Raw genomic sequence first — 72,089 nt, 5'->3', positions numbered from 1 at the left:
CCAACTGGAACAGAACCAGACATCTACGTCATGGCTGCCTCAACTTCCCCATTTCTCGGGTTTTTTACTAAAATAAATTTTAAAAAAATTATTTATCAAAATAGGTTGTCAGCCCAATTATATACGAATAATGGGGTGTTTTTTTCATTCGCGCCTATCTGACAGGCGCAAATGATTATTTTATATTAATTTTTTTTTGTTTTTTTAAATAAAATACTATTTTTTTTATTTTTGGGTTAGTATGACCCGCGTATAAATACGAATACAGGTTGCGCCTACTTGAGAGGCGCGACTAATCGAGCCTTTCTCAGAGGCGCAAATGAATGTGCCTACCTCAGAGGCGCAAATGGTTGTGGTGGGGCCCACACATGCTTAACTTTTCCCCTATATATACTCCCGAAAATCAAATGAACATATTAACAAAATTTAGCATAGCAAGTTGAACGTAAAGAAGAAGATAGGGAGAAGAAAAAAAAGAAAGGAGAAGAAAACAAGGAGGAGGATAAGGTATTTTAGTATTTTTTTTTTGTAAATAGAATGTAAAGTTTTGTTAGTAATTTTATTATTTGAAAGTTATTTTGTTAGGTTATTAATTTTGTTAGCTTATGAATGAAAATATTTGCATTAAAAATTTTATGTATTTTTTTTTTCTATTCGAAACTGTTTTGAAAATTTTGAAAAATTTTTAACAGATCTAGTATTGAAGATGGAGAATCAATTTTTCGTATGTGTTTATTTTTTATGGAGAAATTTTGACAACAACCGTGGGATGTATATTTGAATGTCGCAAACAAGTAGCAATGAGATTTAGTAAAAATATATCGTTTGATGATATGAAGGAAAAAATTAGTGAAAAAATTTATAAACGTTGTGGGAGAAGGATGTCGAAACTTTTCTACAAGTTTCCAGTTTCGACGGATCCCATAAAATTCACCGAAATGGAAGTCGTAGACGATGAAGACGTGGAGACAATGGTCACTCTTTATTGTGGGACTCGAAGCAACCAAAATGCACTGATTCAGTTATTTGCTGAGTTAGCTGGTATATAGGCAACTAAAGATCCCACTTCATTAGGTGAAGAAGATAGAGCTCAAGAGCCGTGTATGGTGGTTCCGATATCGTACGTTGATAGCCAATCAACTATACACGGGATCGACATTGATCTTAATGATGCACCCGAGACTGATGTGGTTGGTGATGATATATGCCATAGTAGTGATCCTTCTGATCACGAAGTCGATAGTGAGAGTGATCCCGATGTAGACGAGGTCCCAGATGATATTGACGACGAAGGCGTGAATGATGATAGAAACGTTAACGCGTCTTCATTTGGGAACCAGATTCGTCATATTGCGATACACAATAATCCTGGGATACACATGTCTCAGATAGACCCCGATGCGACGCACGCAGTTGAGTTTCCGGAGCACCCTGAAATACTACCTGCTCACCGGATAGCTGTATATTCTGATCCTGAGGAGTTGTTCGTGGGTCAAAAATTCGAAAGTAAGGAAGAATGTGTTTTTTCCATTAAGCAGTATAGCATGAATATATCAGTAGACTATAAAGTTGTAACGTCTAAACCGACATTATACATTGGAGAGTGTTGGAGGTCGACGGAAGACTGCAATTGGCGGATACGAGCTGCATTTATCCAGAAGTCGCAGATGTGGGAGATACGAAAATTTGTTGGGCCTCATACATGCACTTCAACACGTATGACAGAAGATCATCGAAAACTTGATTCCAAAACTATCTGTACGTGCATCATGCCAATGGTGAAAGACATGCCTACCATTAAAGTTTGATCTTGATTAGAAATGTAGGCACGATTCCAGTATCGAGTATCATACCAAAAGGCATGGATAGCTAAACAAATGGCAATGGAACAATTGTACGAGATTTGATGCATCGTATAATGAGTTCTGAGGATGGATAGCCGCTATGAGGGAGTACGTGCCAGGGACTGTCATTGAGTTGCAGACACGACCTTATTACGGCCTGGATGACCAACTACAATCGGGAAAAAGAATTTTTCATCGAATGTTCTGGACGTTTGATCCATGTGTGCGTGCATTTCCCCACTGCAAACCATTTGTGCAAGTAGATGGGACCTGGCTATATGGAAAATATACACAGATCCTACTTCTTGCGATTGCTCAAGACAGTAACAGGAACCTACTTCCGATAGCATTTGCCATCGTCGATAAGAAGAACTTGAAATCGTGGGAATTCTTCCTTACCAACCTGCAGAGGTATGTTATTAGCAACGATAATATTTGCATCATCTCTGATAGAGGGAAAGGATTAATTGCCGCCATTAGGCGTTCCGGTGTGCCATGGAGATCCGTTTACTGCATCCGGCACATCGTGGCTAACTTCCAGAGAGATTATAAGAATGCAGACTAGAAGAGACAAGTTGTGAGAATGGGTAAATGATTACTTTATCTTTTCAATATAAGTTTTAATGTTTTAGGGCAGTGTTGTAACTTATCTTTTCTTAATACATATACAGCGCACGAGTTGGAGCCACACATTTTTCGCCAAAGAATTACTCGACTTGAGAGTGACATGGAGGGTCAAACAAACACATCTTTCCGACAATGGTTGGGTACTATGGAGCCATGGCAATGGACTCAAAGTTTTGACGAGGGCTTTCGTTATGGTCAAATGACCACAAACTTGGTAGAGGGGATCAATGCTGTGTTGTTAAAAACACGACATCTTCTAATTTCATCTGTATTCTCAGCTACATTCTACAGGTTGGCTACCTTAATGCCAAGAATAGGTCAACAACAAGTGAACCAAATGGAGACGGGACACGTGTTTGTAGAAGATGTCAGGGATGCAATTGCTGCAAACCGTCGGATGGCGAGGTCAATGACTGTAGAAGTATATTCGCGATGTAATGAAACGTTTCGAGTTACTGAGACTATCAGTCGTCGACCCGGTATACCACCTAGATCCTACCGAGTTAATCTTCGAAATAGACGATGCGATTGCAGGAGGTTTCAAACACTTCATTATCCATGTGCACATGTTGTGGCAGCTTGTGCTAAAGTCTCACTCAATGGAGAACATTTTATCGATGAAGTGTACACCCTCGGACGCACGTTACGTGTATGGGAGAACGAGTTCCCCGTGCTTCCTGACCTATCTACTTGGGAGGTACCTCCGACGACCTTCGAGCTTGTTCCAGATAAAGGGTTACGTAGGAACCCGAAAGGTCGTCCACAATCATCCAGAATCCATAACGAAATGGACATTAGGGATAAATCCGACGGAAAGCTGTGTGGCGTATGCAGATAAGCCGGTCATAATCGAAGTAAATGCCCACTCCGAAACTACCATGTTGGACAATCGTCGCAATCAGGTAGAAATTGAGATGTAGTTTCACGACATGTTAAAAGGATTGAATCACAAATTTGTCAACAATTTGTTGCAGTTAATCTAATTTGACTTACATAGTTAGTATAAAGTTTATTTATTTAAATAATAAATAAAAAACCATAAAATTGATAAATAAAATGACAAAAAAGTCATTACATAAATACAAAGTTAACTGTTTAAATTGCAAAAAAAATTAAATTGTTAATTAAAATGCCAAAATATTCATTACATAAATAAATATTATGTTATTTATATTACAAAACCCCCTAAAATTGATGGTTTGATGGTGTCGTTCTAGGGGTATGTTTTTGTGGAGCTCGACGTTCACGTTGTGGGCGATTATGACGATTAACATTCTCTTCATCCGTATGTGGGGGTGTGCGAAACATAGATGAAAAATCATATGTCTCAGGCGCCATCGATGAACTTGAGCTGGAAGGAGTGGAGTACTGCGATTGATACGGGCCAGGAGGAGTGGAGTACGGTGGTGGATACGGGCCGGAAGGAGCGGAGCACTAAGGTGGATATGAGTCAGGATGATTGGAATGCTGATGTGGTAGTGGGCTAAAGATATCAAACTCTGAATGATATTCGTGGCCTGACGAGCCTGGGAAATAGTCATTGCCCCCTAAATCTGGATGATAAGAACTATCTCCAGAGTGTAGTTTCGGCTCTGTCTCTAGTGCGAGATACGAATTTGAAAATGGTTGCCCAATTCGTGTCGTATGCGGAGGGACTACCATCGACCGCCCACCAAATAAAAAAGGTTTCCCTATCTCACAGTACCACTGTATGTACTCTAACGAGGGCTGTAGATCCAAAGCACAATCCATCTGAGGTACCCTTCCTAATCGGCTGTTCCACATCGTAATATATTCTTCATGCACTTCTCCCCAATTATTTCCATACGCCCCCCCTCTTGCTCATCCCATGGATATCCCCAATTGTCTTGGCAATTATTAGGGATATCTTGTAATGACTGAAATTCACAGCACTTAGGAAAAGTGAGTATAGGGCCTCCGTCTTAGTGAAATAAGTTCAAAAATAATTATTAAAAAAAAATATTTATGAGCCTAGTGGTGTGTCTAATTAGGATTTAATTAGGTGAAATTAGCTTAATTTAGAATAATTAGCAAAAAGAACTAAATTGAAAAAGAGGTAAAAGTTTAATTCTAAAGTAATAGAAAATAAAAGGATCAAAATGGCAATTAAGCCATTTACATAAATTGAGGCTGCATATTGAAATAAAATCAAAGATTTTATTTAGGTTTTATATATTAAATTATATATATATATTATAATGATTATTATTATAGTTTTATATTAAATTATTATGATTATTTAATTAATAATATATTGTAAATAAATTAAATAGAAGACAATTGTATGGTAATAAAATACACATGTGTAAGAATTGTATTGGTACATTTGTAATTTAAATACTAAATTACTTATAATTTAAGTAAAAGATATTTGTTAATTAAATAATTAAATTATTAAATTATGAGATTTTTGTTTAAGAAACAAATTAAATAATGACAATTGTAATAAAATTATTGGTACAAATGTAAAATTAAATATGTATCCAATTGTAATATTAGTATTTGTTATTAAAATAGATATTTATTAAATTAATTAAATATAAAATATAACATAAAAGAATTAAAGAAACATAACAAAAGAAACAGAGAAGAAACGAAACAGGGGAGAAAGAAGGAGAAAAAGAAAGGAAAGAAAGGAAATAGGGGAAATAGGGATTTTAAAGCTTGGAAGTTTAATAGGTAAGTCAATTTAGCCCTTTTTACTTAATTTTGATGTTTTAAAAGCTTTAGAACAAAGTTTTGATGAAATTAAGTTGATATTTTGAAAGTTATTAGATTTCTAAATATTGTTCATGTTGAATAAAAAGATGAATTAGGGGTTAAATTGATAGGAATTCAAGTTAGAAAAGAAATAAGGATTGAATTGCAAAGTAAGCTATAAGTTTTGTGTTTTAGGGACTAAATTGAGGAAAATTCAGAATTAATAAAATATGTTGAAAATTTAATAGTTAAATTTGAGTTTAAATTAAATTTGAATAGGAATAAGGTGTGAATTGGTGTTATAAATTTGGTTATTAACATTTTACATCAAAACAGTTTTGGGAAGTGGCAATGGTCTGATTTTGAAAATTCACTAAAAATTTTATAAATTGAACTAGAGGATGAACAAAATATGGAATTAAAACTTATTGAGTCTAGTTTCTTATAGTAGAAACAGTGTAAGCAATTAATTGATGAATCAAGAGATATTTGAAGTTTTGTAATACTGGTTCGGGGTGATTTCGAGATGCCCTGTTTTAATTTTGGAAAATCATTAAAAATTGTACAAAAATTATTATGGAGTGTAATTTATATATGTGAACTCCTTAATGAATCTAGTTTCAAAATAAATAAACAAGAACCTTATTTGAGTTCTGTACAATGAGATAATTTATTTTTAGTAGAGAGAGGTTAGAACTGTCAAATGAAATAACAGGGGAGTATTTAATGAATAAACTGTACTAAATGGCTAGACCAAAAATTCTGGAAATTTTATGGTTAGAATATATAAGAGTCTAGTTTTAAGGAAAATTTACGGATATTAATTTGGAGTTTCGTAGCTCAAGATATAAATAATTTAGTAACAATGACTCAAGTAGACAGCTTAATGGTGAAATTATATATATACATTAAAAATGGTTAAATTTGCATGTTTAGGCTCATGAATTAAATTGAATCATGTTGTATTGATGATTATAAATTATTATTTTCGTAGCCAACAAAAAACCTGAAGCATCAGCATCGAAAGGAAAGGAGAAAGTCATCGAGGACTAAAACGGGAGAATTACGGTGTGTATTACTATAATTCGAATTTTAATTATTATTGATTGCTGAAATTTTAATTGTTATGTATGGTAAATAAGACTTGAGGTACGTATGTGAAATTGAAATTAGAAAAAGTAAAATAATACCCTATTAACTTGTCAGACTAGATTCGATACAAATGGCATACCATTGGATTTGTGATGTGATGAAGAGATTGTAGTTCGGCCGAGAAGATGTTTCTGTTATTATATACTTCGGTTTATCCGAATAGGCATTTAATGCCTTATTGGTGTGTTTGGGAGGATATATTATACCTGTGTGTTATGGAGGATTTACAATATTCCGGGTGTGTTTGGGCTGGATATTCTGGTGTGTTTGGGTGGAAATCCGCGTATCTATCATAGTCCGAGCTTTGTTAATAGGGTAAATAATTGAAATGAAATTTTGAAAATGAGATTATTTGTTTTAGTACTATTGAAAAGTACGAGAAAGAATGTATGAACTAAATGGTGAATTGAGTTAGTATGAGAAAAATGAATTATGAATTTAAGATTTTATGAAGTAAAATAAATATATATAAAAGTAGTTTAAATAATTATAAAATTTATGGTTGATGTTTGTAATTTATTAATATTAAATAGTCTTGATTTATAGTAATACCACTGAGTATATTCATACTCGGTGACGGTTGTCTCCGTCATGCGAGTTAGTAGAAGTCAAGTATTAAACTCAAACATCCGAACAATCCCGACTCAACACAAACTTGGTGATGTATATTTTCTTTTGGGTAAAGTGGCATGTACATAGGTGTTGTTTAGTCACCTGAATATGTATATTGTTTTGAGTAGTGAAGGATGAATTATAAGATTTAGATGGTTAAATGAAATAGTAAGAAAAGTACATGATATTTTGATACAAGAACATTAAGTTATTAAATGAATGAAGTTTTTAATCAATTTTGAATGATGCTATGATAGTAATTAAGTTAAAATTTTGTTAATGATATAAATATTAGTTATATGAATGTGAAATATTGGTGTTGGTTGTTTTGGTTTGAATTTGCAGGAGGGTTAAGTAAAAATAAACAGAAATGCTGCCGAAATTTTTATAAAAAAATAAAAAAATTTGGAATACGCGAACAAGTTCCGTTCTTCTTTTAATACGTGTTGAACTTCAAGAGTCCAAGATAGTGACTTAATTATTATATTATACTATGAAAGTTATATTAATTGTAAATTATTCGTAAGTTGTCTGATATGTCCGGTAATGCCTCATAACCTCGTTCCGACGACGGTTTGGGGTTAGGGGGTGTTACATATACTGTATGCAACCGAACTGTCGGAGTACTCGATCGCCATGATACCACTCCACTATATGAAAATTGATAACAGGTGCGCTAATGCACCATAGGTTTGAGTGGACGTGGCGGATGAGGAATAATGACCATAATTTACGGAGCGAATGAATACGGCATCCAAACGAACTGCACAGTTAATAACATTTTTATATTAATACGGGTCGAGTGAGATAAAATAATAAAACTAAGTTTATATTGGAAAAACTTACCCCCTCTCCAGCATGATTCTCAATCATCAGACGGTATATCGAAACCGTGTATGACCTTCCGATACCCGGATTAGTGCTCCATCTAAGGAAAAGAAATCGTTAGAACAATATAATTCGAAAAAAAAGTCAACTAATTATTATAACGAGTAAAAATTCATCACCTATGAATGAGTGGAAATATATATGATTGATGACTAATGGATGCCAAGAATGGCATCCGGTAAAGTGCCCACAACTGTAGCAGTATGAGGCATCCGCCTATGTCCATCGTAGAAGGATCTGTCGTCCGACAAAGTTCGCGATACAGCATGGCTAACACTGCAGATCCCCAACTGTATGAACGGGTGTTATGCAAATTGGATAATAGGGGTAAGTACATCAAGTGAACCATACTGTCGTTTGCATCCGGCATGAGTACACCCCCTATAAGGTGCATAATATAAGATCGAGCGGCCTGCATCACCTCCCTTTCATTGGCAGTACTCGACAAATGCTCAAAATTTGCCTTTAGCCATGAAAACCTCAAACCGGTAAATTTCCCTTCACTTGGCGAGTGACCAAGTAATTCATAGCAAAGGGTAGCCGGCCTAGAGATCAAACTTACGCCCGTGACCACATTCCCATCGATGGGAAGCCCAAGCTGTAGTGCAACATCCTCTAGAGTGATGGTACACTCCCCGCATGGAAAATGAAACGTGTGGGTCTCTGGACGCCATCGCTCGACTAAAGCGGAAATCAAGTTGTATCGTAGATCAAAAGTCTGGATCAATGCCGCTGATACGAACCCGGCTAATTCCAAGTATGGTATTAGGCGTTCATCTGGCAGAAACCCTACACTATTAACACGGCCCCTCAATACGCGGTACTAGCCCTGACATTATTAAATTAGCAAAATAGTTAATACAATATAATTTAATTCCACAAATAACATGAGTATCAAATAAAAAATTTATTACCATCTCATTAATAGTACTTGATATGTGATTATTATTATTAATCAGAGAACCCATTTGCTGCAAATCTGCAATTAAAACAATGAATTCATTTAATTTGTTTCAAAAATATAATAAATTATTTCAAATTTCGAAACAAAACACGAAAATATCTAATAATTTCCCATAATTTACCTACAATAAAAAAGATTATGTTAGATTACAATAATAATATAATTAAAATTAATATAAACTATATAAACATAAAAACATACAATTAAAAAATAAAAATAGAAATAGAAACATACCGATTAGTTTCTTTCAAATAAACAACCTATAAAAATAACAACAAATTTAATCAATATTTTAATAAATCAATAAAATTGTCAAATAAATGAAAAATAAAATAAAATTACACTGCATAACAAATACTTTATAACTTTTTCAAATATTGTATTGAAAAATCAAACACATGAAAATTAATTATATATAATAGTGATTTGAATTAATATTTTATAACTTTTTCTAATACCAGTAATTCTCAAATCCTTAAATCAAATGATAATTTTATAAATTTAGAGGTTTTTAATTAGGCGACATATAAATGAAGTATTTGTTATGTTCCTATAATTGGTGAATACAATATCAATATTCTAGATTTTGTAGCAGGATTTGAGATAAATCTTAAAATGTATAATTTAATCTATAAATTTTGATTTAATATGTAATCTAATACATATTCAAATATTATATGAAAATATGATTTTTAAAATATATAAAATCTTGAATATATTTTGTATCAAATATGTACATAAAGATAAAATTAAAGATTTCAATTTTAAAGATGTTTACGGATCAAATAGCTTGATTTACTTTGAGCCTAGTTTAGATTTACGCTTTTCGACTTAGTTACATTTTATATGATATCTTAACAGAGTATTTTTAAATAATATTTGCAAGATAGAGTAAGTAAGCATCCACATCTGCTTAGGCTAAATATGAATTTTCATTGTTTGGCCTAAAATCAAATAATAACATACCAATACTTAGTAATAAATTAAGAATTTTAAATGACCTTAAACATCATTTGTTTAAATTCATTTTCAAGATGAAATGATTTTTATTTTTTTATAAACTTATATGTTTAATCACCAAATACTAAACTAAACACAACAATTTATAACTTAATCCTAATTTACTAATAAATTAATTTTAAAATAATTACAAACACAAATTTTTTAACATAATCCTAAATTACTAACAAATTAATTTTAAAATAATCATAAAAACAAAAAAAATACATTGATACAAAATATTAATCCAAAACTATAAACACTAAACATAAATATTTTATAATTAATAATTAATAACAAAAAAATCACAATATCTTAATTAAACTCTTTAAATTATAAACAAAATTATTTACTAAAAATATATTACATTTTTCTTTCTTTCTTCTTCTTTTTTTTCTTCTCCTTTCTCTCTTTTTTTTTTCTCTCTTTCGGTGTGGATGGGGTTTGGGGGACCATACTTATAAGGTCCCCCATTTGCAACTTTTTCTTCCCATTGAAGGGACTAATCAGCAACATGGGCAGATAGCTGCTGGTCTGTGGAGCTTGGGGGGCATGCATGTATGCATGCAGAGGCTGCAGTGAGGGACTGTTCGGGCAGCTGGGTTTATTGTTCAGGCTGCCCATTTGAGCCTACCTACCAAGTGCGATTATCGCGCCTATTCAATAGGCACGATTCTTTTTTACTCGTATTTTGACCCGTTAAACTGTATTTTTACTCGTATATATATTTAAATATTTTAATAAAAATAAAAATAATAATATTTTATTTAAAAAAACAAAAAAAAATAATATAAAATAATTATTCGTGCCTATCAAATAAGCGCGAATGAATAAAACACTTCATTTTTGTATATAATTGGGCAGACAATAAATATATTTTTTTAATTTATTTTAGTAAAAAACCCCATTTCTCCATATATAATTAATTCCTATAATTGAATCGACTTCGAGGTTTTGGCGGCGGTTTCGTGATGGTGGGAAGAAGGAAGCCGCTTGTGCTCTCTTCCACCAAAATTCTCGTCAACTCGGTACTAAGTTCCACGCGACTCAATGAAGCAGGTCCAGCTAACCTTTCCGGTGACGGTTTGCGTTTGAAGGCGGGGATTCTAAGGGTTTCGAAGGACAAAAATGGTATTTCGGATCCAAAGTTAGCTTCACTTGACGATTCTGCTTTGATAGGGCTCTCTACTTCTACATTGAAGAGACTATCCATGACTTCTGGCTCGCTGGTGAGTTTAAGTTTCTGTTTTGATTGCTTAAAATTTTCAGGAAAAAACTAAAATTTCGGAACCTTTAGCTTAATTGAATATCTGCCCTTGTTGCGTAGGCTTACTAGAATTTGTTCTCTGTCTATCATATTAAACTTTTTCTTTTACTGCTCGTTTAAGCTCTGTTTGGTCGCTAGGAAAACGTTGCAAGGGAAAAAGGAAAAAGAAATCTGCACTCTTTTTGGTGTATTCTAATTATCATGGTTCACAAAGTGAATTTTTATTTTGCGTTTGGGATTTCTCTTGTTTCAAAATCGAACTCTGAATCTTGAACTTGACTAATAGTAGAAAATGGAGTTAATGTACAGTGATGATGTAATATTTATGATGAAAATCATTGCAAAGAAAGAAGCCTTGTTCTTAATAATGTTATAATGACTGACCTCAGCTTTTTTTCCTCCCTCTTTTTACGCTTCTTTTAGATGCTTGTTAGAAACTTGGAGGCAAAGATACAAAGAGTTGCTCAGATTGTTGTTTTAGATTCTCCAAATACTCACGTTCACATGTCTCTAAGAAAAGAATCCCTTTCAGATCCTCCGCATGTAATGCTTGTCTTTCCCTCATACAGTTATCCTTCTACTGGTTCTGTATCCTTGGACAGTGATGTTGCCTATGTATCTCCTCTGTTAGCTTTTAACCTCAACCTACACATATCATGCTTGAGATCTCTTGTCTATAAAGGAACGGAGACTTTAGCATCCCTCTTTGAAGCTAATGCGGATGATAAGGCATGCAGGGGAGACACTGATATCAGTTTATGGTTGGAACCTTTGGGGGGCCCGCCAAAGTATGCATCACACTTAAGGGTTTCCTTTGTTAAGATACCAGAATGCAGTTCCCTGGAATCTTTAAGAGGAATTTCTTCTATTGAAGCCGATGATCGCCAAGAAATGATTGATTCTGCCTTACACAAGTACTTTAAAATGGATAGATATTTAACAAGGGGAGATGTTTTCAGCGTTTTCCTAAATTGGAATTGCAATTCAGCCATTTGCATTCCTTGCTGCTCAAGATTGCAAAATCAGAGTGATGATATCATCTATTTTAAGGTAATAGTTTGTGTATATATTAGTTACTACCAGTGTAACAGTATATGTAATTAGTGTAACAATGTGCCAGGCTGTCATCAGATGGTAATTCTTGTCTTCAGGTTGTTGCTGTGGAGCCATCAGATGAAGCCATTCTTCGAGTAAATCGTACTCAGACTGCTCTAGTTCTTGGAGGGAGTGTGCCATCTGCTGTTCCCCCTGATTTGTTAATTTCTGGTTCAAAAAGTGTTGCGCCTCTGCAAGGGGACACGGTCAAGATTTTAGCCTCTATTCTCACACCACCTCTATGCCCATCCCCACTATCTTTGAAATTTAGAGTTTCTGTTCTACTACATGGTCTGCCAGGTGGGATGCTATTCTGATCCCTTGTTATCTTCTAAACTGAGCTACTTCCTTAGTTGATGAAAATAATTGTATGTCAAAATGATATCTTTGATTTATGGCACAACTTTGTGGTCATTCTCTCTAGCACTGGAAAATTACGCTTGCCAAACTTGTTACTGTTTTTCATTATTCAATTCCTAAGAACATCAATAAGTTGTTATGCAGATTGATCACAGGGAGGAGGATTTATTTGATTATATATATGTTTGTTTATGTATAGTGTAGCTGAGTCCTGATCAAGTATTTATTGCAGGGTGTGGGAAGAGGACTGTTGTTAGATATGTTTCTAAGCGACTGGGTCTACATGTAGTTGAATATAGCTGCCACGACCTAACAGCCTCTTCTGAGAAGAAGACCTCTGCTGCTTTGACTCAAGCTTTCAACAGTTCGCAAAGGTGAAGCAGCTGACTTGCTGAAACATGCCCAATTGCCAATAATTGTTCTGATTTTATTAAGTAGTTTTTTTGGTTTCTATAGTTGGAAATTTTTCGAGATTTTCGAAAGTTCAGTTGTTGCACCTTTTGGTAGAGGTCCTATGTTAGAGTGTCTAATTTTGCATCTATACATGTCTCTGTGATAAAGCAGCTTCTCTGACAATTCAATCAAGGTAACTGAGCGATTTTGCTTCTTTCAGACTCGATGCTTATATGATGACAGATATCATGCAAAATGAAAGCACCTGATATCGTTGTTCCTTAGCCTTTCTATGGGCTCACTCTATCTATTTGGTGGCAGATACTCACCAACAATACTTCTTCTACGCCATTTTGATGTGTTTCGGAATTTTACCTCCCATGAAGGTTTGCCAAGTGACCAAATTGGACTTTCCTCTGAATTTGCATCAGTCATCAGAAAGTTTACTGAGCCAGCTGCTAGTGATGAAGACGGCAATGCGGAAGACATGTCAAACGGAGAATTTGTAAGAGCCAACTTGTTGGCAGTATCTTTTAGTTGATTAGATTTCCAGGCATGTTTTCATTTACATCAATTGGTTTCTGGTTGCGTGGTTTGTCATTATTGATGAAACCTTTAGATTTACTTTGCTATCTATCCAAAGCGTTTCCCCATGTATGTTGTGTGTTTTCATGAGTCCTGATTTATCGTTTCTTAACCGACAAGGGATTCTTTTGAACTTTGACAAGTGTCATATTGATCTATTGTATCTAGTGAACTTCAACTAACTAATTGAAATCAATAAGCTGAAAATTCATTTTGAGGTGTTTATTTTCTATTTACTTTCAAGAACTTAAAATGATGATGCTTTGAACTTATCACTTATATGCCGTTGGTGCAGGCTGTAAAGGACAGTGGAAATGTGGGTAGGCACCAGGTGCTGTTGGTTGCAGCTGCTGACAGTTCTGAAGGTCTGCCACCAGCTATTCGGCGTTGTTTCAGCCATGAAGTAAGCATGGGTCCCTTGACTGAAGAGCAAAGGGCTGAAATGTTGTCACAGTCACTGCAAGGTGTTTCTGAACTTCTTTCTGATGTAAGTAAAGGGAAAATATTTCATCTCCTATATATGTTTATAACTTTGGCTAAATTTCTTAAGTAAATTGAATCTAAGCAGGGAAAATTTTAATGCTTTGTATAACTCATGTAATATTTACACCATAACTGAATCCAACATTCAATTTTATATAGAGGCTGATAAGGATGTCACCTGTTCAATTTATCCAATTGGGAATAATTTCAACTTAAATATATATTTTAGAATTATTTTATACATAAATAAGACCTCCAGATGTGCTAGAAGCTCTCTTTTTTAAATTTTTTGTTTGATGTGGTTGGTTGCAGACTCGCTTAGAGGATTTTGTGAAGGACATAGTGGGGCAGACTTCTGGGTTCATGCCTCGTGATTTGTGTGCTTTAGTTGCTGATACTGGTGCTAACTTAATCTCCAAGAGCAATTTTCAAACTGGCAAAGCAGAATCATCACAATCAGATGATTCTGTTGGAGTTAAAGCAGTGCAGGATACATCAAGCAATACTATGGCTCGCTTAAGGGGAAAAGATGACTTGGAGAAAGCATTGGAGCGATCAAAGAAGAGGACTGCATCTGCATTAGGTGCTCCAAAGGTAACTTGTTCAAATCAGATTTAGAACATAATATTAAGTAATTGGCAACTGGCCTTTTCAAAATTTATGTATTTCAGTATTTTCGCTGGACTATGGAGTGGATGATTCTTTCAATTTCTGAATGTAGAGCAGATCGTTGAAGTGTTGATTTATTTTTTGCAGGTTCCTAATGTGAAATGGGAAGATGTTGGTGGACTGGAGGATGTGAAGAAATCAATTTTGGACACTGTTCAGGTTGGCTTGTCTGTATCTTTGATGCCTTTCTCCAACAATAGGTTATGCTGGTCTGGGATATATATTTTCTTACCATTTTTGAATAATTTGAACCCCCATCATTTTTTTTCATGGGCACAAAAAAGGGATCTTAGGTGTTTGTTGATTAGGAACTTATCTAATAAAGGTTACAGCAGAAACTTTGTAAATCTTGCTATGGGAGACGATGTTTTAGTATGTTGGCCATCTGTCTAGTGCCCAGTAAAGGATATTAAGATTGGTTATTTGGTTTCAATATTGCTCATTATTTGGTCCCATCAAACAGGTTTCTATCCAGTTTTTGCTTGTATGTAGTCTATTTTTCTTTAAAATTTTCTGTGATTTGAAGCCTGCTACTCTGAACTCTTTTACTTACTGTTATCTTTTAACTCTTCAGTTACCTCTCCTGCATAAGGATTTATTTTCATCTGGCTTGCGCAAGCGCTCTGGTGTCCTTCTTTATGGTCCTCCAGGAACAGGGAAAGTACGTTATGATGGATTACCAAATTATTCTTAGCCTTCCAGATGTACATATATTAAAATATATTCTGTAGCTTTTCGTTTCCTGTTCTTATTGTTTCTGCTGTAAATGTCAGACTTTGTTGGCAAAAGCTGTGGCAACTGAGTGTTCCTTAAATTTCCTTAGTGTAAAAGGGCCTGAACTAATTAACATGTACATAGGAGAGTCAGAGAAGAATGTTCGAGACATTTTCCAGAAGGTAAACAAAAATAAAATTGTCTTGATTATATAATTCCTTTCATTGGTAAAAGGGCTTTCATTGTTATGATATTTTAAGTTTTGCAGGCCAGATCAGCACGGCCATGTGTCATCTTCTTTGATGAACTCGATTCGCTTGCTCCTGCTCGAGGTGCTTCTGGAGATTCTGGGGGTGTTATGGACAGAGTGGTCTCTCAGGTTTTTATTGACCCTCTTGCTATTGCATTGATTTATCAGATCTCTTTGGTTTCACTTGTAACTAATCGTGACAACTTTCTCTTGTTGCTAGATGCTTGCAGAGATTGATGGCCTTAATGATTCTACCCAGGTTATTTATGCTTCTTTTTATGAAAATACTCTATTTTTTTACTTTTTTGGTTCAAATAGAAATGAAACTGATCCTTGTTTATCTTTCCCAGGACCTATTTATTATAGGAGCAAGCAACAGGCCAGATCTTATTGACCCAGCTCTTCTAAGGCCTGGTAGATTTGACAAACTGCTATACGTTGGAGTTAACTCTGATGCATCTTACAGAGAGCGGTTAGTTCATATCTCTGAACCTTCTCTCCCATTCATGAATGTATGCTCTTCCAATTTTTTAATTTGATTTGTTTTCTTTTCTTTTTTTTTTTTATGGTCAATTCCATTCTTGGTCCAGAGTTCTTAAAGCACTTACCAGAAAGTTTAGATTGCACGAAGATATATCCCTCTACTCAATTGCAAAGAGATGCCCACCAAACTTTACTGGTGCAGATATGTATGCCTTGTGTGCAGATGCTTGGTTTCATGCTGCAAAGCGTAAGGTGAGTAAAAAACAAGCTTTTTGCACCGCAGAATTGCTGTGAATGTTTCATATCTTCAATCGCAGGGCAATGTACTTTGATAATTTTTACCATGTATTAGTTACTACAAGCACAGCCAAGAAAACTGTCTCTTCATTGCTTATACCTGTTCTTTTTGTGTAGGTGTTGAGTCCAGATTCATCTTCCATGGATCAAGCTGACTCCATTGTTGTAGAATATGATGATTTTGTGAAGGTATGAAACTATTCTTAGCTGATTAAGGGACTTTGGTGTGAAAACATGTATAAGAATTTGGATTTTGAATCACAAGTAAATAGCAAAAAGCTAGTAAAGAAAAAAAAGAAAGAGATAATAACTATGAATAGATGTGGTTAAAGTAGTATAAGGTGCAATTCCATGGTTATCAGCTAAAATTTCTTTCAATGTGATGAAATATGTTAATACTTCTTTTGATAGAGAGTTGGAGCTGCTGGGCTTCTTGCAAGATGAAGGTAATCTGGGGGATGTAGGAGCTTGTGTTTTGGAATGTTCTCCGATTTTTAAATGAGCAAAGGGTGTTATGTAATGGTGAAGACAAGTAAATAATTTAGTATGTCGGAGGCTGAAAGCCACTTTGTTCTCCAAGTGGCATAGGAGAACAATACAATATACCATTGCAATACACATTTTGCCAACTTAAGCATCGGAGAGCGTCTTGGAGTAAAAGCTCCAATGCCGCCCTAAGTCACCTACGTCTTGCAGGAAGCCCTGCAGCTCCAGTTCAACTCACAAGCCCAACCATTCAACCTCCAATCCAACTCTCTACCAAAAGAAGCATAAACAAGTATAATTATAGACTAATCAGTGGATGGCCATATCTAAATGATTCTGCATGCATTTCAATTTGATATTTAAATTATAATGATTCATTACTGTCTATGCGCAATTATCTCGTATGGACACTTGTCTTTTTGTGTTTTATGGCTAAGCATCTAACCCCTTAACGAATGGTTAATGTGTAGGTATTGAGAGAGCTTTCACCATCCCTTTCCATGGCAGAGCTTAAGAAGTACGAAATGCTTCGAGATCAGTTTGAAGGGTCTTCAAGCTGAATGAGAAAGGTGAATTGGCAAATTACATGCTACAAAAATACAATAAAATATGTCAAAAGCAAAAGATTCCTTTTACCATTTATTTTATGGATAGAACTGTAAAATTTTGTGCCTTTGTGTAATAAATATTAAAATATAATGTCTTATTCTTCAACATATTGAGTATTGGTTTTGAAAACTTGTCATCCAATGATTAGTAGATCTAATTTTCCTAAAAGAGACGGAATCATTTTCTGATTACCCGTATCTAATTTTTAAGTTGTCCCTTCAAAGTAATGTTTTGGCCTTCCTCCCCTGCTTTATGTTTTTTTTTTCTTATTCTTAAAAGTAATCTGTATAACCATGGGTAAATTTACTTCATTAAAACCACCAAATTTTTATAATAACAAATTTAGTCTTTAATATCTACATATTATATCAATTTAGTCATTTTAAAAATTAACTTTTAAAATTTATAAATAATTTCAGTTTGATCTTATATCTTAAAATTTTAATATAATAGCAAGTTTAAAATATATTAATATGAAATAGATATAATATTATATTAATATTAAATAAAATCCCCCTCCCTCACTCCCACCACCATGGAAGGGACGATGATTTTTTATTTGTTTTAGGCGAGACTAATAACCATTGCTTGATGGCTACAATTTTCTTTCAATGAACCAATCTATAACCTCACGGTGGCGAAAACTAGAGGTGTACATCCAAATCGAGTTAAAGAAGGGATGTTAAACGGTCAAGGGGGATTACAAGCTGGCACTTATTTGGAAGAGACTGTGGTGGGGTGAGGGGGAGAGAGAAGAGGAGAAATTTTTATTTTATTTAATATTAATATATTTTTAAAAATATTTATGTGTTTTTATATATTTCTTTGAATCTTTAAGAATTAGGATCAAATTGAAATCATTTATAAATTTTAAAGGTTAACTTTTTAAAATTATGACTAAATTGATATAGTTTGTAAAAGTAGAGAACTAAATTTGTTATTATACAAATTTTTTGACTATCATGTCAGCTTATCATTTGTGATTTTAATGGGAGTAACCAAAATGATTAAACTATATAACGTGAGTGCTTATATTGCAAACTTTTTTATTGAGTGCCTAAATTAATTTTTTTTAAGTTGAGTGACTATTTGTGTAGGTTAACTATATAACTATATATTCTAAATGGCGCTTCTTTTGTGACTTAATTCAAAATTTGGTCCAATAGTATACTCATTTTCCCATTTTGGTATTTAAATTTTTTTATTCCAGTTTGGTACCTAAAGTATGCCTCCATTATTTTTTTCATTCATTTTTGATAAACATTAAACATCATGAGACGTCTTTATGTAAAATAAATATTTTCTTTTATTAAATGTATACAAACATTAAAATGTAAAAATCAAAATAAATATATAAAATTCAAATATATATAATTTATAAAAATTATAAAAATAAAATTTACAAAAATATGATAAATGAAAAGAAATTAGTTGAAAAATTGTAAGAATTATAAAAAATTTCAAAATGATTTTTATAAAATTATAAAATATATAATTCTAAATTCTAAAAGGTTTTTAAATTTCAAGCTTTTATACAATTAATTGAAATTTAATTACTTTTTAAAATTTTTATAACAATTTTCAATTTTTATATATTATTTTAATTTTTAAAATTTAAAATTATATATTTTAGAATTTTATAACAAATATTTTTAAAATTTTAAAATCTTTTATATTATATATATATATATAATTTTTAAAATTTTAATTAATATAATATATATAATATTAAAAAAATATGTGGCGTGTCCTAATAACTTCATGTGAATGATCAATGTAGTCAATTATCGGTCAATGCCAATCAAAGTCAAAAGTGCTTTTAATATTTAACTACTTAATATTATAACTTTATATTTTTAAATTTAAATTTAATGTTTTTATTTAAATAAACTAATTGTCATATGGTATTTTTTTTTTCATTTGCCAAACATGTCACATGGTGCGTGTAGATACCAAAATGAAAAATTAGGTAGACCAAAATGAAAAATTAGGTATACTTTAGGGGCTAAATTATAAAAGCCTTCTTTTATTGACTTATGCTTTTTTTCTTTTTTCTTTTTTACTTAAAAATGTTAAACTTCAGTTTTGATTCATTTACTATACATAAATTTAAGAATTAATTTTTATGCTTTAATTTTTAATATAATTAATATATTTTATGATGTTATTAGTTAATCAAAATAGTTTTAACTATTGAAATTATTAAAGGACTAATGGTAATATAATATTAGATAGATTAGATTAAATCAATTCAAAATATACAGATTGAACCATAAATTTAAACATAATAATCATCGATAAAGAATATCATAATAATCTATCTATACCAGTGTTGTTTGAACCAGACTAGATCAGTCGCTCAGATTAGTTGAAATGGGATCTGACTAATGAATTGGTTTAGAAAGTGATTTTAAACCAATCAGATCGAGAATCGATACGAATCAATTGAACCTATTGAATCATTTAAAAATTGATTGAATCGACAATTGAATTGGTTAAACCGAAATTTTATTTTTTAATAATTTTTTTAATCTAATTAATTAAACTGATCAAACCAATAAAACTGAAAAACTGATGAGTTGACCAATCCATCCACCAATCAGATATAGAAAACATTTATGTATCCTTAACAATCATTCCTTATAGTCATTGCACGTGTATATGGAAAATTTCATAGCTTAGGACAAATGTATATGTGGAGATACTTATAAGATTAAAAGAAGTTATACAACTTTCCAACGAATTAAAATGCTGACTCTATCTTAATCCTACAAAATAACTCAAAACTCTTTCTCCTCAACATTTTCTCAAATAAAGCCACCTTTCTAGACTCCATCCCAAATATTTTGGTTAAAATGGAATTTAGTTTTTTTTTTAATCGGGTTTTAGTCTATTTTTAAATTAGGTAATCTAAACTCAAGGTCACTACACTATAAATAAATTTACGTTTTAGTCACTCAATTTTAAAAAGTTGACCACTGAATTATTTGAAAGATCTCGTTTAAGTCACTAGACTATTAAAATCGTTGTTATATGAACTTTATTTGCACCCCTTACATCAATCTATTCACTTTTACAATTTTTTTTCATGAAACAAAATTTAAACATTATGGATTTGCAAATCAAAATCCAAATAACTTTCTTCTCTAACATCCAACATTGACCATCGGATCAACTTAGATATAAGGTATTTTTTTAACTTGTCGACGGGTATTGATTCATTGTATTGATCATCAAATTATCATTTGGAACTCGCTACTCGCTATTCGGATTTTTTTTAAATAAAAACATTTATATATATTTTAATTTAAAAAATATGTATTTGAGAATTAAATATTTATTTGAGTGTTAGCTTTTTTATAAAAAGAACTATACTTGAGTTTAGTTTAGCATGGTTTCTCAGAAGAAATTTTAGACCAAAAATATTTTTGAGCAAAGGTTAAAATTTTATACTTTTGCTTTTGGTAAAAAAAATGCTTTTGCAATTTTTTTTTCTGAAAGCACTTTTGAAAAATTAAAAAGTATATTATTTAGTAATATTTTTATCTCAAAAGTTATATATTTTATAAATAAAAGAACAGTTGGCAGAATCATAATGGCCATAAAAATTTTAATATAATTTAGGAAAATGGACTAAAAACTACCTTTGGGTATTCAAGTATTAAAGTGAGAAAATAGATATACTTCACGGGCTACATCATAAATTAAGCCAAAAAGAATCAGCTAATATTTGTTTACTTTTCGGACACAACGCCGTAATGAAAACGTAAAACATAGAGGGACCAAAAAGGTAAAAAAGGAAAAGAAGAAGTCCAAAATATAATAACGCTCAGATAAAAAGAAAATTTAAAATAATTTTCAGTCCTTTCCTACCCTTCTCCGTTTCAATCACGTGGACTTTTAAAAAAATTAAAAAAAAAACAAAAACAAAAGAAAACAAATAAATAATAAAAAATAAGAATAACCGCGGCTGCTCTGTACACCAAAGCCACACAGAGAGTTCGTCTCTTTCTATTTCCTTGCTAATTGATTCAAGTTAAAGAGATCGCACCGAAATTTTTTTTTTTTTTAAATCCAAAAAAGCTCTTAAAAACAGTAAAAATTTGAGAGATCCTTGTTTTAAAATCGATTTATTTGATTTCGAATTTAAACCATTTGAAAATGTTGGTTTGTTGTTTGGCTTCCTGATCGTGTTTCAGGTCTTGATTGAAATCAGGGTAAATATCCGCTTTTTTCTTTGGTGGGTTTTAGTGGTTGTAGAAAAGGATTAGTATAAGAAACCTGTGGGCTTGGAATTATAGAAAATTAAGTTCGAGAACTTGATATTTGGGCGAGGTTTTCTTTTTTTTTTGTTATTTTTTTGAATGATTTCGTTGGGGAGTAACGATGCGAGGAAAGGGCTAAAGTTTGCTGGAAGAGAAATGGAAGAGACTGAGCTTGAAGAAGGAGAGGCTTGCTCTTATAGTAACAATAACGATGATTATGATGCCACCACAGACACCGAAAATGATCTATCTTCTCTCTCCTACATAGTAAGAAAATTTGGCTCTTTTTTTCTTTGCTTTCATTTTTGTTTTTAATTAATTTTTAATCATATTGTGTCGACTTTAGTTTTTTTGGTTGGGTTTTAGATCTAAAGTTAAGATTTTTGCTGATCAATTGAAATTCTGTAACTGCAATTTTAAATTGATTTTACTTTTTTTACTTCTGTTGCTTCTAGAAATATTACATATGGATTCATATTTCAGTTTTTATTCTAATTTTACTAGTTATTTTGGTTCATGTGGAGGAATCTTGAGAATTTAGTTTTTAGGAGTTTTATTTAACTTAAGTGAATTGTTTTCTGTCTAGCGATGAAGCCGTTTTGTGTATGGGTGTATTAATGGTTGTAGTGTGTGTCTGTGTGTGCGCGCTTTCTTTTTTCAGTTGTCTGAAATTTGTTGGACATCTGGTTACTTGCGAAGGCATTATTAATGAATTTTGATTACTAGTTAGGTTAGTGAAAACGTTATGGTAGTCTTAACTGTAACTCTGGGAATTTCATAGGTATTAGGAGAGTAAGATTCAAGCACATTGGGTGGCTTCCATGGTTGCTGTGTGTTATTGCTGTTTCTACAGGATTAGTTACTAACTGTTCGTGGACTACTATATGTATGCTGATCTTTCTCAATGTCATATTTCTGGTCTGGTGCTTATTCTTAGTCTCTTTCCATTTTTTCATTACCCCTTAGTGATATATGACTTCATGTATTTGAAGGATGAGAAAATTCAACATGTTCTTGGACATTTTCAGAAAGATTTTGAAGGTGGAGTTTCTGCAGAGAATCTGGGTAAGTAGAATCATGGTTTGTATGAGGTGAAGAGTCACCGTAAATTGGGGTTCATAATTTCAAATTAATGATTTTGTGATTTTTTCTATCGCCACAGGTGCAAAGTTTGGTGGATATGGGTCATTCTTACCTACTTATACACGTTCTCCGGGTTGGCCTCATCCGAATAGTTCTCCAAAAGTTCAGAGCTGGCATGCACCGAGATCGCCCCCAAAAATGCCATTGGAGGTTGTGTTTTCTCAATTTGTCACATTTTCCTCGGAAATAGAATTTATTTCATACAAAGAAGGAATCTTTCACAGGATCTTGGTTTATTTGAGAAGTCCAAGTTAAACCGGCTGCTTACTTTGTTTTGTCATGTAGGATGGCCGACATAACTCAGTATGTTCATCAAGTGGTTCTCAGTCTGTGATGCCTGGACTGCCTTCGAATTTTGAAACCCTTCGTAAGACATCAACTGTGAATGATTCAATTAAACAAGAGGTCAACTTAACATCTGCTCATGTTGATGAGCTTGCCTTTAGGTGTGAATTTGCAAGCAAGAAAGCTGCCAGTCTGTCTGACCCGAAAACATTGAAGGTGAGAATCAAAATGGGTTCAGGTGACTTGTCAACACAGAAGAATGCTGCAATCTACAGTGGTCTTGGCCTTGATGTCTCACCATCTTCGTCCTTAGATCAAAGCCCTTAAGAAAGTGAAGGGATGTATCAGGAGTCTCAAGAGCCATTATCTGAATCTCCAACCAGCATTCTTCGGGTAAATCCTCCATTGTTTGTTAATCTTCTTATAAATATATTCTTACATCTAATGTGCAAGTCCGGAACTGATCAGATTTAATCCCTGGATTTTTTGAGTAGCTTATGACTTCCTTCCCTGTACCGGAGGAGGCGCTACTATCTCCTCTTCCCGATCATCTACTTAACTTGATTGTAAAGGAAAAAAAATTGAAAGAGAATAGATCTGATTCTAGAAAGTGTGATGGAATGCTATCAAGACATAAGAAAGCAAAGTCAATGGAGAAAAAGAATTCTCCGGCTGAAAGAATGAGTGGCATTAACAGGGAAATAATGAACGGTAGTGGTCTCATGCCAAAAAAGGAAGCAGATATTGACTTATTGGCTTGTGAGGAGCTTGTTTCTAAAACATTGAAGCTTCCTCTTTTATCTAATTCATATTCTGCCTCTGACAAGGTAAAAAATAAGGGTACGACACGAAACAAAGGTGTCCATGATGTAGACATGGAGAAGTCAGTAGAGCCATTACTTGCCCAAGAGATAGGCTGGGAGAATCTAAGTGCTAGTTCAGCTCAAAAGGTTTTGGAGGAACAAAAGACAAGTGTTCTGGATGTCATTTCTGGCAATGCTAGAAAAGATGGGTATAATAAAGCTGACAAAACTTATGATGCTGTCAAAGCCAATTCTAATACTCTAAAAGGTTGCAAAGCTCTAAAAAATGAATCAGTAGATCCTTCCAAGAAGAAGATCAGCCAGGGAGCTACATTAGATGAGCAAGACAATATGAAGTTGCCTTCTGCAGAGGAGTGTATGTCTTCTGGTGGAAAAAGAAAATCAAAAGACAGTCAGCATCGTGGTAGTCTAGCTGCAGAGGTACCTAAAGAAAGCTTAAGGGTCAGTTCTTCTTTGATGCTGAGAAATAAGCAAACTGCACATGCTAATAGTTATGCAAACAAAAGGGAATCAGGAGATAAAAAATTAGAAAGGCCATTTCGAAAGGCCGAAGATAGGTATAAAGATTTTTTCGGAGATACTGGAGAATCAGAACAGGAAGAGAACCAAGCAAGTTCTAAAGATCAGCTGAAGGAAGCTGATAATATTGAAAAAAGTACATCATCCATTAATAGTGCACATAGTGAAAGATTAAGTGGCAAGAAAACTGAGGATTTATTGGCAACCGAATCATACCCAAGAGCAACTGTGGATGGTGCTTCTAACTCTACCAATGTGAATGTTGCTGGAACTTCCCATGCAACTGCTGCTCCTATAATGATAAGAGAAAATTGGGTTTGTTGTGATAATTGTCAGAAGTGGCGTCTTCTTCCAGTAAGCATAAATCCTGCTGACTTACCCGAGAAGTGGCTATGCAGCATGCTTAACTGGCTGTAAGTTCTTCACTGTCACCCCTTCTTATTTTCTGTGAACATGCTTTAATGGCTCAGCTTCTAAATTTTTTCTTATTTATATATTCAAACTTTTGTTGGACTGAACAATCATCTGAAGTCCTCAGGGAAGTGAAGATTGGATAAATAATTTGGAAAACAGAAATAAAAGATAAGCGAAGCTTCAGACATAGGGTTCATCGATTGACCCTAGGAAAGAAAAACCTAAGCATTCTAAGTAGAAATAGACCTCCTATTCTAAGTAGAAAACTTAAGAGAAAATACTTGAAACTCTACTAATAAACTTGATTTAAAAACAAAATCTTATAGGATAAAGAAAATTACAGTAAGGTACTGTAAAATACTAAATATAACCATTAATAAAATCTTAAGTATTCTAATCCCACAAATTGGTTATTTGTGTTCTGTGTTGCCTCAGTGTTGATAGTTAAACTTTTGACAGATTGTGGAAAGATATCTCTTCTCCCTTCTTCAAATCTCTAACATCATTCTGGTAAATGTTTAGGCCGGCAATGAATCACTGCAGCATTGATGAGGAGGAAACTACAAAAGCTGTTCTCGCATTATATCATGTTCCTACTGTAGAGAATCAAACTAATCTTCAAAGTAACCTTGGCAGTATTATGTCTAGATTACCTTCAGCTGATGCCTTGAGACTTGACCAAAACCAAGTAAGTTTTGGTTCACATGCCATGCTCACTGCTGCTAGGAAGAAACATGGTTTAAAAGAAATATCAAATGCCATGGATAAAGATGGGCCAACTCCTATGAAGAAGATGCAGTCATCGGTCCGGTCTAGAAATCTAACTGATATGACTCGATCCTCTGTGTCAGAGGAACCTGGTTTACATCATCTAAGCAAAAGTGATTTGCCTCTCAAGAAACACAAAAATAAGTGGAGAGATAAGCATAAATTGTTGGAACACGGTTCTGTTGGAGGTATTCTTTTTAAACTGATATATATTGTTGTGAATTTTTTATTTTTTTTTAAAAACTATGTAATGTACTGCTTTTATAAAACATGCTAACAGGTGATGCCAAAACTTCAAAGATGAAAAGCAAAAGGACCACTGATCAAGATTCCTTAAGGTCCTCCAAGAAAATTAAGGGTGATAGTTTACATCTTGCTGATGAAGATTGCATGTTTGAGCATGGTGGTATGGGGGGGCCTAGCACAAACAATGGTTTGCCAACTACATTAGGAAAGGATCAGCCTAAGCACAGTGAATGTTCTTATAACGTTTTGAAGTCAGATAAGGAGAGGCAACAGATCTCTGGTAAGAGACCAAAGGACAAAGTTCATCCTTCCCTAACTGATGGATCTCTGGATCTGGTTAATTGTAATGGTGGGGAAGTTTCAAGAAAGAGGAAAGTTGATGAATGTATTGACGGTCAATTATATACGGGTTTCCTCCAAGGTTTTGGCAATCACTTCCAGGATAGCAGAGTGTTTACAAAGGAAGATGTCAGCGAGAATGAATACAGGAGAGAAAAGAAGGCCAGAGTATCTAAGTCAGGAGGAAAGGATTCCTCTGCAGGTAAAAGCAGTGGTAAACTGGAGAAAAAAAGTAGACATACAAAGGGCCACCAAACGGGGCAAGATCTAGGCAGCTCTCTGCCCCAACGGAGTTTAGATGTTCCAGATTCATTGAAAAGGGATTTTGGATCTGCTCAACTTTCTTTAGCAGCTACTTCTAGCTCATCGAAGGTTTCTGGTTCACATAAATCACAATCTGGTACACATAAATCAAAACATTGCTTCAATGAAACAAAAGGCTCACCTGTAGAATCAGTTTCTTCATCTCCTATGAGAATTGCCAATCCCGATAAACTTCCATCGACAAGGAGGAATGTTGCAGGTAGTCCAAGAAGAAGCTCAGATGGTGAAGATGATGGTGGGAGTGACAGATCAGGGACAGTATGGAGGGAAAAAACTTCCAGTGCACCTCAACATGGGTCCCTTGAGTCATCTATACATGATATTCAGGATAAGGATCATGGTCAATTAGATGGTAGCAAAGCGAAGGCGCTAATTGAATCCTCCCCTGAAGTCAGAAAAGGCCATTTTATGAATGGTGGTGTTGATTATTTAGGCCAAGAGAATCAATATGCTGGTAAATCAACAATAATGGATGAATACCATTATGAGGAAAAGCAGAATGACAACCGTGGCAATGCCAATGTCTCTCATCCAAGAAAATCTGGTAAGGGGTCCTCACGGTCAAAGGACAGGACGCGCAATCTTAAATCTGATTTTGTTGATGAACAGCAAGATTATGCACCTTTATATGAGGTAAAACCTAGGGTTGGTAGAAACAAATTTCAGGGGAGGCCTGGAATGAAGTTTGATGAAAGTGAGAATAGATTTTCTGATAACAAAGAATCATTGGGAAAATTTTCTGGTGAGACTGGTAAAAGAGAGAGTCAATCAAATGGTGGTCAGTCATGTGCTAAAGCTGATGCCAATGGAGGTCAAGATGTAATCTCTACTGTGTCTGTAAAGCAGAATTTTGTGCGGGATGGCAGCAGTGGAAAATATACAAAGATGTTCCACTCTGAGAAATCTGACCATGCAGAAATTGCTTCTGAGAGAGGGAACTCTGTACCATCACTACGCTCGGGAGGTACTCAGAATGAGATGCTGACTGGTTGCTCCCGCCCAGTTTCTGGGTCCCAAACTGGAAACAGAGCTGATGAATCTCAAGGTGATGGTGCATTGAAAGTACAAAAACAAATAAAAAAGTCTGACCAGCAAAATGGGATTCAGCACAGTAGTTCAAGACATACATCTGGTGGACATAGGATCAGGGATGTTGATGCCCCGAGCCCAATGAGAAAGGATTTTTCAAGTCAGGCAGCTACCAATGCTTTGAAGGAGGCTAAAGACTTAAAGCATCTGGCTGATCGTTTCAAGGTTTTGCCATACTGTTTTCTTGTAACTTGTTACGTTATTGTCCTAGCCTCTAGCTAGCTTTCTTTAATAATAAAATTTCTCTCAGAACTCTGGATCAAATGTGGAGAGCACAGCACTTTACTTCCAGGCAGCACTGAAGTTTCTTCATAGTGCTTCTCTACTAGAATCTTGCAACAGCGATAGTGCCAAACATGGAGAGATGATTCAGTCTATGCAAATTTATAGTAGCACAGTAAAACTCTGCGAGTAAGTTAAATATTATGTGTTCCAGTTGGTGTTCTCTTCAGTTATTTCATATTGTTTTGGGATGATTTCATTTTCTAGTTTTTGGTTTTATTTTTGTTTCTTTACCAATTATTATTCAGGTTTTGTGCCCATGAATATGAGAGATTAAAGGACATGGCTGCTGCTTCTTTGGCTTACAAGTGTATGGAAGTGGCTTATATGAGAGTCATCTATTCCTCTCATGCCAATGCAAATAGAGATCGACATGAGTTGCAGACAGCTTTACAAATGGTTCCTCCTGGTAATTCAAAGAACCCAATGATTGTACTGGTTGAATCCTTCCTGCTAGTCTGTGTAGCTTGTAAAATTGCTAAATGTTGTTTACCAGTCTTCTGCACTTACATGGTAATTGGGGAGCACCAGCCTCTGAAATTTACTCTGGAATTTTGGTGCTTCATTTTTGAAAAGACCTCTACATATGATGTTGGCATCTTAGAAGAAGAGCTGAAATTGATTGCACTGCATGAATGATTAGGTTACTTGCTTACAGTGTGTTTCTCCTTTTGTTTACATGCCGTGGTTTTGTTATTTGGTATCTTCAAATCTGAGAATATCAGACAAATGTCGTTCTGATTAATTTTGTCTTGTTTTCGTTCATACATGCATATCTGTTCTATTTTAGGTGGAGGACTTGAGTTTGTAAATCATCAGTGTTCTAGTTCTTTTTGACATGTAAGATGAACTACCTTTTACAAAAGGGTGTTGGACCCATTTAGGACTGGCCTTGTTCGTATGCATGCATTCAAATAGATATTTTCAAGTAAGCCAACTCATCTGTTTCTCAGTCCCCAGCCCCTTAATCACCCTTTTATTTTTCCACATGTTCCTTTATGGACATTAAATTTCTTTATAAATACTAATACTGCATTGATTGAAACAAACTGATGAAGTTAATTTTAACTTCTTTTCTTATTATTGATTCTTGTTTTCATGTCAGGTGAGTCTCCCTCTTCTTCTGCCTCTGATGTTGATAATTTAAACCATCCAACAGCAGCAGACAAGGTTGCTTTTCCAAAAGGTGTTAACTCTCCCCAGGTTGTTGGAAATCATGTTATTTCTGCTCGAAACCGTCCTAATTTTGTGCGGTTGCTCAATTTTGTAAGTGTACTTTTTCCTGTATATAATTGGAAAGTGTAATTTTTTGCTTTTTTGATATGGTATGACAGTGAAAGCATATGATTGAACATCCCCCAAAAAAAAAAAAAACCAGAAAAAGAAAACCCCCTAATATAACATGCACAAACTTGTTTCCCCCCAAAAGGTTTTTCTTTTGGTCTAATGCACTGAATGTCCTTTTGCTTTCTCACAAACTTTTCTCCCTCCTATACGTTGACCGAAAGCGTTCTGGTTTCTGCATGTTGAAGTTGCACGACTGCCTAGTTGGCCTTTCAAGAGCAAAGGCTTTTGTAGACTTACCCTTAACAGTTCTCTTATCTCTTTCTTATTGGCATGGGTCATGTCATTTTGTGCTTTATGACTTGTATATCTTATTTAAGCTTATGGTCTTAACTAAAACCAAAACGGATGATTTGCAGGCGCAAGATATAAATCATGCAATGGAAGCTTCAAGGAAATCCCGAACTACTTTTTTGGCTGCCAGTTCAAATTCAAAAGGGGCTGAATGTGGGAAGTCTATATCTTCTGTGAAGAAGGCTCTTGATTTTAACTTCCTAGACGTAGAGGGAGTGCTTCATTTGGTACGTGTGGCAATGGAAGCCATTAGCCATTAAGGAGAAGGGAAAAAAAGAAAAAAGAAAAAGAAAATCCGGTTGGTAAGGATGGTTTTATACTAGGAGGAAATCTCATTATGATACTTTATCATTTGGTATGATCTCATAGAGGAGAAAAAGATGGGATGGCCAGCTCTTCCTGCTGTAATCCTTAAAACTTATATTCAAAAACTGGCTTAAGTTCCTGCTGTATGACACATACTGTGCATATGTACAATAAAACATAAATCTGGGATTTTCAATGTATATATGAGCTTCAACTGCTTCCTGACATGGAACAAGGCTGTTAATTTCCTTCTCAAGATGGTATTTAGGACATGGGATTCGTAACAAATATATACAAAACTGTTGTATAACTTGGTGATTATGCTACAAAGGAACTGTTGCTGAAACACTTTTGTATAAAGATGGAGAACCCAGCTATAGATTGAGGCGGATTGTTAGAATTCCAATAGTAGAGTGTGTGATTGTTTCAGCATCATGGATAGGCGGTTTTAGTTAACTAGTTACTTTGTTGATACTACATTTAAGAGACCTCTGTAGGAAAATACTGGGAATACAGCAACATGTGCTTGCTCCTTTGCCATAGGACCTACGATTTTCTCAGTTAAAGCACTATGGAGGAGATCAATGTGTTTGGCAGTCTCAGGTGTGCTACTCTTAGACTTCTGCTTTGAAAAGTAAAAATTGCCGTATTAAGTCAATATTCTTTCACCTTTCCTTGTCCGTGTCCTTTTCTGTTTCTAATTTTGTAATTTGTTTTCACAGTTTCACCTTTGTTATTTGAATTTGTGCAGGTCAGCTGCTATAGTACGTGTTATTGTATATGTTTATGTATTAATGATTAGTCAAGATGAGTTGGAAGAGTATATGAAAACAATATTTGGTGCAAAATTACGGTGGTAGAGATTCAAACAAGGTTGCAAAAATTCTTCATTTTCTTTTTTTCCTTTCAAAGGTTGGTGTACTGGTTTATTTGATTGCTTTAGCATTTTGCTCTGGCATACTCTTGCTTCTAACCATTCTTAATTTTGTGGCAGTAAATATTTTTTGTACCATAAACATATCTTTGTATGGTTCTCAATTTGGAATGTGGCAAATTCTCTTGTTTGTGGGAGAGATCTATCATCTTCAAGTCGGCTATCTGGATGCTGATAGGTAATAACTCTTTAACCATTATTGTTCTTTTACAGAATGTCAATTCTCTTATAAACACCTTGAGGTACTTAGTAAGTTAGTACATTCTTTTTTTTTTTTTTTTTTTTTGAAGAAATTGAAGTGTTCTTAGGGAATTAGTTAGTAAAATTCTACAAATTTAAGAGGCATGAGCCATGTTTCCAATTTGCATATATTTACTTGGAAGTTGAGCCTTTTAAAATGTGGCACCATGTGGTGACACATTTGTCATACATTATCAAGCAAATTTTGGACTTCTCATTGACCTATCTCCTTGCTGAATTTTCCAGTTCATGTTTGTGCATTTTCTACTGCTCTGATTTTAGTTGTTAGGCTGTTAGGCACTTTGATTAGTGGTAATTAGATGATGGTTTTTGAATTGCAGGTTGAATAATTGAGCGGTTGTTTGAACAGCGGAGCTGGCTATGGGTGGGATGTGATGGTAAAGTCGCTCCTCGACTTCTCATTACTGTTTCACCTCTAATATAATCTCACTGTCATTTTATACAGTGAAATTTTGACCTTTTTCTTTTCTTTTCTTTTGGGGTCTCATAACTACTCTTCAAATCTGTGTACATGGAAATAAACAATTACTTGTACCAAAAAGAAATAAGCAACTATATAAATCTTCATCAATAAAATTGAAGCCGCATTCTGTTATTTGTCATACTAATTTTTCCCTTTCCAGATATAAATTCCATTTTTCCACTCTATTCTATATGGCAGTAATTCTTTTATTTTAAGTCCATTTTCCTTACAATGAACATAAATAATAAAAGAAAAAGACGAATTTTCATCATATTTTAAAATCACCAAAGAATAAAAAGAGTGAGACTTCCTTAAAGGAGCAATCTTGTTCAACAATACTTTCCAATTTGGAAAAGTGAAATTAAGAGATGGCAGCAAATTGCCAATGTAATTTCCATTGTTTGTTAAAAGGGAAGATGGGTAAACCTTTGATGCAGCTTCTAATGATACGAGAGAAAATGAACTGACAGCGACGGAGGATTGACATGGGATAAATATGATGTGGTCTAATACCTCTCGACGGTCTTCGACTCATAACAAGTAAGATCTGTCCAAGTTATTTAATAATAAATCCCAATACTCTCTATGAATATTTGTTCATGTTATTGGACTGAAAGTAAGTTGAGGTTATAAACTGGACCCGAATCATCAAGAGCTTTGTACGGAAAGTGAGCTATAGGTTTTGATGCTCTTGATAGAGAGGAGTTTAAAGAAATGGAGAAGGAGATTTTAGTAGGGTGGAGGATGAACAAGATGGAGGAGATACTTAGCTTTATACCTGATTTAGGTCTATTTGGAGCTGCCTTTAGGTCGGGTGTGAAGGAATTGACTAATTCTTAACTTGATAAATCTGTTGGGGGCAAGAAGCTATATGCTTTGGGTTGGTTTGTTGCCGGCCGTCATTTACATTGATACTCTAACCCTTATGTGCCATGTGATCGTGGGGACTTTTGACCTATTTATGTTGAGTTGTATAACAATTTTCATCTCAACTTTGTGTTCAACTTTCAACAACAGACTCATACTATTTATTATCATATTTCAACAATACTTTTTTTTTATTATAAAAAATATGATAATCAACACGAATCTAACTATTTTGTTCATCCTTCTTCGAGTCATTATTCCTTCCATCCATTTTTTTCTTGGTTCCAATCTCAAGTCGAAAGGAAAAAAAATATTTGTTATTTATCATCTTACTATAATGTGTAAATTGCTTGTATGCCATCATCAAAAACATATATTTGTCTACTATAATTTCTTGATATTTGATTTCAATTTTGAGTTGCAGTGATTTACATCTCGGAATCCTCTGGTAATCATCTCCTTGGATGTGATTAACATATAACCAATGAAAAATAATAATCTGCCATCCCCTGAATTTGAAAATGAGGTCTCGATCATCACAATTAGTAAATTGTCCTTTAGTTACTTCTGCTTTGTTGGGGGAAGAAGTTCATCAAAAGTCTCTTTTTTTTTCTCAAATCACAGTTTCTGCAAACATGGTTGTGCAGAATCAGAAGCAACACTCAATATTTGTACAGCCAGCCACACATTGAACCTCCAAGTGGTGGACATGTATAGGGCTGTGAATCCTACCAGCACTAGGCCACAATGCCAATTTTGTGGCAGAATAAGGCTTGTATGTGGTTACTAGGTGCTTCTTTGTTTTAACCCCTCATATAGTAGACGAAGGCCACAGGGTCGGTTGTTTTACCTGCATAATACAAAATTAAATATCAAAATGGTATGCCACCCACATTATTTATGGAAATGGTATGTTGTGGGTGGTGGAGGGTAGTGGAGAGGTGGCACCACCCTCGTTTTTCAGCCCAATCATTAACCTACTAGTAAAAAAAAAAATTAAGAGTTGAGTGTTTGGGATAGGCGGCACTGGTTTATACAGGTATGAAATACAGATATCCATATTTTGGGGGGTTTGGGTGGTGCCTGTAACAGCTCGTTTTAGTGAAATTGGAATAGTGGTTTTAGGACCATAAATTCGAGGTCGAAAAAAAATTATTTTAATATTATTTTATTGTCTACAGTATGATAAAAATATAATATAAAAATTTAGTTAAAAATTTTACCGTTTACATGCCTAACTTAATAAAAAGGACTAAATTATAAAAGTGTGAAAATTGAAATCTAATAGTTATTATGGAATTTTAAATTGGAGGTCCTTATATGGCAAATAAACCATTTAGAGTAGTTAGTAGATAAGAATATTTATTCATCATTGGAAATTTAAGAAATTGTTAAGGTTAATTTTGGAAAGTTGATAAAATAATGATGATAAATGAATTAAATAATTATTATTATCATTCATTCTCATCATCTTTCATCAAAAATATGAAAACCCTAGCCATGGAAGCTTGAGTTCTAGCGAAATTATTTGGCTCAATTAGGTATGTATTTTAGTCTCGTTTCTAATGATTTTTATGTTTATAAGATCATAATAGTTTAATCTAGCTATCTCGGAAATTAATTTGCAAAACCGTTAAAGTAATAGAGTTTTTCCATGGATGAGTATAGTTAAAATTTGAAGTTTTATGATAGAAAATGAAAAGTTGTTGTTAGATAAACAACTTTTGTAAAGAGAATTTTAATGAAATTGTCAATTAGGGACTAAATTGAAAAGATGAAAAATTTTAAAAAAAATTCTAAATTTTTGTAAAATATATGGGCTGCTATTGATATGTATGAAAATAGGCTAGACTTGAATAAGGATTAAATTGTATGAATTTTTTGAGCCTAGGGCCTAATTGTAATTAATTAAAAGTATAGATACAAATAGTATTTTTTCTAAATATGTGTGTTGGATTAAATTGAGTATGAATTATATTAAATTGAGTTAAATTCATTCGTATAGATCCGAATAAACCTAATACAGAGTTAGATCGAGGCAAAAAAAAAGTATTAGATTAGTAGCCTTTGTATCTACATATCCTTATCGAGGTAAGTTCGTGTAATTAAATTTTATATTTCAATATTTTAAACTGAATACTGTTGTGTATGATTTGTACAAATTGCGATGTGTAATTATGATCACATATCCGATAATTATCGAGTCTTGTTTGAACCTTAAAAATTCGAAAGATGCAAATGACATGTCATTAGGGTTCTCGATATAGTTATAATCCTGCATGTGTTGCAGATACACCACAACTCTCTTTAGCTTCCCAATAAATGGCTCGCAAGAGTTTCCCGTTATACAGCTCAAATGAGCTTCCCGTTATATGGCTCAGAAGAGCTTCCCGTTTACATGCTCGTATGAGCATTCCTGAATATGAATTGACAGATTACAGTTTTGTACACTTTGTATGCACTTCCCGTGTATCTAATGATATTTTAAATGGTTCAACGGGCACAGTTTTGTTACGAGATTTTATGAGAATGACATGAACTGTTACTGAAATTTATGTGAAATACATGGAAATGATCTTACATGATATATTGAAACATGAAATGGGATGATACATGTATATGGAACTTGCTTGGTGATTATTTTCACCCATGTTTATGGAATATTACATGAGATTCACATGGCTAACATGTTGAGGATATGTATATAGGCTTTTGGCCAAATTGGTTTGGATATGTTATGAATGCTTACCTTAAATGTGAATAAATGGTAAGTTAAATTCCATGTTATATGAATTTACTAAGCTTAAATGCTTACTCTATTTTATTTTTCATGCTTTATAGTAATTCGGAAGCTTGTTTTGGTTGGAAGCTGGTCAGAGCAGATTCACACTATCCAACGGCTCATTTAGTATAAATAGTAAATTAATTCTAATTATAATGAAATGTATAGGTTAGTTTAGCCAATGTTGCAAGTAGATGTTTTATTGAGACTAGCCATTTGAATGGCTTGTGATAGATATATTTTGATGTGTGTATAAGTGGTTTTACCATGTTTGATGTGTGTTTGAAATGATTGAATGATGAAAATCCTATAGGTATATTGATGGTTGGTTTAAATTGGAATATATTTTGGTAAAATATGCATATATGTGTATTTGGTCAATTAGGTAAGTTTGGATATTTGGATTTATGTGATGATATCTCATGTATAATATTTGAGTTTAACTTGTTTTAAATGTCTTGTTAAGGCTGCTTATTGTGCAAAAATGTTGAGTTAGGTTGATGCCAAATTGGGTGAGAAATGTGGTTAGAAAAATGACCTATTTCGTCCATAAGGGCAGAGACAAGGACGTGTGTCTCAGCCGTGTGTGACACACGACCAGGTGACACAACCGTGTGTCTCCTGATCTTTAATTTGCACAAAATAGAATGCTCACATAGCCTAGTACACGGGCGTGTGGCTTGGTCGTGTGGCCCAAGTCAGAGAGCTCATAAGTTTGGACACGGGCTGGGACATGACCGTGTATCCCTATTTCGAATACTCACATGGCCTGAGATACAGGCATGTCTCTTGACCGTGTGAGTCACATGGCCTGGCCACATGGGCGTGTGTCCCCTGCACCTTTGAAAAATTTTGATGTTTTCTGAAAAATTCTTTGACTAACCGATTTAGTCCTGACTTATTTCTAACGTGCATTTTAAGCCTCGAGGGCTCGCATAAGGGACAATATAATTGATTTTGATTGGTTTCTGATATGTATGCTAGATGATATGAAATGTCTATTAATTAATCTGTAAATTTTGGTAATACTTTGGAACCCTGTTCCGGCGATGGATACGGGTTAGGAGTATTACATTTATTGGTATTGAGTTACAGTTTAGTCGATTCTCGGACTAACGTAGCATATATAAATCTAGCTATACATGCCATTATATAACCTGTGACAGTGTGATATCTCTTGACCATTTTAAAACATGTTTTAATATAGTAGTGTCATCCAACTGAGCTGATTCAGAAGAAGCAGAAAGTAATGTTCAAGCCTCTGTGCAAAGAACAGCTTCGAGTAGTAAGAGGCCCGTATCTGAGGGCCGGAAGGAGAGGCTAAAGAAGCCTTCTTCCAAATGATGAATGAATGGTTTATTGAATTTGTACGACTGAGCCTTGCTATGAAACAACCTCCACCGCCTTCTGTTTCTCAACCGATTCTCGATATTCCTTAAAGTACAGAACTTATTAGAACTGGTAAGCCTCCTATTGATAAAATTCGTAAATACAGTGCTGAAGAATTTCGAGCTACAGCTAAAGATGATCCTGAAAGAGCTGAGTTCTGGTTAAAAAATACTATCAAGGTTCTTGATGATTATCTTGTTCCCCGGCTGAATGTCTTAAATGTGCAGTATATCTGTTAAAAGATTCAGCTTATCAGTGGTGGAATACATTAATTTCTGTTGTGTCGAAAGAAAAGGGTTACTTTGGAATTTTTTCAAACTGAGTTCCGAAAGAAATACATCAGCTAGAGGTTTCTTGACCAAAAACGTAAAGAATTCTAGGAGCTTAAACAAGGTCATATGACAGTGTCCGAATATGAAAGGGAATTTGTCCGATTAAGCAAATATGCTAGAGAATGTATTCCTACTGAAATTGCAATGTGTAAGCGATTTGAAGATGGCTTAAACGAATATATAAAATTATTAGTCAACAAAAAGAAAAGAGAAAAGAATTTGTTGTACTGGTTGATCAGACATATAAAGCTGAAGAACTGAGCAAAGAGAAAAGACAAGCTGAGATTGAAACTAGAACTTCAAGTAAAAGATTGACAGGAAAGCCATAACAGTCAGCATCAAAAAAATCAAAGAAATATCATGACCGTTCTACTACTTCTGCGGGATACTCCGGTAGAGACAGAGGTATTTGATGCTCCAGTCCTAGATCTCAGGCTACATCTGTAGCGAGTGTAGGTAGTGTTAGAAACACCAAACCTAAGTGCAAGCAGTGTAACAAGCTACATTTTGGTGAATGTCGAATGAAGAGTAAAGCTTATTTTAGATGTGGTTCTTTTGACTACTATCTTAGAGATTGCCCAGAGAAACCTGAAAAAGATAATATTCAAACTTTAAGGCCGACCAACATAGCTACGAGAGGTAAATCACCTTGTAATCCTGGAAATATGAGTAGTAGCCGTGGTATGACAAAAGACTCCACTGTAAGATCCAAAGGACGAGCATCAGCTAAGACTTATGCTATTCGTGCACGTAAAGATGCTTCTGCACTAGATGTTATTACTGGTACTTTCTCTCTTATTGACATTGATGTAACTTCTTTAATTGATCCCGATTCAACTCATTCATATATTTTCACGAATTTAGTATCTAGTAAAAATTTACCTATCGAGTCCACTAAATTCGTGGTTAAAGTATGTAACACCCCTAACCCGTATACGTCACCGAACTAGGGATTAGAGGCATTACCGAACATAATATATTCACACATTCACACAGGTATATATATAATTTTTTATACACAAATCATATGTTCATTATTAAAATGGTATTTGAATACTTAATAAATAATCAAACATGCACTTAATAGACCAAACAAATCATATCACCAAACTTTATGTCCAATATTATATACAGTATTGGTAATGGTCATACATTTACAAATAATTTCATTTAAACAAATATGATTTAAGACTAAACATACTTTTTTTTTCTAGTCACAAAACCATGCGCATATGACCATATCTATTTGAACCATTTACGAATACCAACATTAAACACATCATGCCTATTTTGATTGCTATAAATCATGTTCAAACATAAAACTTTCAACCAATCCACCATATAAAGCTAAATATATATGATAAAACATTCAAGTATAATTTATATAAGCATATTTACCATCATAATCCGAATTTAAACATGCATTATAACCTAATTTAACTTGTGAAATAACCAAAGCAATTATAAACACACTTGCACACACATGACTTTAACATTTAACTAAATAATCATATTCATGTCTTTACCATACCAAATTTACTGATATACAAGATTAAAAGTAAACATCATTTTCCATTTATCAATTTACAAAATAAACTCATTTGCATAGCCAAATTTCATAATTGAAATCATACTAAAATAAAAATAAAACACATCCAACTTCCACATCATTATTCAAGCCAAAACGCATATACATCCACACAAATTATACCATAAAATACACTTCCAAATGAGCTAATTTCATGGCCGATTATTCATCATTCTTTTTATTACCTACTATCGAATCTTATATCTAAACATTACACATATACCATGAAACATAATTCTCACAATAAGTCTAAAACATAACCGAATCGACATAAATAATACCATATATATACTCAACCGTCACCTAACTCATTAATCAAACCAATCCATATAACCTAATACCATACATATATATATATCATGAAATATACTTTCATAATAAGTCTATGCCATAACCGAATGCATAATTTACTTTAAAAACAATTTCCAAATTGATTCATGTTTCGAATATGTATCTCAATAATAAATCATAAACAATCCATATCTCAAACACATGCATCAACCACATATATCAAACTTACCCAAAGAACTAAACATAAGCCATAAATTGTTACTTTAAGCCAAAATAAATATATACCTAACATGAACTTATATCACAACTGAAAATGCATAAACATAAGCTTCATTACAAGCCATTTTTGCATGGCTCATATATATACAAATCCAAAATCGACCAAAACAAATGCTAGCCTATACATGCCATAGGTTCATAAGTTAAACTTTTAAAATACCAAAATAGTGATCGATAGTGTGGCGGATTTCCTTGACGATCCCCGAGCTCGTAACTAGCTTCTAAAATCTATAAAACAACAAACGAACACACACACACACACACATTGTAAGCTTCAATAGCTTAGTAAGTCATAAGCAAATAATTTATTTTAATAACATTCATAATTCAATGAAACTAAGCCAAATTAAGCAAAGCTTAGTCACATATACATTTATCACACTTGCAAATTCATATATCATCACATAAACATTAACATATTAACTAAACTTGACCAAATACAAACATATTTATAAGCATATATAAATCTCTCTTTTATCATACATGATTCATGTATTCATCTCAAGTATATACTTACCTTACTTTCATAATCATATATCTTAGCACGTACCTAAACCTTTTTAGCTCAATTTCACATTCGATCTTAACTCGATATTGCCCGTTGAACCATTCGAAAATAATAAGGATACTCAAATAGTCGAAAAGCTCGTACAACACCAACATCTCAGACGTGGTCTTACATGTAATCACATATCGATGCCACTGTTCCAAACAGGGTCTTACACGAACTCATATACGATACCAATGTCCCAGACATGGTCTTATATGTAAATCACAAATCGATGCCAATGTCCCAGACGTTTCCTTACACGAAATCACATATCATAATCCTATGTCATGACATATGTATCCTAACTATTCCCAAGGTTCCTACGGGGCTTTCGAACGTCGTAACTCAATTGATTCAAGCTCGTACATATTGCTCCCATACTTAATTCAATTTGGCATATACATATACACAAGTAATAATTCAATTTGGCACTATTAAAATATATAATCGAATTTAACGATATTTATTTACTTATAAATTTACCTCGTACGGAGACAAACGAACCGGGACTACTATTCAACAACTTTAGATTTCCCCCGATCCAAATCCGATTTCCTCTTTTCTTGATCTAAATTAATATAAATTAAACTTATTTAATCACACATATACTAAAATTCACCTAAAAACACATAAAAGGGCAATTTGCACTTAAGCCCCTAATATTTCACATTTTTTACAATTTAGTCCCTATTTCACAAAATACAAAATACACATAATTTCATTGAACTCTAGTATAGTCGAATTTTAATAAGGTTCAAATTAGCCCATTTCTTTCATTTATTTCACATTTTGACCCCTCAATTTATAAAATTTACAATTTAATCCCAAATAAGCATTTTTACTAAAAATCACTTAATTAAACATGAAAATCTATTAACACATACTTATTTTTCATCATCAAACACAAAAATCATCAAGCTTTCAACAATTTAAAAACACAAAATCATCATCAAATCCGAAAATCAAGGCTAGGCTAGCTAGTACTCAAAGTAACGATCTCAAAAACATAAAAATTATCAAAAACCAAACAAATTATATACCTCAATCAAGGAAAACAATAGTCGAACCTAGCTTATTCTTCTTCTTTCTTTTTCTTTGTTAAATTCGGTCAAAAGATGAACAAATGCATGGCTAATTTAATTTATGTTTTATCATAATACACATTATTTCACAATTGACCATAATAACCTTTACAAATTAATATAAAAACTTAATAATGGTTGTCTACTTTCGTCCATACTATTATCTATTGGCCTAATTTCATTTTAATCCCTCCATATTAAAAGAACATAGCTATAAAGCACTTTAACAAATAGCAAGAAAATTTTACAATTTACGTGATTAAGTCCATTTATAAAATTAAACAACCAACTGGTGAAATTAATTCACGAAAATTTCACACATGCATTCTAACATACTGTAAACACATAAAATATAATTAAAATATTTTTCTGACTCAGATTCATGGTCTCGAAACTACTATTCCGACTAGGGTCTAAACCAAGCTGTTACAAAATATCGAACCCTCTAGGCCAATATGTAATGGTTGATAAAATTTGCAAGAATTGTCTGCTAATGATACGAGGTTATTGTTTCTCGGTTGATTTGGTGCTATTATCGTTCGATGAATTTGATGTGATATTGGGTATGGATTGGCTAATTTTGCATGACGCCGTGGTAAATTGTAAACAAAAGCATATTGTATTGAAATGTCAGAATGGTGAAATGCTCTATATTGAATCAGATAAATTGGACAGGTTGTCTAATGTGATACCAACTATGTCAATATAGAGATATATGAGAAAAGGTTGTAATGCTTAACTTGCTTATGTGTTGGATACAAAAGTGTCTGAGTCAAAACTTAAATCAGTGTCAGTAGTTTATGAGTATCCTGATGTGTTTCCAGAGGAATTACCTAGATTACTGCTGGTCAAAGAAGTTGAATTTGCTATAGATTTTGTACCAAGGACAACACCGATATCGATAGCACCATATAGAATGGCTCCTACAGAGTTAAAAGAGTTGAAAGCACAGTTACAAGAGCTGATTGATAGGGGTTTTGCTCGACCTAGTTTTTCACCTTGGGGTGTACCTGTTCTGTTTGTTAAGAAAAAAGATGGATCATTGAGACTATGCATTGATTACCGTTAACTCAACAAAGTTACAATCAAGAATAAATATCCACTACCTCTTATTGATGATTTGTTTGATCAATTGAAAGGTTCCATAGTGTTTTCAAAGATTGATATTCATTCTGGTTATTATCAACTACGAGTGAAATATTTGGATGTGCCGAAAACAACATTCAGAACTAGGTACAGACATTATGAATTTCTTGTGATGTCGTTTGGTTTAACTAATACACCTGTGGTATTTATAGATTTCATTAATAGAATTTTCAGATCGTATTTGGATAGATTTGTTGTGGTATTTATTGATGATATTCTGGTATATTCACGAGATGAGATCAAACATGCCGAGCATTTGAGAATTGTTCTGTAAACTTTGCGAGATAAACAATTGTTTGCTAAATTTAGCAAATATGAATTTTGGCTTTGGGAAGTGAGTTTTCTAGGACACATAGTATCGACTGAAGGCATCAGAGTTGATCTGAATAAAATTTCAATGATTGTTAACTGAAAACCACCAAAAATGTATCTGAAGTTTTAAGTTTTCTGGGATTAGCTGGATATTACCGGATATTTGTGAAAGGGTTTTCGATGATAGCTACAACGATGACACGGCTATTACAAAAAGATGTAAAATTTGAATGGTCTGATAAATGTCAACAAAGTTTTGACCAGTTGAAAGCCCTGTTGACTAAAGCGCCAAATCTAGTCCAGCCTAAATCGGGTAAGGAATTTGTGATTTTCAGTGATGAATGGTTTAGGTTGTATTTTGACGCAAGAAGGTAAAGTAATAGCTTATACTTCCAGACAATTAAAGCCACAAGAAAAGAATTATCCAACACATGACTTAGAATTGGAAACTATTGTTTTTGCGTTAAAAATTTGGCTACACTATTTGTTTGGTGAAAAGTGTCATATATTTACCGATCATAAGAGTTTAAAATATATGATATCGCAGAAAGATTTGAATCTGAGACAACGTCATTAGCTCGAACTGTTGAAAGATTATGACTTACTTATTGATTATCACTCAGGAAAGGCAATTGTAATTGCAGATGCTCTGAGTAGAAAGTCTCTGTTTGCATTGCGAGCACCAATTGACATTGTATGATGATGGTTCAATTCTAGCTGAGTTAAAAACTAAACTAACATTTTTACAGCAAACCTGCAAAGCTCAAAAATGTGATAATGAATTGCAAGCTAAACAGGTGTAATGTGAGTCGACTTCTAATTCAAAATTTTAGATAGGATCTGATGATTGCTTATTATTTAGAGATAGAATTTGTGTACTGAAGAATCCAGAGCTTGTATAGAAAATTTTGCACGAAGCTAATAGTGGTAGTATGTTTGTTCACCCGGGAAGTAATAAAATGTGCAATGATTTGAAATAGATATACTAGTGGTCGGGAATGAAACATGATAATTTTTATTTTGTATCTAGATGTTTGATATGTCAGCAAGTTAAAGTTGAATATCAGGTACCTTCAGGACTATTACAGCCAGTGATGATATCAGAGTGGAAATGAGATAGAGTTACTATAGATTTTGTATCGGGGTTACCCCTATCTCTGAAAAAGAAAGATGCCATTTGGGTTATCGTTGATCATTTGATAAAGCCTGCACATTTTATTCGGTACGTATGGATTTCTCTTTAGACAGATTAGTAGAATTACATGTTTCAAAAATTATTAGACTACATGGAGTGCCAGTCTCTATTATTTTAGATAGAGATCTGAGATTTACATCGTGATTCTGGAAAAAATTACAGGAAGCTCTAGGTATGCAGTTGCATTTTAGCACTGCATTTCACCCTCGGATTGATGGTCAATTAGAGCATGTGATTCAGATTCTTGAAAATATGCTTCGGTTTTGTGTTTTAGAGTTCGAATACAATTGGGAGAAATATTTTTCGTTAGTCGAATTCACATATAATAATAGTTTTTAGTCAAGCATAAAAATGACACCAGATGAGGCTTTGTATGGTCGCAAATGCCGAACTCCGTTATATTGGACTGAGTTCAGTGAGAAAAGATACACAGAGTTTATTTGATTTGTGAGACTGAGGAAAAAGTGAAAGTGATCCGAAGTAGCTTGAAAGCAGCTTCTGATCGTCAGAAATCTTATGCGGATCCTAAACATAAAGAAATAGAGTTTCAAGTTGACGACAAAGTCCTGTAAGAAAATTCTCTGGTTCGATCGTAAAGGAAAACTGAGTCCGCGATTTATCGGACCGTATGAGATTACAGAGAGAATTGGACTTATTACATATCGATTAGCTTTACCATCAGAACTAGAAAAGATTCATAATGTCTTTCATGTGTCTATGCTAAGATGGTACCGATCTGACTCTTCACACGTTATTTCTCCAACGGATGTTGAAATTCAGCATGACATGACATATAGTGAAGAACCGATCAGAATTCTGGAACGTGAGGTGAAAGAATTGAGAAATAAAAAGGTAGCTTTAGCAAAAGTCCTCTAGCAACGACACAGAATAGAAGAAGCTACCTGGGAACCTGAAGAAACTATGAGAAAACAATATCTGGACCTTTTTACTGGTAAGATTTTCGAGGACGAAAATTCTTTTAGGGGGAGAGTTGTAACAGCCCGTTTTCAATGAAATCGGAATAGTAGTTTCGGGACCACAAATCTGAGGTCGAAAGAAAATTTATTTTACTATTATTTTATGGTCTATAGTATGATAGAAATATAGTATAAAAATTTCGTTAAGAAATTTCACCATTTACATGCCTAACTTGATAAAAATGACTAAATTACAAAAAGTGTGAAAATTGAATTCTAGTAGTTAAAAATATCAAATAGCTATGAAATTTTAAATTGGAGGTCTTTATTTGTCAAATAGACCATTTAGAGTAATTAGTAGATAAGAATGATTATTCATCATTGGAAATTTAAGAAATTATTAAGGTTAATTTTGGAATGTTGATAAAAGAATGATGATAAATGAATTAAATAATTATTATCATCATTCATTCTCATAATCTTTCATCAAAATATGGAAACATTAGCCATGGAAGCTTGAGTTCTAGCAAACTTATTTGGCTTAATTAGGTATGTGTTTTAGTCTCGTTTTTAATCATTTTTATGTTTCATGGATGAGTATAGTTAAATTTTGAAGTTTTATGATAGAAAATTAAGGGTTTTTTTAGATAAACAACTTTTGTAAAGAGTATTTTGATAAAATTGTCAATTAGGGGCTAAATTGAAAAAATGAAAAATTTTAAAAAAAATTCTGATTTTTTTGTGAAATACACGGGCTGCTATTGATAAGTATGAAAATCGGTTAGGCTTGAATAAGGATTAAATTGTATGACTTTCATTTTTCGAGCCTAGGGACTAAATTGTAATTAATTAAAAGTATAAGGGCAAAATAATAATTCTGTCAAAGATGTGTGTTGGATTAAATTGAGTATGAATTATATTAAATTGAGTTAAATTCATTCGTATAGAATTGGATAGACCTAATACGAAGTTAGACTGAGGTAAAGAAAAAGTATCAGATTAGTAATTCATTCGTATAGGGACAAATAGTAATTTTTCCAAAGATGTGTGTTGGATTAAATTGAATATGAATTATATTAAATTGAGTTAAATTCATTCGTATAGATTCGGATAAACCTAATACAGAGTTAGGTCGAGGCAAAGAAAAAGTATCAGATTAGTAGCTTTGTATCTACATATACTTATCGAGGTAAGTTCGTGTAACTAAATTGTATATTTCAATGTTTTAAATTGAATATTGTGTGTGATTTGTACAAATTGTCAAGTGTAATTATGATCACATATCCAGTAATTATTGAATCTCGTTTGAACCTTAGAAATTCGAAGGATACAAATGACATGTCATTAGGGTTCCCGATATGGTTGTAATCCTGCATGTGTTGCGGACACACCATAGCTCTCTTTAGCTTCCCGATAATGGCTCAGAAGAGCTTCCCGTTTACATGCTTGTATAAGCATTCCTAAATATGAATTTACGAATTACAGTTTTGTACACTTTGTATGTACTTCCCGTGTATCCAACGATATTTTAAATGGTTCAACGAGCACAGTTCTGTTATGAGATTATATGAGAATGACATGAACTGTTATTGGAATTTATGTAAAATACATGGAAATGATCTTACATGATATATTGAAACATGAAATAGGATGATACATGTATATGAAACTTGCTTGGTGATTATCTTCACCCATGTTTATGGAATATTACATGAGATTCACATGGCTAACCTGTTGAGGATGTGTGTATAGGCTTTTGGCCAAATTGGTTTGGATATGTTATGAATGAATGTTTACCTTAAATGTGAATAAATGGTAAGTTAAATTCCATGTTATACGAACTTACTAAGCTTAAATGCTTACTCTGTTTTATTTTCCATGTTTTATAGTAATTCAGAAGCTTGTTTTGGTTGGAAGCTGGTCAGAGCAGATTCACACTATCCAACAGCTTATTCGGTATAAATGGTAAATTAATTCTACTTATAATGACATGTATAGGTTAGTTTAGCCAATGTTGGCAAGTAGATGTTTTATTGAGACTAGCCATTTGAATGGCTTGTGATGGATATATTTTGATGTGTGTATAAATGGTTTTACCATGTTTGATGTGTGTTTGAAATGACTGAATGATGAAAATCCTATAGGTATATTGATGGTTGGTTTCAATTGGTATATATTTTGGTAAAATATGCATATATGTGTATTTGGTCAATTAAGTAAATTTGGATATTTGGATTTATGTGATGATATCTCATGTATAAGATTTGAGTTTGGCTTCTTTTAAATGTCTTGTTAAGGCTGCTTATTGTGCAAAAATGTTGAGTTAGGTTGATGCCAAATTGGGTGAGAAATGTGGCTAGAAAAATGACTTATTTCGTCCACACAGCTAGGTGACATGGCCGTATGTCCCCTGTATCTTTAATTTGCACAAAATAGAATGCTCAGATAGCCTAGTACACGGGTGTGTGGCTTGGTCGTGTGGCCCAAGTCAGAGAGCTCATAAGTTTGGACACGGGCTGAGACACGGCCATGTATCCCTATTTCAAATACCCAGATGGCCTGAGACACGAACGTGTCTCTTGACCGTGTGAGTCACACGGCCTGGCTACGTGGGCTTGCAACTTTGAAAATTTTTGATGTTTTCTAAAAAATTCTTTGAGTAACTGATTTGGTCTCGACTTATTTTCAATGTGTATTTTGAGTCTCGAGGGCTTGCATAAGGGACAATATAATTGATTTTGATTGGTTTATGATATGTATGCTAGATGATATGAAATGTCTATTAATTAATCTGTAAATTCTAGTAATACTCCGTAACCCTGTTCTGGCGATAGATACAGGTTAGGGGAGTTACAGTACCTGCCTGACAGGGGACACCAGTTGGGTGGTGTCTTTTTGACAGACAACACTGATCTGATGATTTGATCAGTCATACAATGTTTTAGGGTTTCAAAGGTTATGGAGCTTATAACCATGATTTTAAGGGTTGTAAAATCCTAATATTGTGTTGATTGTAAATAAAACATAGAGAAGAGAGGAATGAGACGGTATGTAACACCCCTAACCCATTTTCTTCGTCAAACTAGAGTTACGAAGCGTCATCGTACAAATCGAAACAAATAACTTCAAACCAGATTAATAATGCTATTTAATAATAATTATTTAAATCTCACATGAATCCAACAAACATATACATTTGGGCCTTAAATTGAACTTTTAATACCCTAAAAACAGTTCAGGATCAAAACAAGACTAATTTGAAACAATTCAGAAAATCTGAAGAAAAGTTAGAAATTAGAAAATAGGGGTCACATGGCCGTGTGGTCAGGCCGTGTGACATAGGCCAAACCTTGTAGTGTTCGAACAATGAGACACATAACCGTGTCCCAGCCCGTGTCTTAAACCGTGTAACTCATTTACTTAGATCACGCAGTCATGTCGCAAACCGTGTGACTAACTGACTTGATACATACGGTCGTGTCGCAAGCCGTGTCGCAAACTGTGTATGGTACACAGCCGTGTGGCTGCCCATGTCCCAGGCCATGTGCACCAAAATGAACTTTAAACATCAAGTTTACCATTTCAAGCTTTCTTGGAAAACAAACAACACATTAACCAGTTATTATATCTATTCAAATTATCATTAAACCTATTCAAATCATGCCAATTCAACCATTTTAAGTGCCTAATCAATATACCCTCATTGGTACCACAATTATACATACATGTACAATGAAATAAATCATCACATTACAATCAACATCAATCTAAGATTAACTAGGTACATACTTCACATATTTACATATCAAACGAGGTCATTAACGCAACAACCTATTATATGCCATATAATCCAAAATAAACATTCAAAAACTACCGATATCGGATGGATAATGTGACTTGAGTGATGATCCGGTCTTCCGTCCCACAAAAAGATATCTACAAGAAAATGCAAGCCACACAAGTAAGTTTATTGAAGCTTAGTAAGTTCGAAGGATAGTAACAATGAATCTAAGTGAAATAAACATAACAATTTAATCAAATACAATTCCATAACTAATGTTTCCTGTCATCCATAATTTTAAACCAGTAAATTACATAGCTCAATTCAATTCTCAAATAATAATTTCTGAAAATCATACATGTCCACAACAAAATCACTTCAAGATATCAAGTACAAAACATGCCATTCTAAGTCTTTAAACAAGTAATTAATCTAATAATTACGACTTGATGAACAACTTACAAATACGAATATGCAAGTAGTCCAACCGAAACACACCAAGCGCTCATTAGAGCTAATCCAACCAATAACATTACTCGGCACTTAGTGCCCAGCCCAACATCCTTCCAAAACACACCTCGACACTAAGTACCAGCTTGAAGGCTTTACATCTGCCCCTGGTAACACACTAGAATCAAGGAGTAATACACGATGGCTCGCAACAAATGCTGAACCTCAGCATATTCAGGAAATATATAATCCATGTAACATCTCCTCCTCTTCAAGCCCCATATAACATGCCATGTAATCAGTCGTACTCTATCTCGCGTTCATCCGACCCAAACACAATAATTCAATAAGCATTTTCCAAGTAATTCCACATCATTAATATAACAATTAATATCCATTATTCCATAGCATATCATTATACAATTCATGAAAATATTAAATTACAAGCCGAACGAACTTACTTGGACTGAATTATAATAGTTGCAAAAGTTTAAGAACTTTCGCAGTTTTACCTTTTCCACGTAAGTCAATAGGGTTTTGATCTAAAATGTAAAATTTTCTCTTTATTAGCTTATATTCATATGCCAATTAATTGTTCATTTTCTACCCTTTTATTTTTTGAAATTACACAATTGCTCCTAACTTTTACAACTTTTGCAATTTAATCTCTTAATCTGAAAATCATCAAATTAACCATTTTCTCAAGTTCAAAATTTACAGTCGAATAATTTAGGCCCTTAAACAGTCTCAATTATACCTCTAAATCACCATCAAACTTTGAAATTTTGACATTTTAACAATTTAATCATTAAATCAAAAACTAATAAAAATTACTTCACAAAACAACCAAATATCACAATTGAAGCTTCAAACACATAACTATCACAAAAAAAAAAAAACCAAAATTCATCAATGAAAATTTCTAAAATTTTTAACAGATTCAAAAATGAAAGTACGGCTTAACTAAACCTAATTGTAACGATCTCAAAATTATAGAAATTATAAGAAAACGGGCAAATTTCCATACCATACAAAGCCAAGGAGCTGACTGAAGCTTCCTAGGTCTTCAATGGTGATTTCGACAAGTGATAAAAGAAAGATGAAGAAGAAATGTCTAATTCTTTCAATTTGTCTTGTTTAATTTTGATTTAATTACAAAACTGCCATCCAATATGTTTTAATTAATTAATTTTGTTCCTTTTCAGTCCACTAACCTTTAACAAGGTTAAATTACTTCATTGGCCCTCCCACATTATTAGTTAAGTTATTAAATTATCTACATGCAATAATTATTAAATTTTACACCTTTTATAAATTAATCTTTTTTTTAATTAGTTATCTAAACGTTAAAATTTATTAACTAAATTTTTATACGACTTTAATAAATTCAAAAATATTCTATAAATAATATTTACAGGCCGACACGATAAAAATTTATAGTCCCGAAACTACGTTCCGTCATCATTGATAAATGTGCTATTACACGATAAAAAAAATAAATAAATAAATAAGGAAAGATAGAATAAAAAAAAGAGGGCTTAACTTAATAAATTATTGTAGCCTATCTCAAACCCTCAACTCTTAATTTTTGTATTTCATACCCATATATGTTCTCAAACCCTCAACTCTTAATTTTTGTATTTCATACCCATATAAATTATTGTAGTCCATCTCAAACCCTCAACTCTTAATTTTTTTAACTATCAAACTAATAATTAACCTAAAAAAATAAAGATGGTGCCGCCTCTTCACCACCCACAATATATAATTTCAGTAGATAATGGGGCCGACATACCATTTTGATATTTATTTTTTATTTTTGTTTTATCTAGATAAAAAAAAAACCCACAAGGTCATGGTTTTTCAAAACTACCTCTGTTAATAAATCAATCAAAATACTTGTGCTACACTAAGGGTTGCTGCTGTCACAACCCAATTATGAGATTTTGGTGTATACATAATAGATTAACGTTTTAAGATAAAATTAATTGCATCCATAAAATCATAATCAGTCAAAATTTTCATTATTTACGTTTGCAAAATACACACTTACTTAAATTATATGGTTATAAATATATTTGAAAAGAAAAAAAAATTACTGGTTGAGAATGGAGAAGATGAGAAATTGATCGGTGATCGGAACACTAAAAAAGTCCGCTTTAAGGGCTTGGATTCTATTGTTGAAAATGATATGGTAGTGGACTCGATCCCTGCGCTGGAGATCTCATGGAGGGATAAAGTTTTGGGATGAGGGGCTCTTGTCCCTAGGAGAGACGAGGATTTTGAGTTTCTAGATGAAGAAGTGGCCAAAACGACAGTTGATGGTATTCCTGCTATTAATTTTTCTGAGAGGATCGAACAGTTTCTTTTCAGAGATATGGCGACTACGGTGGTCATTAAACTTCTTGGCCGAAATATTTGATACTCTATTCTACATAATAGAATTCAGTCTTTAGAAGCCTTCTCAACAGATTCACATAATGGATGTGGAGAATGGCTATTTTCTGATTAAATTTCATAGTAGAGAAGATTACGAGAGGGTGCTTACACAGGGACCATGGATTGTCCTTGGTTAGTATCTCACTGTTCAACTGTGGACACCGGAGTTTAACCCTCTTCAAGCTTTCCCTAGCAACACTATGGTTTCAATCAGATTACCGGGTCTTCCAGGGTTTCTTTATAAACGACAAATCTTGGAGGAAATCGGGGGTTTGATTGGGAAGGTCACTAAGCTCAATTTTCAGACCGATAAGGGGCCGAGGGGAAAATTTGCTAGAATGGTCATGTGCATCGATTTGAGGAAGCCCTTAGTTTCTTAGGTTCTGGTTAATGGGGCGGTGCAAAGGGTGGAGTTTGAAGCGCTACCATCCGTGTGTTTCTCCTGTGGAAGGTCCGGTCATTCGAAGGACATGTGTGTGGATGTGGGGTTTTCGCAGGACGTAGCCGAGGGTAGGAATATAACGACGGAACGCTTACCGGAGGAAGTCAAAGCAGTGGAGCCGTCGGAGCCGTTCTGACCCCAGATGATCGTTGAGAGGAAGTCACGGAGAAACTCTAGGGGTCGCCAAAATCCTGCAACGAAAATCGCCGTGAGTGGTGGCCTGAATCTGCCTGTATTGAAACGGCCAAAACTAGTGAAATAGAAGCAGAATTTTCGGGGATAAGATTTCAAAAAGTAGACTTTCTGAAAGGGGTTAATCAGAAGGGTGTTTCTAGGGCAAAGGAAAATATTGGGTTAAATCCCAAAACGACAAATAACTTTAGCGTCTTGGGAAAGCAATTAGTGGATGGGTTGGAACTTTTGAAGGAAGCTGCTGGCCAGGTGGATCGTGGGCTCGTGATGGCAGAATTGGGTATACAAAATAGGCCACTGTTAGACCCAGTAAGCCATATTAAAGCTGCGATGGGAAATAACGATAACATTAAGGGTGATGGGCCTGTTTTAACGGATCAAGAAATTAGGGGCTTGGAACTATCTTTTAATTCGGACAGTGTCGATACAGTGCATGGAGTCTTCCAAATAACAACGCATCTTCGACTGATTTTAATTAAAGGAAGGTTAATTCCATTCGGGCATTACTGCTCAAATTAATCCTATTTTTGAGGGTCCTGTGGAATCAGTAGTAGAAATTAATAAGGAACTACTTGATTCTAGTAACCACTCTGCGATTACTTTTAAGGAAAAAAATAGACTAAATATTGCTAAATATACTGAAGCTGGTATTTCGGTTGGAAGAGAGGAATACCGATTTCGAAAGTGAGGGGTTCAGGAACTAATAAGGGTAATGTTCGAAATAATGGTGCTATTAGTAAGATCATTCGTGAACACGGGGGACATTTTAAAAATTTTGGGAGTGCAAGGGTTCCACTATCAGACTCTATGAATTCGATGGCCAAACTCCTCAACTCGCAGATTAACAGGGCTGAGATGGGGAACTTGAACATTTATGGGAAACGCAGGGAAGACACATGCTAGTCATGAGCTACAGTACGTTACTCTCCCTTTATTTTTACTTTTTTCTTTAATGAATTTGTTTATTTTTGCATGGAACTGTCAAGCTAGTAGAAAGTTTTCGAGGATTTTTCCCGAATACAATCGGGAATATAAGCCAAATATTGTTGGCCTTTTAGAAACTAGAGTGAGTGATGACAAAGCTAATTTGATTATTTTGTTTTAGTGCTCTCATCGAGTGGAAGCCATTGGCTTTTATGAAGGAATTTGGGTTGGGTGGAAGGACTCGTTACAGGTTGATATTATTTGGAGTCATCCCCAATTTGTTGCGATTCGGGTTTATGAACGTATTTTCCAACACCCGATTTTTGTTGCCTTTGTATATGGTAGTCCTAACAGTCGCAAGCGTAGGTGGCTTTAGGATGCTTTGAAGATGAATATCCCTTGCTTTGATACCCCTTGGGTGGCTATAGGAGATTTTAATATGATTTTAGCCTCTAATGAGAAAATAGGGGGATAAGTCAATGGTAAAATATGTCCATTTTTTGGAGATTTTATGGATTCTTTTGGGGTTAATGACTTGGGTTTCAGAGGTGCTCCTTTAACGTGGCAGAGGGGTGGAGTTTCGAAACGTCTTGACAGGGCTATTGGGAATAAGGCTTGGTTGACATCATTTCCAAATTTTACCGTGACTTATTTTCCTAGAATCAAGTCTGATCACATGCCTATTTTTTTGTCTCTTAGGTTTAAGCTTCATTCATCTAGGGGCCATCCTTTTCATTTTCTGGCAGGATTGGTTAAGCATGCAGAGTTTTCTAATTTCGTTAAGAATAATTGGAATTTTGTTGGTTCCATGTTTACCAGCTTAAGGATTGGAATAAGAGGGTGTACGACCATATTAGAACATGCAAAAAATTGCTTCAGAAACTCGACATAATGTAGAGGGCTATGGATTGTTCTCAGTTTGATCATTTATTTTAGTCGGAATGGGAAACTAGTGAGGAATTAGAAAAAGTTTTACATCATGAGGAACTTCTCTAGAAAAAAAGGCGAGGTGTGACTGGCTCTTTTTGGGAGACCGTAACACAAAATTCTTTCATAGGCGCACCCTAAAAAGGAGAAAGCATAATCGAATTACGACTTTAAAAAATGGGGAGAGTGGGTGGATTTTTTATGAGGAGAAATTACGACAGGAGTTATCTCATTTTTTTTAGAATTTATATGGTGAAGACCTAGGGCCGATGAGAAGTCTTCCCACTAGTTCCTTTCCGAAGCTTAAAGACGGTAAGATCTAGATGTTGAGCAACCCCGTCTCAAATGAGCAGAAAAAATTTGCCATGTTTGATATGAGTCCTTTGAAGGTACTGGGAAGTGATGAATTTCATGCCCTCTTTTTTCAGAGTCAGGGGAATCAAATTGGGGATTCAGTTTGTACCTCGGTCAAAAACATGTTTAAGGGTGGAAAAATCGACCTAAAGCTGAATAATGCCCTTATTGTTCTCATTCCTAAGGATCCAAATCCAGAATGCTTCTCCAAATTTCAACCGATTAGTTTGTGTTCAATTCTCTACAAGTTGGTAATGAAAATCATTGCCAATTATTTTAAGCTGGTGTTCCCAAGAATTATTGGCCAATAGCAGACTGGGTTTATTGCAGGAAGGAGTACTACGGATAATATTATCATTGATCAGGAAGTGTTTCACTCCATGAAAATCAAGAAAAAGACTACGAACTGGTTGGCCATCAAGATTGATTTGGAGAAATCTTACGATCAAGTGCGTTAGGAGTTTATTAATGCATCTCTTCAAGATGTAGATATTTCGAATTGCCTTTGTAAAGTGATTATGTCTGCTATTACTAACTCTTTTATTCAAATTTTGTGGAATGGAATCCCAACTCAAAAAGTTTCGGTCGAAAATTGGGTCCACCAAGGATGCTCGTTATCCCCTTGCATATTTATTCTATGCCTGGAATGGTTCGACCATAGTATCCATTCTAATATCAATGCTAGAAGTTGGAGACCTATTTGGTTATCTCGATCAGGTTTTGTAAAGGACCTGATCTTTTTTGGTCAAGCTGAAGAGGATCCAACTACAATCTTGAAGAAAGTGTTAGACAGTTTTTGTGATTTTTCGAGGAACATGATTAATGCACACAAAATGAACGTTTGTTTCTCAGAAGGAGTTGGTGATGTTTTACGAAGCAACTTGTGCCGTATTCTTGGTTTTCGAAAAGTGCATAATCTTATAAGGTAATTGGGAGTTCCCCTATTTCATGATAAAGTTACTAACAGTCCTTTGCGCTTTGTGGTAGATAAGGTTCAAAGCAAGTTGCAGGGTTGGGAAGCAAAATCGTTGTCTCTTGTTGGTAGTGCAACTCTAGCGCAATCGATTTTTCTAGCAATTCCAAGTTATTTCATGCAGTCAATGTTGATTCCCAAGTGACTTTGTGAGGAAATTGAATGTATGGTGCGTCAATTTGTTTGGGGGTCTTCAAGCAATGGTAGAAAAGTGGCTTTGGTTTGTTGGGAGGATGTTTGTCAGCCTCAGGAGCATGATGGTTTTGGTTTTCGGAAGTTGCAGGATCATAATACTTCCCTCATAATGAAGTTGGGCTTTAGACTTCTGACTGACTTTAAAGCTTTCTAAGTATAGGTTCTTCGAGCGAAGTATGGAGTGGCTAATGGAATACTAGATAATTTAACCCGTAGTAGAAGGTCTTTCTTATGGAGGGCCCTTACTAAGGTTTGGTCACTCATTAGGGAGAATTTAATTTGGTCAGTGGGGGATGAGAGGAATATCAGGTGTTGGGGTGATCCTTGGATTCCTAATGTAGGGCCTCTCATTAGTCTGATTCCTGAACATTCTAGGCTTTATCTGGATTATTTTCTTAGTGACATGGTTTTAGTGGATGGTACTTGGAATCTTGAATTATTTCGGATCTGGATACCGGAGATAGTCATACGTAAGATTATTGGTATACCCCCACCATATTCAGGGGCAGGTGTTGACAGAATTATTTGGTGAGGTTCAAAGACAGGTTCTTTTTTTTGTTAAAAGCGCTTATGGAAGAATTAAGGAAAGATCATAGAAGCCGAAGAAAGATGTATGGAGGATTCCTTAGAAGTTCAAAGGACCTCAAAAGGTAAGGGTGTTTTTTTGACTGGTACTCAAGCAGAGATTACTCACTAATGTAGAAAGAGTTCGTCGAGGTATAGGGCATAGTTCAAATTGTGGAGTCTGTGCTCATAACTTTGAAGATGCATTACATGTCTTAAGAGACTGTCCGGCAGCTAGATATATTTGGAACCTTTTCATTCCCACTGATTGGCTTATCAGGTTTTATTCTGGCAACACACAGGAGTAGATCATTTCCAATCTACAAAATCAGTATGACATTTGCTTTGGAGAGGTTGATTGGGAATGTCTCTTCGGGATTATCATCTGGCTTATTTGGAAGAATCATAACATTTTTATCTTTCAAGGTGTGACATGGAGTAGTCTCGATATTATCAGAGTCTCATATAGTTGGGCCAAACATGTTTTGATGATTGATAAGATTTATTTGAATTCGGGGAGGGATATGACCTCGCGCTTTGATTTGTCTGGAAGTTAGGTATCTTTAAATACAAATGGTTCCGTTAGGAATGAGGATGATTCTGCAGTAGGACGAGTTGTGAGAAACCAAAATGGGGAGTGGATAATTGGTTTTAATAGATTCTTGGGAAGTTGTTTAGTTTTTTAGGCTGAATTGTGAGGCATTTTGGATGGGTTAGACATCCTAACTGATCGTGGCTTGGACAATGTGATGATTCAAACTGATAGTCTTGAAGTATTTATGGCTATTCAAGAGAGTTGCATAGGAGAGTCCAATTCTGCTCTAATTAGGAGGTATCTTTAGTTATTGTCTCAGATTTCTTTTTGGAATATTTATCATATACCCAGAACAGAGAACCAAGAAGCCGATAGTCTCGCTAAATTGGCTTACTCATGAAGTCAAGGATTGTGAATGTTTGTAAGATCCCCGTTGAGGGAGTAAGACTAGTTTATGTAGTTTTTTTCTTGTAATTTCTTCTTTATCACAAAAAAAAAAAAATACACACTTACTTATTATCATTTAAAAGGGAAAAAATGGTTTGAAGTAATCTTGCTTTCCAAAATCGATGGCTATTTAGATTTATTTCATATTTGATTTCTCAAAATTTCAAATCATATTGGTTGATATTGCCATCAATAATTATGGTCAATATGATATGCTTTCCTTCCCCATCCTTGATTTGCCATGATCAAAGCATTATATATTTTCGCAATCAATTGATTACTTCTTCCCAATATAAATTTTAAGAATTTTGGCTAACTTTAATTGTTCTGCATGACTTTAGGACCAATTTCTTTAGCCTTGTTATAGTGATCTTTCGCCAATACAGAAGGAAAATAGAGAAGCAAGAAAAGAGTGCCTCAACCAAAGGTTCAATTGGTGCTCCTACAGCTTCACCTTCACCTTCCCATGCTCAACGATGTTCCTTCATGTAATGATCCAAAATGCACGGACATCGAAAAAGTATATTATCGGGCCTCCGTCTCAGTAAATCGAACCTGTAAATAATTATTAGAAATACCTATGAGTCTAGTAGTGTGTTAATTAAGTTTTAACTGAGTAAATTTAGCTTAATTGAGAAAAATTAAAAAAAAAAAGAAAAAAAGACTAAAATGAATAAAGGGTAAAAGTTGAATTATAAATTAAAAAGAAAATAAAATGGCGAAAATGGCAAATAGACCATTTAGCATAGTTGAGGCAACAAAACAATGAAAAATCTAAAGATTTTTCTAGATTATTATTTTATATATATAATAATTAATATTAAGATATAAATTATAAATTATTATTTAATTGGTATTATATTATTAAATTAATGAATAGTTTAATGAATTAACAAATGTAGGGTGATTAAATGATACATATGTAATAATAATATTTATACAATTGTAATATTTTATTTAATTACTTATTATTCAAGCAAATAGATTTTATATTAAGTTACAAAAATAAATAAAATCATGACAAATGAAAGTTGATGATTTAATACAAGTGTATTAATAAAAATACATACATTTGTAATATTTATATTTAATTTGTAAGTAGATATTTTTATTTTCTTATTATTAAGTTAAAAGATATTTATTAATTAAAATTATTATATTATAAAATTTTTATGTGATAAATATATTATGATTTTGACAAATTATGGCATAGATGATGTACAAATGTAATAAATTGTGTGTGTACAAATGTGCATATATGATTTATTATACAATAGATATTTATTATTATTAAATAAAAGATGTTTACTAGATAATTAATTAAATTATAAGATTTTTATGAGGTAAACAAATTAAATGGAGACAAGTGTAAAACATATAATTGACCAATTGTAATATAAGCATTTGTTATTTAATAAATTTTTATAATAATTATTATTATAAACTAATATATATATATATATAAGTCATAAAGAAACAAAAGAAAAAAGAAATAGTTACAGAGAACCATACGGAAATAAGAAGAAAGAAAGAAGAAAGAAAAGAAAAAGGAGAAACTAAGGATTAAAAGCTTGGAGTTTAATTGGTAAGTCAATTAAGTCCTTTTATTTAATTTTGATATTTTAGAAGCTTTAGAATAAGGTTTTGATGAAACCAAGTTGATATATTGAAAGTTCATAAGTTTTTGAGTATAGTTCATGTTAAACAAATTGTGAAATTATGGATTTAATTAAATGAATTTCAAGTTAGAATTGATAAAGGGATTAAATTGTAAAAGAAGTTATAAGTTTTGTGTTATAGGGATTAAATTGTAAGAAGTTTTAAATTAGGATTTTGTTATGAATATTGAATAGTTGAGTTTAACATGGCAAGAAATTAAGTAGAAAAGAAGTATGAATTAAGTTAGAAAAGTAAGTAAACTTAGTTAGGATTAAATTGAGAATAAGTAGGAACTGAATAAAATTCAATTATTTATTATAATTTAATGCTGTAATTAATAGAGAAAATTATTATTATTCGTAGCTAGCAAAGAACCCGAGGCATCGATACCGAAAGGAAATAAAAAAGTCGTCGAGGAGTAATCGAACAAATCCAGGTTTGTATTACTATAATTCAAATTATTTATTTATTCATTAAATGTTAAATTAAATTATGTATTTGGTAAGTGAATTATGAGGTAAGTGTTGTTATGGAATTGAATGATAATTGAAATGGTTGTTAAATAAATTTTAGTATTGGATTATGATTGAATTGTTGAATTGAAAGAGAATTTGGGATTTAAAGTGAGGTTGAATTGAATGAGAAATATGTGTTAGTATTGAATTGTATTTTGATTGGTGAATGGAAAGTGTATTTGATTTTGAAAGTGGATTTTTGAAATGAAAGTAAAATTGTGATTTAAGTGTAATTGATGTGAATATTGATTGAAACAGAGAAAGTGAATTAAATATCCTATTAACTAGTCCGGCTAAGTCGGATATAGTTGGCATGCCATAAGATTGGATGTGTTCAGGGATACTTCGACCTTGAGTCGATGAGACACTAGGTGTCACTATTTTACTTAGGATAGATTCGATGAGGTACTGGTTACCACTTTACTTCGGCTAGGCTGATGAGACATTGGATGTCAATTTTGGTTCGAACTATCACTGGGTGTCATTCTGGTGTGCTTGGTTGGATCCGTATATCCGCCAAAGTCCGGGTTTGTTAATAGGGTGAAAACCTAAAATGAGAAATTTAAATAAATTAGATTGAACGTACTATTGAAAATAATGAAAGAAATGAGAAAGTTAAATTGTGGATTGAAATTGAGATTGAAAATGGAAGGAATGAACTAAATGTTGATGTAGTGAAGAAAATTGAAGTCTATGATATTTGATTGAAACTGATAAAAAGTTGAAATTGTCTTACTATTATTAACGAATGAAGTTCAAGAATGAGTTAATATTTGAGAAAATTCAATTGTTATATGTTTAATATTTATATTTCATTATTGTTATTATAGTTTGAATTATAGTAATACCACTGAGTATGTCTATACTCAGCATGCGGTTATTTTTTATGCGCAGGTCAGTAGGAGTCAAAATCTGGTCCAGCATCCGAACCAATCCCGATCTCAGCAACCTTGGGGATGTATATTTTATTTTGGTATATGTGGCATGTACCTAGGTTGTTTTTTGAGTTAATGTGGTTTTGGATTGTAAGGATAATATGTGATGATTTAATTTGGTAAATGAAAGATTAAATATTTGAAATGGTATATATATGACATTATGTTTGAATTAATAATTGAATAGAACTTTTAATTTAATTTGAATAATGGTATGAATGATCATATAGTAAATTTTAGTATTAATCTTGGTATGTTTTAGATGTTTACATGTATGAATTGAATTGGTTATATCATTAGTATTTGGATTGGTTTTGGTTTGAAATTACAGGAAATGTTAGATATATATAAAGGAGGTCATATTGAGTTCAAAAAATTTTAAATTTACGAAAATTCTCTGAGCATCTGGATAAGTCCTAATCCACTTCTAATACATGTTTTGGGCTCGAGGGTCCATTATAGAGGCTTAAGGATTAAATTTATACTTTGTATGTTAATTATTTGTGATTTATTCGTAATTTGTTTAATATCTCAAGTAATACTCTGTAACCATGTTCCAGTGATAGTATAGGGTTAGGGGGTACTACACTTCATCTGTCAACCCTTCTACATCGATGGGGAAAAAATGAAGTTCAATAGGTTTGAAGAAAGCTCAAAAGAATTTGATGCTATCTCTGATAAGGGATTTTTACTTTGCAAAGTTGAGAGATTGTTTGCTAGAAATGCTAAGAAATCCAAGCCAAACTCTTACGTTGCTCACCTCTTTTGACTTAGTTAAAGACATGTGAAGACAGAACAATTGGTTTCTATAGTCCAACCAAGGAATGTTTAGAATTGTTGGATCATGTTGTGCGTTAGGAAGATGTAAGAATAACATTCAACTATATGCATATCCAGTCTTCTTCTCTTCATTTTTAGCCAACCTCATTCCTTTACATTCATATTCAATATAAAAGTATTAGTACAAATAATACATCTTAGATTCATTCATTCCCTGTTTTAATTTCCTATTTATTTATTATTTCACATACTATTAATTTATTTATTAAAATTTTAAAATTTTATTTACACATATAAATTAATCATTTTATATCATCGAGAATTTGACCATTTTACTTTTAATTTTAAGGATTTAGTCCCTACACTTTTTGGTTTAAAGATTTAGATCTAATTAATAACTCTATTAAATTATTTTGTTAACTACACTAAAGTGATATTTAGAATAAAATCTGAGATTTTTGTTATTTTTAATTTATTACTTTTAGATTCCGAGTGAATATTGAACCATCTTTCATTCTATAAATGTTAAGCCCAATTTATGCCCAGGGCCCAATACATTTAAAACCCAAAACAATTAGCAAAACAAACTTAACCCAATCTCTAAGCCCAATACAAACCATTACTCAAACCCTAAACCCATCAGACTTAAACCCAAAACAACCTTAACAGCCTAGCAAAATTAAAGAAAAATGAAAACTCTAGCAGCTAACACCCTCAGCCGCCGCAACCATGGAGGTTCCCAAGCACCGCACGTCGAGCGTCCCTCCGTGTCGTGCGCTCCTCTACTAGGCCACATCAGAGACGTGCTCAAATGAACCTACAAACAAGCAAAATAAGTTGTAAAATAGGCTATAAAAGTCTTTGGAAAGTATTGTAATGGGGGGGTTTTTTTTTTAGAAAAAAGAGGGAGATAGATACAAAAATCAAACATATACAGAAATCAATAACAACAATATTGGTTAAAGGTGATTCTAAGTCCCATTTTTCTTTCTATTTTTGGCTGCTGTCTCTTTGATTTATCTACTGCTTGAAAAAACAACAAAAGGGGAAAAGGGGAACTCACCTTTGGTTCATCGATTGGAGCCTCGGTTTAGGTCTTTTCCCTTCGTTCTCCTGATGTTGAGAGGCGACTAAGTCTCTGAGTATGGCCTCAGCAGAGTCGGAGACTCTCTTCACGTATTACCGACTACCAGATTTAATGGTGGTGCTGTGGAGGCTAAAACCTACAGGGTTTTTTAGAGTAAAAGAGAAAGCTTTTGGTTTTCTAAGGAAAAAGGTTTTAATGCTGTAGAAAAAAACAAAATAATGGTCAATTAATTTTGAAACAGTACTTTGGGGGGTGAAAAGTAGTCTGCGCGTTAATCCATATGTTGGATTTGCTCATTCTCCCCTTTAAGGGGTTATTTGCGTAGTTAGTTCCCCATCTCTGCATTGCTGTTTGATTAGGCCAATGTTTTCTGTTTTATTTTTTTTTTAAATTTTGCCCAGGAACTTTATATCAGTTTAGTTTTAATCCTCGCCTAAACACGGTGTTTTGGGGGTTTGGGATATTTTCCGCTTAAATCCCCGAATATGTGGGCTCATGTTTTTTGGTCTCTGATCCTGTTCTAATAATTTGCTTTGTTTATAAATTATCCCTTTAGTTTTACTTTTATTTCAATTAAGTTTCTTGGTTATTCATTTTTTAAAAAATATACTATTTAAACATATGATTTTGAATTATTTTATTTCATCCTGTTTTATTTTCATTTGAATTTTTTTTATATTTTATCTCATAGCACACTTTTTTAAATTTTTTTTGTTATAAGTATTCTTTGTTTTAATATTACGCTATTATTTTTATTAAATTGCTTGTATTGTATATATATACTATCTGTTTTAAATTGATATACAAATATAGATATGGTTTTGTATAATTCATTTTAGCTTACTTCACATGTGACATTTATTCTAAAATTAGTTTATATATTATTATTTTACATATTAATATTTTTTCCTTTTCTCTTCATTTCATGTTAATTATTTATTTATATGCATACTATTTGCCTAGAAGTATTTATATTTTATATATTTTGTATTTTGTTTTTAGTACATTTTCAAAACTCCTTCATATATTACTCGTTTTTTGTTGTTTGTATATCGGTGATTTCACATTTTTCATTTCTCACATTATTAATTCTTCTTTACTTTAAAACTTGCTTCATTTCATTTGTGTTCATTTGCTTGGCACTTTTCTAAAAATTGAATTGTAATTCCTTGGCCTTTGTGTGTTAATATTAGTCTTTGCATAAAGTATGTAGCCATTACATATACCTTCTTGTCATATGATTATGATTTATTTGCCTAGAACTTTTGCCATGTAATATTATGCATGTTCGTGATTATGTTCTTATCTCCTGCTATCATTGTGATTTAAATTCCAACTTATGTGGCCAACATTAGTGGTTTCATTTCTTCTCCAAACAAGCCCAAACAAGTATATTTTGATTCGGATTTTATCATCGTTAATTCGAACCCTCTCAACTTAAGGAATTATTTCGGTATTTAAAGAATTCGAAGAATCGTGCCCTAACGTACTGGGTTTCGCTTTCTTTGTTTGTCTTGAATATTCGAATTTCCTCTTACCAGTTCACTCTAAAAAATTTTCAAAATAAAGGCAATGTTCGATATTTAAAGAATTCGAAGAACCGTGCCCTAACGTACTGGGTTTCGCTTTCTTTATTTGTTTTGAATATTCGAATATCCTCTTCAGGCTAAAACGCACGTTTTAAAGGCAAGTTCACAATTGAGAGTCAAAAATGTTGTGTCCTAACGTACTGGATGTAATGTTTTACCTTGAGGTGAGATGGTTTTTAATACACGTTTGACTTACCTAAATGTTTTAAAAGACAGTAAAAGGAGGATCACGTTTTGAACTCTGTCCAAATCTTTAATTTTCGACATTAAGACACTAAATAATCAATCGAGTACCAATTTTGGGCGTGTCGAGGGTGCTAATTCTTCCTCGTACGTAACTGACTCCCAAACCGATTTTCTATTTTCACAGACCAAAATCGTCGTTTTGAAAAAATTATTTATTTATTAAAAATGACCGTGTATTGAGGTGATCCAATCACACCCTATTAAAAACGATTGGTGGCGACTCCCAACTTTTCGTTTTCAAAAGTCGATTTCCCGTTTTCAAAAAAATGGTTTCGACAGCTTGACGACTCCACTGGGGACCATAAGAGAGTCGAGCTGTAAATTGATTATTTTCTGTCTTCTTGTCGAAATTTAAAAATTCAGTTTTTCTAAAAATACACGATCCTCGCTTTGCATTTTCTGTGTCCTTCTTGAGTTTATTTTTTCGTTGAATTTCTTTATAAACTCTCGCATCATATCACATGACCGTTGGGTCACACCTTTTAAGTGGGAGTGAGAAACTATGCTTTCGTGAGGTTTTCACCTCTGCATGGGCTAGGGGATCGCTTCCGGAATACATCTGTACTTATGTCTTCGTGAGGTTTTCACCTCCGCACGGGCATAAGGAAATGTATTCCCCTAAACTGAACTTGATCCATATGAACCTATAATGGGCGAGGATCGAGGAATCTGCTGGTTTAGGTACCTTTACTCTAGAACTAAACCACATATAGTTAGCTGTAAGAACCCGCCTTAGGTAGAATTACACCTAGCCCTAGTGATTTCCCGAATAGGCGTTTGATAATTTCTTTATTGCTTTGATTTCTATTCTTATGCATAATTCTGACTTGTGTTTTTCCTTCTTTCTTTAATAGTGATTGCATAACATTTTAATCATAAAAGGAGGTGTCGATATACGGTTCGGTTACTAATAGAAAGTTTTGCCATGAAGAACGAATTCATTGATAAAGTGAAAGACAAGCGTTTGTACAAAGATGGTCGGAGAATGCACAGTCAGAGAAAGGTGACAGTTTGACAAAGGGGTACATGTCGGAGTTATGGGATTTTACCCATATTAGTGTGGTTCAGAATGATCTTCAGGAGTTGAAAGAATTATGGAGTCACTAGGATGAGGAGATGAAGCAACTACTCTACTGAAATTATGGTGATATTCATTATCTCCTCGATGTTAAGGTAGATAGGTATTTGTTCCGCGCCATGGCTCAATTTTGGAATTCCGCCTACAGTTGTTTTACTTTCGGAAAGGTAGATCTAGCACCTACTGTCGAGGAATATATAGCCTTGCTTTATTGTCCAAGGTTTCAAGTTGATAAGATTTATTCTAGAGCTGTCAATACCCAAACCTTTGTAAAGAGGTTGATGAATATCACTGGGATGAGTGAGCATTGGGTTGCAGCTCGAGTCCAACAGAAAGGCAGTGGAAAGTGCATCCCTTGGGAGAATTTGAGAGAGCTGATCCTGACACACCCTGATATGAAGAAAAGAGTTGATGTCTTCGCCTTGAGCGTTTATGGTTTGGTTATTTTCCCTAAAGCTTTAAGACATGTAGATGAAGCAGTCGCCGATCTATTTGACCGATTTGGTAAAGAAGTCACTCCTGTTCCTGCAATCTTGGCTGAGACTTTCAGATCTTTGAGTGCATGTCGGAGGGCAGGTGAAGGCAGATTTATTGGGTGTGCACAACTCTTGTTAGTATGGTTTCATAGCCACTTTTGGAGGGTAGAAAAGGCCTCTTACCGACCTTTTCTTGGAGATTACTCACCTTTGAAGGAGATAGTGACCATATCGAGAAGAGATGACATAACAGAGGAAAAATGGATAGAAATACTTCAAAATCTCCAAGAGGAGGATATCGAATGGAAGGCTCCTTGGATGGTTTTCGATGAGATTCGCTACCGATGTGGGAGTTATGATTGGGGCCCTTTGTTGGGGATTTGGGGAGCCGTTGGATACGCCCATCTACTTGTATTGAGGCAATATAGATCAAGACAATTTATACCGATGATGCATGGGCTAGCTCAGAGTGAGTTCTTGTATGGGGAGAAAGACTCCAAGAAAAAAAGCCGCGAGATTTATAATGCCTGGAACCAAACTTGCCGGATAAAGGGAGTTGCTGTGAATCCAATGGTGACTCCTGAATATAATGAATGGTGGAGTAGAAGGGTTAACGACAATATCCCGAGGCCAAGTTTAGAAGAAGCTCGACCGATAGAGGAATATCTGCGAATGGTCCGCTCCAAATTGGAAATCATAAGGAAAGACTTCGAAAAGAAAACCTCAGAGTTAGAAAGGAAAATAGAGCAGTTGGAGGAGGAAAAAGTGTACTTAAAGCTGGATGTTGATGTTCAAAAATCCGAGGCTGAGAATTTGAGAAAGAGAAAGAGAGAGGTTGAGGAAGACCTGGACAGTCTGAAGACTAATTACAAGCAGCTGCATAAGTCAATGAGAAATGCTGGCTTGGGTAAAACATCTAAATAGTGGAGGCAAGAAATCCAAGAGGAAAAAACTAGGGCTGATTGGTGGGAGGAAAAGTTTCATGATGCTCAAGCTCGAGAAGTCACTTGTAAAAAGAGTTTAGATAATAGCTAGAATGAAAAACAAATGTTAAGAGCTCGGGTGGCAGAGTTAGAAACGACACTACAGTAACATCAGAGTTGTAACTCAGTGATTGAATTAAGGGCTAGCCTAAGTAAGATCGAGAATTTAAAGGGGAAAGTAGAAGAACTTGAGACTACACTTCAGAACTGTAAATATCAAATTGAATTGTTGGAAGCGAATAATGAGCAACTAGGGGAGCAACTTCACCGATCTCAGGATCAGGTCCGAGATAGGGATTACTTAATAGGCGAAGCTATAGTTCAGATACGATAGTTGGCTGATCATTTACAGACTTTGGCGGTCCAAGCTGATGTGTTAGGAGTTAAATATGAGTTAGAGTCAGATCGGGGGTGAGAGTTAGCCTGCCTTCTTAGGAAAGTAAAAGCTTTGGGTATTAGGGCAAGACCGTATATGTAATTCATTTTATGTAAAAGAATTTGTTTTTCAGTGAAATTTTCTAAATGAAATTGAATTCGAATCGACGTCTCATTTTTTGCATTCATGTAATGCATTTACATTGCATTGCATTGCATAACATCATATACACAAAAGAACCCTATTAATTAGCGGCCATTTATCTAGTTACCCTGGAACACCGGTACTACACACGAAGGAAAACAAAAGATATGGATCAGAGGTTTGAGCAAATGCAAAAGGAGATGCAAGAGCAACTGCAAGCTCAGATGCAAGAGCAGCTGGCTAAGATCCAGCAGGAAATGAGAGACCAAATGCTGGAGTCCTGGAGAAACATGCTGGAATCACAAAACAACATGATAAGCCAGCTGACACAGCTATTTAAAGGAGAGTCTGACAAAGGAAAAGGCCCTATGGGGGACACGGGAAATGACAATGAGGATTTCGCTTGTCCTACAAGTTTTGCGCCAGTGAACATGCAAACACAACCACTAGGGGTGTCTGTTAATGTCCAACCTCTTTATCAAACTGGTACCTCGGCACCAGTAAACTTCCTAGCAGGATCGAGCACCAACCCTGGAGATAATCTGGCAAACCCCCAGGTCCTTGATTTCGACAACCCAGCAGGGGTGGAAAAGACAAAGGCTGAGGTCCCAAAATAATTTTGAGGATCGATGTAAATGGTTGGAGGAAAAGTTCAAGAAGTTAGAGAATGCTAATCATTACTGCAGAATCGATGCAAAGGAACTGAGTTTGGTCCCGGACTTAGTACTTCCCCCAAAGTTTAAAATGCCAGAGTTTGAAAGATATAACAGAACTAGCTACCCTGAGGCTCACATTACGATGTTTTGTCGAAGGACGGGGTATGTCAACAACGACCAACTGTTGATCCATTATTTTCAGGACAGTTTGAGTAGGGCTGCAGCGAAATGGTACAATCAATTGAGTAGGACCCAATTCAAGTCGTGGAAGGACCTAGCTCATGCCTTCATGAAGTAGTACGGCCATATAACGGATATAGCACCTGACCGAATCACACTCCAGAATATAGAGAAAAAGCCAAGCGAAAGCTTCCGGTAGTATACTCAGATATGGAGAGTGGTCGCTACACAGGTCCAACCACCGTTGCTAGAAAAAGAAACAACCATGCTCTTCATCAATACATTGAAGGCGCCTTTCATTATTCACATGTTAGGTAATGCAACCAAGAGTTTCACGAACATAGTAATGTCTGGCGAAATGATAGAAAATACCATAAGATCGGGTAGGATAGAAGTTGGGGAGAACACGAGAAGGTCAGCCCCGAAGAAAAGAGAGAATGAAGTAGGTAATGTGAGCTCAGGCTACACAAAACCTGCCACTGTTAATCAGTCAAGGGCGATAGTCACAGACCAGCAGGCCTCACCAAGGAGGGAGCCTAACACGAGACAGAATACAGAGAAGTTTCAATTCACTCCCATACCAGTGACATATAGGGAGTTGTACAAAAGTCTGTTTGATGCACATGTAGTGGCTCATTTCCACTTAGAGCCGTTGCAGCCCTCATACCTTAAGTGGTACGACGCAAATGCTCAGTACGAATACCACGCAGGGATTACAGGGCACTCGATAGAAAACTGTACCTTGTTCAAAAGGTACGTGGAAAGGCTTATCAAAGCAGGTGTTGTAAAATTCGATGATACACCTGGTACGGGAAATCCGTTACCCAGTCATGCTGATAAAGGGGTAAACGAGATAATTGAGAATATGGGGAGGAAAGTCAAGCTGAATATCGCAGAGGTGAGAACCCCATTGAAGCTAGTTTGGAAGGAAATACAGAAGAGAGGTTTAGCCTCCACAGAGGTTGGGGGATAAAATCCAAGATACACAGAACTACTATGAGTTTCATCATGAGAAATATCACGAGATCTAGAATTGTATTGAGTTCAGGGCCCTAGTACAGGGTCTAATGGATAATAAGGAATTGGAGTTCCTCGAGTCTGTCGAAGAGGAGAATGTATGCTCTTTAGGAGGAGAGTCAAGTGAAGTAGGCTGCAGAGCCAGCCGTCCAGTGATAATTATTTCGAAGCCCAGAATTAGTAAAGTAGAAGCAAGAGTTACACCAAGAGTTATAATCCAGAAGCCAACAGCTTCCCCTTATAAAGATAGCCATAGGGTACCTTGGAATTATAATTGTAGAATAGTAGTTTCAGAGAAGGAGGGTTCGATTAACACGCCAAACACAGAAGCCGAACCAACAAAAGGGAAACTCATCATGCTCAAGCAAGAAGTAGAGAGATCAGAACTACTGGTTAATGAACCAGTAATGGAAAATGAAGCCAATGAGTTCTTGAAGTTCCTAAGACACAGTGAGTATAGTGTTGTGGAATAACTACACCAACAACCGGATCGCATATCGGTATTGGCTCTGCTGTTAAATTCGGAGGTCCACCGTAACGCATTGATAAAAGTGTTAAACGAAACCTATATTGCGGATGACATTTCGGTTAACAAATTGGATCGTCTCGTCGGTAACATAAGCATTGACAATTTCATCTCCTTCAGCGATAATGAGATACCGCCAAGGGGTAGGGGGTCTACTAAGGCTCTGCATGTCACTACACGTTGTAAGGGGTATACGTTACCCGGAGTACTAGTTGATAATGGGTCCGCATTGAACGTATTGCCTTGGGCTACGTTAAACCGTTTACCTATAGACAGTTCCCATATGAAGACGTGTCAGAACATAGTAAGAGCAGTTGATGGTACAGAAAGGAAAGTAATGGGAAGGATAGAGGTACGTCTTCAGATTGGCCTAAACACGTACGAGGTAGATTTCCTCATGATGGATATTAAGCCTTCCTATAACTGTCTATTAGGAAGACCTTGGATTCACTCAGCTGAGGCAGTGCCATTCTCGCTGCACCAGAAGCTAAAGATGGTTACTGAGGGACGACTAATAATAATAAATACGGAGGAGGACATTATTGCGTCAGTTACCAGTGATGCACCCTACGTAGAGAATGACAACGAAGCGGTTGAATGTTCATTTCGATCGTTAGAGTTTGTAAACACAACGTTTATAGCTAAAGGAAGTAGGATTCTGATACCTAAGATATCAGGGGCTACGAAAATGAGCCTACAGTTGACAGTTGGGAAAGGGGCGTTACCTGGCAGAGGACTCGGAAGGCACCTCCGTGGATAAGTTAGAGTGCCAGTTTTGGTTGGCAAGTGGGATCGCTTCGGTTTGGGATTCAGGCCAGATGCAAGCCAAGTGAAGAAGGAGTTTGAAAGAAAATAAGAACAGCGAAGAGCAAGATTGAGTGGGACAGAGGTCAGGTGGGAACCAATGAACTTCCCCCACATTTTCCAAACCTTTGTATTTGGAGGGTTTATTCATTCCATACAGAATAAGGTGAAAGAAGGAATGGCTGAAGATGCGATGGGAATTTGGAGCATCAACACCACATTTGAAGATGAAGCAATGGAAAAAAATTTATCAGGCATTTGCCCGTATGAGCCTGGGAGTGTTTTGGATAATTGGACTAAGGAAGAAATTCCTGTAATCTTTAGAGCTAACACAAGTAATATTCAAAACCCACCTGTTGTCTCCTAGCCTAGGGACAATAAGAATCTTTTGTGAAATAGGCTCATGTTCAAACATTATTATTTTCAATAAAAAATGCATTTTCATATATCGGTTCGAGCAATTATTCTTTCATCCTTTTCATTTCATACACAATCATACCATACAAAGAAATTATTCATTTCGTTTTCTTTGGGTATTCTCTTATACTCATAATAGGCCCTTGGATGTCAACGTCATGAGTAATACTGATGCGAGCCCGGAATCACCTTTTGAGCGAGACATGTGCTTTGAGGGATTTTAGGATTTTGAAGAAGACGAGGATTGTGGTTTATCTCCCGATTTGTTAAGGATGGTGGAGCAAGAAGAGGGACAGATCCTGCCACACAAAGAGACTACTGAGATTATGGCCCTGGAAGAGGGGAAGGAAGTTAAAATTGGCACTTGCGCTAGCGAGAAAACAAGACAGAACCTCATTGAGCTGTTGCAAAAATTCAAGGACGTTTTTGCATGGTCATACCAGGATATGCCTGGTCTAAGTACCAATATCGCAATGCACCGTGTCCCTACAAAAAAGGAGTACAAGCCAGTTCAGCAGAAGCTCCGAAGGATGAAACCCGATGTAGCAATGAAAATAAAGGAAGAAGTCAATAAGCAGTTTAATGCCGGATTCTTATAGGTGGTCAATTATTCAGAATGGGTGGCCAACGTCGTCCCTGTCCCTAAGAAAGATGGGAAAGTGCGGATGTGTGTAGATTACAGAGATTTAAACAACGCCAGCCCAAAGGTAACTTTCCATTGCCTCACATAAACACTCTAGTGGATAATACGGCAGGCTATTCACTGTTCTCCTTCATGGATGGGTTCTCCGGGTACAATCAGATCAAAATGCATCCTGAGGACATGGAAAAAACCACATTCATAACTTTATGGGGAACGTTTTGCTACAAGGTGATACCCTTCGGGTTGAAAAATACAGGAGCCACATACCAAAGAGCCATGGTAAACTTGTTCCATGACATGATGCACAAGGAAATTGAGGTCTACGTTGACAACATGATTGCAAAATCCCGAACTAAAAAGGAACATGTGCGAGTGTTGAGAAAATTGTTCCTGAGGTTGAGAAAATTCCAATTAAAGCTCAATCCATCAAAATGCACCTTCAGAGCTAGGTCCGGAAAGTTACTCGGCTTCATATTCAGTGAGAAGGGAATAGAAGTCGACCCTGATAAAGTCAAGGCTATATAGGAGCTGCCTCCGCCACGAACTCAGAAAGAAGTCCGAGGTTTCCTAGGGAGATTAAACTACATTGCACGGTTTATTTCGCAATTGACTGATAAGTGTGACCCCATATTCCGTCTTCTTAAAAAGCACAATCCTAGGGTATGGGATGATGAATGCCAAAAAACCTTTGAAAAGGTTAAACAATATTTGTCCAGTCCTCTAGTGTTAACACCACCAAGCCCTGGTAGACCATTGATACTGTACTTAACAGTATTTGATAATTCGATGGGGTGTGTGCTCGGCCAATACGATGAGACTGGGAGAAAAATAAAAGCGATATATTACCTCAGTAAAAAATTCACTAAGTGTGAAATGAGGTATCCGCCAATTGAGAAGCTATGCTGTGCTTTGGTTTGGACAACACGAAGGTTGAGGCAATGCATGTTGTACCATACAGCTTGGCTAATCTCAAAGCTAGACCCTCTCAAATACATGATGGAGTCAACCGCTTTAAATGGAAGGATGGCCCGATGACAGATTCTGCTCTCTGAATTTGACATAGTCTATGTAAACCAAAAAGCTGTGAAGGGGAGTGTAATAGCAGATTTCCTAGCCAGTGGAGCTTTGGAGGACTATGAACCTTTGAATTTCAATTTCCCTAACGAATATCTAATGTATGTAGCAATCGCTAAAGGAGACATGCCTGAAGATCATTCTTGGAAATTAAATTTTGATGGAGTATCAAATGCCGTTGGAAATGGAGTTGGGGTAGAACTGATATCCCTAAATGGATATCATTATCCATTCACTTGCAAGCTGGATTTTGACTGCACAAATAACATAGCAGAATACAATGCATGTATCATGGGAATTCAGGCAGCTATAGACCGCAAAATCAAAGTATTAAAAGTGTATGGAGATTCTGC

General features: G+C 34.5%; 4 protein-coding genes and 5 long non-coding RNA genes across 9 annotated transcripts; 7 read left to right on the top strand and 2 right to left on the bottom strand.

Moving 5' to 3' along the window:
• Window positions 1-10,634: 10,634 nt before the first annotated feature.
• On the top strand, window positions 10,635-17,666 carry LOC108460929 (peroxisome biogenesis protein 6). Its single transcript, XM_017760636.2, has 16 exons — window positions 10,635-11,036; window positions 11,498-12,124; window positions 12,226-12,469; window positions 12,762-12,903; window positions 13,244-13,427; window positions 13,803-13,994; window positions 14,303-14,584; window positions 14,747-14,818; window positions 15,234-15,320; window positions 15,433-15,555; window positions 15,642-15,752; window positions 15,844-15,882; window positions 15,974-16,095; window positions 16,214-16,358; window positions 16,521-16,592; window positions 17,360-17,666. Exons 1-16 carry the CDS (start codon window positions 10,779-10,781, stop codon window positions 17,447-17,449), a joined length of 2,790 nt encoding a protein of 929 aa, XP_017616125.1. The 5' UTR covers window positions 10,635-10,778; the 3' UTR covers window positions 17,450-17,666.
• A 3,751-nt stretch (window positions 17,667-21,417) lies between these two features.
• Window positions 21,418-23,183, top strand: LOC128296512 (cysteine-tryptophan domain-containing zinc finger protein 7-like). The gene is made up of 3 exons (XM_053031782.1): window positions 21,418-22,030; window positions 22,756-22,828; window positions 22,926-23,183. Exons 1-3 carry the CDS (start codon window positions 21,863-21,865, stop codon window positions 23,159-23,161), a joined length of 477 nt encoding a protein of 158 aa, XP_052887742.1. The 5' UTR covers window positions 21,418-21,862; the 3' UTR covers window positions 23,162-23,183.
• A 64-nt stretch (window positions 23,184-23,247) lies between these two features.
• On the top strand, window positions 23,248-31,730 carry LOC108459015 (cysteine-tryptophan domain-containing zinc finger protein 3-like). The gene is made up of 11 exons (XM_053031781.1): window positions 23,248-23,584; window positions 23,686-24,947; window positions 25,471-25,904; window positions 25,997-27,879; window positions 27,965-28,125; window positions 28,245-28,405; window positions 29,102-29,262; window positions 29,700-30,543; window positions 30,692-30,852; window positions 30,935-31,052; window positions 31,456-31,730. Exons 1-8 carry the CDS (start codon window positions 23,531-23,533, stop codon window positions 29,892-29,894), a joined length of 4,311 nt encoding a protein of 1,436 aa, XP_052887741.1. The 5' UTR covers window positions 23,248-23,530; the 3' UTR covers window positions 29,895-30,543; window positions 30,692-30,852; window positions 30,935-31,052; window positions 31,456-31,730.
• Window positions 31,731-48,003: 16,273 nt separating this feature from the next.
• On the bottom strand, window positions 48,004-51,828 carry LOC108457907 (uncharacterized). Its single transcript, XR_008269629.1, has 3 exons — window positions 51,108-51,828; window positions 48,572-48,868; window positions 48,004-48,264 (listed from the first exon to the last, which is right to left on the bottom strand). It is a non-coding gene; the product is annotated as an uncharacterized LOC108457907 (long non-coding RNA).
• Window positions 51,829-51,884: 56 nt separating this feature from the next.
• Window positions 51,885-57,221, top strand: LOC128279398 (uncharacterized). Its single transcript, XR_008269517.1, has 2 exons — window positions 51,885-52,547; window positions 56,893-57,221. It is a non-coding gene; the product is annotated as an uncharacterized LOC128279398 (long non-coding RNA).
• A 597-nt stretch (window positions 57,222-57,818) lies between these two features.
• Window positions 57,819-59,814, top strand: LOC128296414 (uncharacterized). Its single transcript, XR_008287034.1, has 3 exons — window positions 57,819-58,136; window positions 58,574-58,646; window positions 59,620-59,814. It is a non-coding gene; the product is annotated as an uncharacterized LOC128296414 (long non-coding RNA).
• A 1,119-nt stretch (window positions 59,815-60,933) lies between these two features.
• On the bottom strand, window positions 60,934-61,926 carry LOC108459534 (uncharacterized). The gene is made up of 2 exons (XR_001867370.2): window positions 61,504-61,926; window positions 60,934-61,257 (listed from the first exon to the last, which is right to left on the bottom strand). It is a non-coding gene; the product is annotated as an uncharacterized LOC108459534 (long non-coding RNA).
• On the top strand, window positions 61,256-64,324 carry LOC128296347 (uncharacterized). Its single transcript, XR_008286930.1, has 2 exons — window positions 61,256-61,405; window positions 64,217-64,324. It is a non-coding gene; the product is annotated as an uncharacterized LOC128296347 (long non-coding RNA).
• Window positions 64,325-64,559: 235 nt separating this feature from the next.
• On the top strand, window positions 64,560-65,840 carry LOC108459014 (uncharacterized). Its single transcript, XM_017758386.1, has one exon. It carries the CDS (start codon window positions 64,560-64,562, stop codon window positions 65,838-65,840), a length of 1,281 nt encoding a protein of 426 aa, XP_017613875.1.
• Window positions 65,841-72,089: the final 6,249 nt, after the last annotated feature.

The sequence above is a fragment of the Gossypium arboreum genome, chromosome 8 (assembly GCF_025698485.1).
Source record: "Gossypium arboreum isolate Shixiya-1 chromosome 8, ASM2569848v2, whole genome shotgun sequence".
NCBI classification, from domain to species: Eukaryota; Viridiplantae; Streptophyta; class Magnoliopsida; order Malvales; family Malvaceae; genus Gossypium; species Gossypium arboreum.
This window is presented reverse-complemented; position numbering and strand designations above follow the sequence as displayed.

Bases quoted from the DNA above. Each gene is read 5' to 3' on its own strand.
- LOC128296512 (XM_053031782.1), top strand. From the start codon at position 21,863: ATGATTTCGTTGGGGAGTAACGATGCGAGGAAAGGGCTAAAGTTTGCT. The intron at 22,031-22,755 runs GTAAGAAAATTT...ATGTATTTGAAG, and splicing joins TATCTTCTCTCTCCTACATA to GATGAGAAAATTCAACATGT. The intron at 22,829-22,925 runs GTAAGTAGAATC...CTATCGCCACAG, and splicing joins AGTTTCTGCAGAGAATCTGG to GTGCAAAGTTTGGTGGATAT.
- LOC108460929 (XM_017760636.2), top strand. From the start codon at position 10,779: ATGGTGGGAAGAAGGAAGCCGCTTGTGCTCTCTTCCACCAAAATTCTC. The intron at 14,585-14,746 runs GTAACTTGTTCA...TATTTTTTGCAG, and splicing joins CTGCATTAGGTGCTCCAAAG to GTTCCTAATGTGAAATGGGA. The intron at 15,321-15,432 runs GTACGTTATGAT...TGTAAATGTCAG, and splicing joins GTCCTCCAGGAACAGGGAAA to ACTTTGTTGGCAAAAGCTGT.
- LOC108459015 (XM_053031781.1), top strand. From the start codon at position 23,531: ATGTATCAGGAGTCTCAAGAGCCATTATCTGAATCTCCAACCAGCATT. The intron at 27,880-27,964 runs GTTTTGCCATAC...AATTTCTCTCAG, and splicing joins ATCTGGCTGATCGTTTCAAG to AACTCTGGATCAAATGTGGA. The intron at 28,406-29,101 runs GTAATTCAAAGA...TTTTCATGTCAG, and splicing joins TTTACAAATGGTTCCTCCTG to GTGAGTCTCCCTCTTCTTCT.
- LOC108459014 (XM_017758386.1), top strand. From the start codon at position 64,560: ATGGCTCAATTTTGGAATTCCGCCTACAGTTGTTTTACTTTCGGAAAG.